General features: G+C 46.7%; 1 protein-coding gene across 1 annotated transcript; it reads right to left on the reverse strand.

Annotated features, from left to right (window-relative positions):
- Window positions 1–9973: 9973 nt before the first annotated feature.
- mxra5a (matrix-remodelling associated 5a) lies at window positions 9974–41571 on the reverse strand. Its single transcript, XM_085999654.1, has 6 exons — window positions 41277–41571; window positions 40267–40396; window positions 38146–38536; window positions 30563–35479; window positions 23825–24728; window positions 9974–18195 (listed from the first exon to the last, which is right to left on the reverse strand). Exons 1-6 carry the CDS (start codon window positions 41474–41476, stop codon window positions 16290–16292), a joined length of 8448 nt encoding a protein of 2815 aa, XP_085855780.1. The 5' UTR covers window positions 41477–41571; the 3' UTR covers window positions 9974–16289.
- Window positions 41572–72089: the final 30518 nt, after the last annotated feature.

Genomic DNA, 72089 nt, shown 5'->3' on the forward strand with positions numbered 1-72089 from the left:
TTCTATCCTATCACTGACCTTCCCTTTTGTTCTTTCATCCCCTCCCCCATTTCCCAGCCCCTAAACTTGCTTTCCATTTCCTGCTTTTTTTCCAGTTCTGACGAAGGATCAGCGACGTGAAACGTTGACTCTGTTTCTCTCTCCACGAATGCTGCCCTGGCCTGCTGAGTTTTTCCAGCATTTCCTGTTGTTATTTTGCTCTCCATGATGCTCATTGTCTTGCCTCACACATGCTTGCCTAGCAACCTTGGCGGCAGCCTCGGCTGAGTGGGTAACACTCTTGCCTCTGAGTCCAAAGGGTCTTGGGTTCAAGTCCCACTCCAGAGACTTGAGTGTGTGGTGTCGGCTGACACTCCCTTATTCCCTGACCGAGAATTCACAGGTTAATATTAGTAAGAAGTTCCTGATGCACTTTTAAGTGCAGTGGGGTTTTGTTTTAAGGACGAGACTTCGTCCTAACGCCGATCCTTCCTCAGGACGGGAAGCTGACAGACAAGCAAGCGGTGCACGCGTGACAGCAGCCAGCTGGCTCTGCCTTTAATATTCCTCCCTGTGGAGACACCTCTGCCCTCTGGCACAATCACTATGTGCGGTAGCCCTAACACATGGAGAAAATGAAAGAACATAGATGGAGAGCGACTGTAAAACAGGCAATATTCGCAATAAAAATATTTCACTATATTTGCGGATCACGCATTTTTTTTAATTACAATCATTATATCCAACTGAAGGATGCAGCTGGTATAGGGAGCCGCTTGTTTCTGTTCTCCCTTGATATCATAGAACCATGCGGCACAGATGAAGGCCATTCCAAAAGACTCGACAGTTCTTCGCCTTTCCCCAATCACAGCATCAAGTTGTTTCTTTTTTTTAAATTCATTCATGGTATGTCGGCATTGGCTGTCATTTATTGTCCCGTCCCTAATTGCCCTTGAGAAGGTGGTAGTGAGCCGCCTTCTTGAACCACTGCAGTCCGTGTGGATTATAGTTTTTGGTAGCAGTTTTGATACAACTAAGTGGCTTGCTAGGCCATTTCAGAGTCAACCACTGTGAGTCTGGAGTCACATATCGGCCAGACCGGGTAAGGACAGCAGATTTTCTTCCCTAAAGGGACATTAGTGAACCAGTGGGGTTTTACGACAATCTGGTAGTTAGATGGTCACTATAAGAACATAAGAAATAGGAGCAGGAGTAGGCCATACGGCCCCTCGGGCCTGCTCCGCCATTCAATAAGATCCTGGCTGATCTGAATCTAGACTCACGTCCACTTCCCTGCCCTCTCCCTGTAACCCCTAATTCCCTTATCTGCTAGGAAAATGTCTATCTCCATTTTAAATTTATTTAATGTTGCAGCTTCCACAGCTCTCTGGGGTAGCAAATTCCATAGATTTACTACCCTCTGAGTGAAGAAGTTTCTCCTCATCTCAGTTTTGAAAGGGCAGCCCCTTATTCTAAGATTATGCCCCCTAGTTCTAATCTCACCCATCAGTGGAAACATCCTCACCGCATCCACCCGATCAAGCCCCCTCACAATCTTATATGTTTCGATAAGATCGCCTCTCATTCTTCTGAACTCCAATGAGTAGAGTCCCAACCTACTCAACCTTTCCTCATACGTCAACCCCCTCATCTCTGGAATCAACCAAGTGAACCTTCTCTGAACCGCCTCGAGAGCAAGTATATCTTTTCTTAAATATGGAAACCAAAACTGCACGCAGTATTCCAGGTGTAGCCTCACCAATACCCTGTATAACTGCAGCAAGACTTCCCTGTTTTTATACTCCAACCCCCTTGCAATAAAAGCCAAGATTCCATTGGCCTTCCTGATCACCTGCTGCACCTGCATACTAACTTTTTGTGTTTCATGCACCAGGACCCCCAGATCCCTTTGTACTGTAGCACTTTGCAGTTTCTCTCCATTTAGTTAATAACTTGCTCTTTGATTTTTTCTGCCAAAGTGCATAACCTCACACTTTCCAATATTATATTCCATCTGCCAAATCTCTGCCCACTCACTTAGCCTGTCTATGTCCTTTTGCAGGTTTTTTATGTCCTCCTCACTCACTGCTTTCCCTCCCATCTTTGTATCGTCGGCAAACTTGGATATGTTGCACTCGGTCCCTTCCTCCAAATCGTTAATATAGATTGTAAAGAGTTGGGGTCCCAAGCTGATACTAACCTTTTATTCCAGATTTATTTAATTAACTAAACTTAAATTCCCCAGCTGTCATGAACTCATACTATTAATCCACATCTCTGGATTACTAATCAAGCAACATAACCACTATGCTACCATATCCTATAAAACTCTTGGGGCTAGAAATTCGTTATAGCCAAGGAATGGGCAGTGTTTAGCCTAAAAATGGTGAATTAGTGCCAGGTGAAAATCATCTAGGCTGCACGCAAAATTCATCCTCACTCCTCATTAAAATGATTGGAGTCATAAATCTGGTTTAAAAACCCAAGCTCATTGGCGTTACACTGAAAAGATGGACCAATTTTGGGTGGAGTCTAAACGCAAGTAATGATTGCCACAGGCTTTTTTCACTACTTAAAGGGGAGGGCCATTGATGCTGCATCACCTCATTCTCAACATTGTTGGGTGTGCAGCTGCCTCAACAACCATAAGAAGAAGGACAAAGAGAAGGAGCACTTATTTACAAATCCTGATGGCAGATCTCCGCCCCAGGGAGAGAGCCCGCAGGTTTTCCCATGAAGCTTTGGAAGCATTGGTTTTAGCGGTGGAGAGAAGGCGGCCGGTGCTGTACCCACCAACTGGTAGTAGGCCCTCACCACAAGTCTGCTGTACTAGGTGGCACACCACATCACGGGCAGCACTGTGGTCCCCAGGACCCACACCCAGTGCAGGAATAACTTAAACAAGCTCACATGGGTGGGCAGGGTGAGTTAAGGCTTCAACAAATGCTACATACCACCATTTGTATCACAAGCTTCACACACTGCTCAACGCACCAGACCCTCAGCGCTCACCCACCAACAATCTCTACCTATCAACACTCAGGCCCACATCTCACACCTTGCACACAGTGACAACTATTCAACTATGGCAGGTAGAAGGGCCATTAATTATTAGAATGCATGTGATATGTGCGATATGTTTATGCATAAATTTTTAGTAGAGAGTTTGGAATATTTTGTGGTCTTTCTCATTTCACCTTTGCGCCCAGGAGGACGCTGTGATATGGCATGACACAGGAATGGTATGATGGGGATATGGTGAGCAACAGGGATCTGGGGTTTCATTCATTCAAATCAGAGTCTGATGAACTGGTCATGGACCGCCCGTCTGGAAGCTTGATTGTCTGGCTGCCTCCTCCCTCCCTCCTGTTCCTCGCCTTCTTCCTCCTCGTCTTCTTCCTCCTCCCTCTGTGCACATGTTCCCATCTTCCTCTTTGCTTCCGTTCCCTCCGCCGTAGATCCTGGAGGGCGAGGTGGACTGCCAGTACAGCCCCCATGACTTCTGGCAAGTGTTGTAGGTTGAATCTTTCAAGAATAAATTTTGCACCTTTTTACTTGCCTCAACACTCCTGATATCAAAGAACCTTCAAATCACTAAATAAAACTGTTACAGCATCAGGAACTAAAACACAGGCACTGAAACTTCACTGGCCTGTCAGATGTGAGTGATTGAGGCTGATACCATTAAATAACGTCTCTGGAACCGGCTTCCTGGAGCTACACGTCAGCTCTCCCTGTCGTTGTTAACTCCAGGCGGTGAGTTAAGTGGCGAGAAGCAATTTGGCAGATCGGGCATTCAGTGAGTGTTGCACACTCACTGACGTCATGATCTCCCTGATGTTGAAGTCCCCGGTGATAACACTATGGGGCGGGGCGGGCGTGTCCTCATTTGGCGTGCCATGCTGGATTTGACAGAAGTTGTTTTTACAGCGCTCAACGCCGCATTATAAGAACATAAGAAATAGGAGCAGGAGTAGGCCAATCGACCCTTCGAGCCTGCTCCGCCATTCAATATGATCATGGCTGATCTGATCCTAACCGCCAATCTACTATCACAGAACCATCTCCTGAATCTAACAGAATTAGACACACGAAATAGGAGCAGGATCAGGCTACACGGCCCCTGGGCCCGCTCCACCACCCACAGGGCCATGACCGATCCGAACCTAGACTCATGTCCAAATTCCTGCCCGCTCCCCGTAACCCTTAATTCCCTTTACTTCTAGGAAACTGTCTATTTCTGTTTTAAATTTATGTAATGATGTAGCTTCTACAGCTTTTTGGGGCAGCATATTCCATGGACCTACCAGTGAAGTAGTTCCTCCTCATCTCAGTTTTGAAAGAGCAGCCCCTTATTCCAAGACTATGCCCCCTAGTTCTAGTTTCACCCATCATCTGGAACATCCTCCCCGCATCCACTCGATCCAACCCCTTCACAATCTTATATGTTGCAATAAGATTGCCTCTCATTCTTCTGAACTCCAATGAGTCGAGTCCCAATCTACTCAACCTCTCCTCATAAACCCCATAATCAACTTTATTGTCATTGTTAGTGCACAAGTGCAGTACAACGAAATGTAGGCTTGCGGCTCCCGAGAGTGTACATTTAGATTAAGACATTTAAACATTCAACATACATTTGGCTTGTAATACATTAACATTAACATAACCATAATAACGTGCATTGGCAGTTGTGCAGGCTTTAGAGTTTATTTGTGAAGTTCAGTAGGATGACAGCCCTGGGAAAGAAGCTGTTCCTAAATCTGGTCGTTCGGGTGTGAATGCATCTGTAGCGTCTCCCAGATGGCAGGGGGGTGAACAGACTGTGGCTGGGGTGGGTAGGGTCTTTGATGATGGTCCGTGACCTCCGTAAACAGCGTTTCTGGTATATGTGCTCTATGGTCGGTAGCCGGGTGCCGGTAATGCGTTGGGCAGTTTTGATTACCCGCTGCAGGGCTTTCCGGTCATAGTAGCTACAGCTGCCATACCATATTGTGATACAGTTCATCAGGATGATCTCTATTGTGCAGCGGTAAAAGTTAGAGAGGATCAGGGGTGACAGGTTACATCCCTTCAGCCTCCTTAGGAAATATAGGCGCTGCTGGGCCTTCTTCACCAGAGAGGAGGTATTGAGGTACCAGGAGAGGTCTTCCGTGATGTGGACTCCGAGGAACTTAAAGCTGTCCACCCTTTCCACCACAGCCCCATGGATGTGGATGCGGGTATGACTTCCACCTTTAGACTTCCTGAACTCCACAATGATTTCTTTGGTTTTCTTGATGTTAAGGGCCAGGTTGTTATCGGCGCACCACTTCATGAGATGCTGGACCTCCTCCCTGTAGGCTGACTCATCGTTGTTGGTGATCTGGCCTACTACCGTGGTATCATCCGCAAACTTGATGTCCATCCCCTCATCCCCGGGATTAACCGAGTGAACCTTCTTTGTACTGACTCGAGAGCAAGTATGTCTTTTCTTAAGTATGGACACCAAAACTGTATGCAGTATTCTAGGTGCGGTCTCACCAATACCTTGTACAACTGAAGCAATACCTCCCTATTTTTATATTCTATCCCCCTAGCAATGAAAGCCAACATTCCATTGGCCTTCTTAATCACTTGCTGCACCTGCATACTAACCTTTTGAGTTTCGTGCACCAGGACCCCCAGATCCCTTTGTACTTCAGTACTTTCCAGTTTCTTGCCATTAAGATGATAACTTGCTCTACGATTTTTCCTGCCAAAGTGCATAACCTCACACTTTCCAGTATTGTATTCCATCTGCCAAATCTCTGCCCACTTCCTTAGCCTGTCTATGTCCCCTTGCAGGTTTTTTATGTCCTCCTCACTCACTACTTTCCCTCCCATCTTAGTATCATCTGCAAACTTTGATATGTTACACTCGGTCCCCTCCTCCAAATCGTTAATATAGATTGTAAAGAGTTGGGGACCCAGCACTGACCCCTGCGGAACACCACTAGTTACTGATTGCCAGTCTGAGAATGAACCATTTATCCCAACTCTCTGCCTTCTGTTAGATAGCCAATCCTCTATCCATGCCAGAATATTACCCCCAATCCCATGATTTTTTATCTTAAGCAATAATCTTTTGTGTGGCACCTTGTCAAATGCCTTTTGGAAGTCTAAATACACTACGTCCACTGGTTCCCCTTTATCCACCCTATATGTTACTTCCTCAAAACCTCCAGCAAATTTGTCAAACATGACTTCCCCTTCATAAAACCATGCTGACTTTGTCCTATTAAATTATGATTATCCAAATGTCCTGTTACTGTCTCCTTAATAATGGACTCCAATATTTTACCTACCACAGATGTTAGGCTAACCGGTCTATAGTTTCCAGCCTTCTGTCTACTGCCCTTTTTAAATAAGGGCGTTACATTAGCAGTTTTCCAGTCTGCCGGGACCTTTGCTGAGTCCAGGGAGTTTTGGAAAATTATTACCAATGCATCCACAATCCCTACCGCCACTTCCCTCAAGACCCGAGGATGTAAGCCATCAGGTCCAGGTGATTTATCCGCCTTGAGTCCCATTATTTTACCGAGTACCACTTCCTTAGTGATTTTGATCGTGTTTAGCTCCTCCCCCCCATAGCCCCCTGTTTGTCCAGTGTTGGGATATTCTTAGTGTCTTCTACTGTAAAGACTGATACAAAATATTCATTCAGTGTTTTTGCCATCTCCATATTTCCCACCATTAATTTCCTGGTCTCATCCTCTAAGGGACCAACATTTACTTTAGCCACCCTTTTGCTTTTTATATAACTATAAAAACTCTTACTATCTGTTTTGATATTTTTTGCTAATTTACTTTCATAATCTATCTTCCCTTTCTTAATCAATCTTTTTGTTATTTTTTGCTGTCTTTTAAAGTTTTCCCAATCCTCTATCCTCCCACTAGATTTGGCTACCTTATATGCCCTTGTTTTTAGTCGAATACTATCCTTAATTTCTTTACTTAGCCACGGATGGCTGTCTTTTCTTTTACACCCTTTTCTTCTCAGTGGAATATATATTTTTTGGAAGTTGTAAAATAACTCCTTAAATGTACACCACTGATCATGTATCGTCTTACCCTTTAATCTATTTTCCCAATCCACTCTACTCAATTCCGCTCTCATACCTTCATAGTCTCCTTTATTCAAGTTTAGCACGCTTGTTTGAGATCCAACCTTCTCACCCTCTAATTGAATATGGAATTCAACCATGTTATGGTCACTCATTCCAAGGGGATCCTTTACTAGGACATTTTTAATTAATCCTGTCTCGTTACACAGGACCAGGTCTATGGTTGCTTGCCCCCTGGTCGGTTCAGTTACATACTGCTCAAGAAACCCATCCCTAATACACTCAATGAACTCATCCTCAAGGCAGCCCTGCCCAATTTGATTTGTCCAATTAATATGATAGTTAAAATCTCCCATAATTATAGATGCTCCCTTATTACAAGCCTCAACTATTTCCTGATTGATACTCCGTCCAACAGAGTTGCAACTGTTCGGAGGCCTATAGACTACGCCCACTAGTGCCATCTACTGGCGCTAACAGGTGGTGCTAAGGGGATGAACCTTTCCCCAATCACTTTTACCTGCACTACCCTATCCAAAAGTCTAGTTAGTGTATTGATTATTGATAGTAGTCCTAAATTTGCCTTTTGCTGGTTTGAATCTGTGTCCCTTTGTTCTACGCTCATGGTTTAATTTGAATTGTTGTTTTGGATTTGCCTCTTCAATATTGTTTATTATCTCATATATCTTAGCGAGGTTGCCTCTCCATTATCGCCTCTCAAGGGAGAATAGCCCAAGTTTCTCCACTGTCGTTCCTCATAACTCAATGCTCCGGTGCTAGGAATGAATCATGTGGTTTTTCCAGTGCTTGAATGTTTCTCTTCAGTCTCGGTGACCAGAACCGGTGCTCAATGGACGGTTTGACTTGAGCACTCTACAGTTCCAGCATGATCTATTCTCACTAATACTCCACTGTTATGGACAATTTGGCCCATCGTACCTGTGCCGGCTCTCCGAAAGAGCTATCCAATTAATCCCACTCCCCCCTCTCTTTCCGCCGTGGCCCTGCAAATCTTTCCTTTACAAGCATATATCCTATTCCCAATATTTATTCGTAATTGCTCAGAACAAAGCAGGAGCCCAGCAAAAAGTAGACAGGTGGTAACAGATGATGAGTAAACACCGGGGAGTGGGGTTGTACCCATTGGTTGAGATAGCCAAAGCAATCCTTTAAGATTTCAGTGTTAGGTTCAATAACTATCTTGGCTGTAGAGTGGACTTTGCTGTACCCACACTCCCCTTCTGTCTGCGGTTGGCTCTGAGGATCGACTTGGGGGCGGAAATTGGTGATGGCCTGTTTTTGAGTCCATGATCAATGGTGCGCACGGATTGAGGTTATACTGTTATGCCAGACATTAGTCTCTGTCTCGCCGTCTGCGTTACTTCCAGTCACTGTGGCTCAGTTGGTAGCACACTCGCGTCTGAGTTGAGAAGGTTGTGGGTTCGAGTCCCACTCCAGGGACTTGAGCCCATAAAGCTAGGCTGACACTTCCAGTGCAGTGCTGAGGGAGTGCTGCACTGTCGGAGGTGCCATCTTTCGGATGAGATGTTAAACCGAGGCCCTGTCTGCTCTCTCAGGTGGATATAAAAGATCCCAGGGCACTATTTCGAAGAAGAGCAGGGGAGTTATCCCTGGTGTCCTGGCCAATATTTATCCCTCAACCAACATAACAAAAACAGATTATCTGGTCATTATCACATTGCTGTTTGTGGGAGCTTGCTGTGCTCAAATTGGCTGCTGCGTTTTCTACATTACAACTGTGACTCCACTTCAAAAAGTATTTCATTGGCTGTAAAGCGCTTTGAGACGTCCGGTGGTCATGAAAGGTGCTATATAAATGCAAATCTTTCTTTCTTTTCATACAGGGTGCTCGGTAAGAGACCGTGAATTGCTTTATTGCGGGAGGGTGTGTGCCAAATGCTAAAGCATTGCACTTGCCACAAGTTTCAACTTTCCCTTGCAGATGTAACTCGCAAGTGCCACAGGAGTTGTTTGTTTGTGGGGGGGTGGTTGGGGGGGGGGGGGGGATGCTGCAACATTCCATTCTTATGTTGCCACCAGCGCGTGTTAGCAGTTTGGGGCAAGGGCCATCAGCAGGTCGGGAGAGCCAGGTGGGAGTCGGTAGATCGGGAGTTGGGTGGGAGGCTGCAGCAGGGGGTAAGTTGGGTGCACGTGGAGAGCTGGGAGTCGATAGATTGGGAGTCGGGTGGGAGCCTGCAGAAGGTAGAGGGCTGGGCACAAGTGGTGAGCTGGGAGTCGATAGATCAGGAGTTGCAAGTGAGGCTGTAGCAGGTAGAGGGCTGGGCACAAGTGGTGAGCTGGGAGTCGATAGATCGGGAGTCGGGTGGGAGCCTGCAGAAGGTAGAGGGCTGGGCACAAGTGGCGAGCTGGGAGTCGATAGATCGGGAGCTGCACAGGAGGTTGCAACCAACTGGAAAAGTCTGTACCCCTGAGGCAGATCTTTCTACTTCTAGATTTTCCTGCCTTTTTAAAACCCAACTATCCCGCGCTAAGTCCCTCTCGTCTATTTCCTCGATTTTTCCTGATCTTCACTGTCCTCTCTCAACGCATTAAGTTCAACAAATAAATTTGCAAATCCCTACATGGCCTTCTACACCCTATCTCTCCAACCAGCTCCTGCTCTTCTGATACTGGCCAACAATGAATGTCCACTTCCCTCAGCACCACCATCAGTGGCAGGGCCTTCAGCCAACTTGCCCCACGCTCCGGAATACTCTTCCTTGGCCCCTCTTTGCCTTGATGTCTCTCCCCAGTTCCAATAAAATGCATCTCTTCAGCCTGACCTTTTGTGAAAGGAGCTGGAGAAATTATTGTTGTAAGTACTTATTAAAATGCAGATGTGCGTCAGTTAAATCCTTTAGAAAAATGTACATAACATCACTCGAGCGTTTTGTGGTAAAATATTCTTTATTACAAGATGTACAGTATATTGAATTAACATTATAAACATAACTATACATCAGAGGACTCTGCTTCATATGTGCTATTAGCTCCAATGCTAGCTAAGGGCTAACAATGCCTCCTTAAATTTGAGTGCAACATTTATATTTTAAGTTCCTTTGCATCATGATTTACCATTTAAATATTTGAATGAGTGGAAATGTGACTTCCATCAGCTGAGCCACATCCATGGATCCATTTTAACCGGCTGGGGTAGGATGGGTATCTCCTTTTAACCACGAGGGGACTGTTTCCTTCAGACTACTTAAAAAAAAATTGCAGGTTAGGGCTCCGCTAGTGGCTCACTGGATAAATCCACTACTTCGTGCAGAAATGATCCCGACAAGATAGAATGGATCCCAGGTTCACTCCCCCGTAGCTGTTTGGCAGCTAGCAGGTTGTTGGCTACAATTGCCCTCTCCGCATTGGGGATGCAAGTGGAAAAGTTGTCCAGGCTTCCCACTTCTGACCGTCATCCAGGGATTCCTGCTGGAAAGCGTGTGTGTGTGTTCTGTGTGTGCAATGTGTGGTGTGCAATGTGTGTGTGTGGTTTGTGGTGTGCGTGTGGTTTGTGGTGTGTTTGTGGTGTGCAATGTGTGGTCTGTGTGTGCAATGTGTCTGTGTGTGCAATGTGTGGTGTGCAATATGTGTGTGCGTGGTTTGTGGTGTGTGTGTGGTTTGTGGTGTGTTTGTGGTGTGCAATGTGTGGTCTGTGTGTGTTTGTGGTGTGTGTTTGTGGTGTGCAATGTGTGGTGTCTGTGCAGTGTGTGTTTGTGGTGTGCAATGTGTGGTGTCTGTGCGGTGTGTGTTTGTGGTGTGCAATGTGTGGTGTCTGTGTGGTGTGTGTTTGTGGTGTGAAATGTGTGGTCTGTGTGGTGTGTGTTTGTGGTGTCTGTTTGTGGTGTGCAATGTGTGGTGTGTGTGTGGTGTCTGTTTGTGGTGTGCAATGTGTGGCCGCGATTTCGCCTGCCGTGGTGAGTCCGGTGCGGCCGGAGCAGACAATGGCCTAAAACTCCGCACCCGTCTTCATCCCGCCTCCTCCAAATGATTTTGCCCTGATTGGGCTTGTTAAGCCTGCCCAGTGAGGTTCCCAGCCAATTAAAAGGAAGTAGATCTGATGGTGTCATTTGATGACGTGTCGTCAGCCGGTTTCCTTAAAGGGACCACAGCCACATTGATTTTGATAGTTGTTCTGTTAGTGTTCTACAGCATTGAGGTGTTGCAAGCACTGCACAAAGGTGGATAGCTGCACCCAGGCTCTCCCATGACTCCCTCCATATGCTTATAGAGGGAGCCACAGCACACAGGGAGGTTCTCTTCCCTTCCCATGGGCGGAAGAGACCTCCGCAGGAGACCAAGACAGCCTGGTTGCACATTGCACAGGAGGACACAAGCAGGGATGTCGTCAGGAGGACCAGGCTGCAGTGGCACAAACCTTTCAATGATCTCAGTAGATCATGAAACGTTACTGCAAAGCCACACTCTACCTCATCCTGCTGTGCCATTCATCACATCCCCATCACTCTGCCTTCCCTACCCTACTCTTGCACATCCTTACTCACACCAACTTACCTTGCACCTCCACCCATCCCTCTCTATCTACATTATCACATCCCCATCTCTCTAGCCACCCCTCACACTCACCCTCATCCTAGTGCAATCATACCAACTAACAACACACAAGGGTAGCCACTTGGGTGTTTTATCCAATGTTCATGTAAAGTTTCTGTTAATGTAGTGTCAAACATTGAAACCTTTATTTTCAACACTTTGCCTCCTTGGACAGATTTGTGTGCACCTCTGGAAGTGGCTTAGTGAGTTGCAGTGAATGGTGAGACATAACAGTACCCCCCGCAATAGTGAATGTGAAAGGAATGGCTTGGGCATTGTAGGGATGCTTTATGGTGTTGGTGTGGGGTGGTGCCAACCTGGCACATCACAGAATCACAGAATCCCCACAGTGCAGATAGAGGCCATTTCGGCCCATCGAGCCTGCACCGACACATATCCCACCCTATCCCCGTAACCCCACGTATTTAATCCCCTAACACTAAGGGTCAATTTATCATAGCCAAATCAACCTAACCTGCACATCTTTGGACTGTGGGAGGAAACCAGAGCACCCGGAGGAAACCCACGCAGACACAGGGAGAATGTGCAAATTCCACACAGACAGTCGCCCGAGGGTTCTGAGGACCAAGGTGAGATTTTTTTCAAGGGCTCCAATGCTGATGGAATAGATGGCAGGTGAGGTTGAGATGACAGAAGTAAGCTGTCAGTGTTGAGATAGGTTGTTCCAAGGAGGTGACAGTGGATAGAGAGATTACTCCAAACACTTCAAAAGTGCATAAAACTCAAGTGGGTTCCAAATCATTAATGCTCCAGTTTCTGACATTGGAAAGTGACCAGCTGTGAAATGGTAGCTTTTAGACCACTTTTGCAACTGTGACCTATTCAAAGAAATAGAGAGTTGTTCAGAACCTGACACACTTAACCTGGCGTGATCCCCGAGTGACATGAACCTCGTGGAAAACTTGGGTAAATGGTTTATACCTGGTAAAATGCTGATTAAATTTCGTTAAACACCCTCTTAACTACCGCAATTGCATGACCCGCCGCTTAGTGCCGTGTCTGCAAAGCACAGGCAGAGCCGACACTAGGGAAACTCACAAGGAGGCGGATTTCAAGCGGGATACCGCCCCGCTGTCAATCTTTTTGATTTTGACAGCGGATCCGCCTCCGAACCCGCCCTCTGAATGCCGGCAAAATTCAGGACTATGTGTGCTGTATATGTGTGGTCTGTGTATATATGATGTGTGTGTCCGTGTGTGTGTGTGCAATGTCTGTGTGTGTGTCTGTCTGTCTGTCAGTCTGTATGTATGATATGTCCATGTGTCCATGTGCATGTCTGACATGTGTGTGTGCAGGTTTGGGCTCGGCTGTGATATAAGAGGATAGCTTGCTACCTCTCATGAACTTGGGGGAGGCTTGGCAGCTTTGTGATCGTCCAACCAAATTGATGACAAAACCAAATAATTTGTGCTGGTGACAGTTTAAAAAAAATGTTTACTGACATGTTTGAAATGCCAATCAACTCCAAACATATACCGTCCTTCCCGGTCCAAACCACAAAGCACTGGAGTAAATTAAAACCTGGCAGTCCTGGCACTAATGACCACTAAACAGCAGAGGTCACAGAGATAACCACCCTCAACAGAAACCCCGGTTGATTTCTTTCCAATTCTTTTTTTTTTAAATTCATTCTCGGGATGTGGGCGTCGCTGGCGAGGCTGGCATTTATCGTCCAACCCGAGTTGCACTGAGAATGTGGCGCTGGGCCTTCTTTGACACAACTGAGTGGCTTGCTAGGCCACTTCAGAGGGCAGTCGCTTTGGTGTGGGGACTAGAGTCACACGTAGACCAGACCGGGCAAGGACGGCAGCTTTCCTTCCCTACGGGACATTAGTGAACCAGTTGGGTTCTTACAGCTCCATGGTCACATTTACTGATCCCAGCTTTCTATTTCCAAATGGTTTTTCTTCCCAAATTGAATTCAAATTCTCAAACTCATTTTGATTGGAACTCACGTTCTCTGGATTACTAGTCCAGCAACATAACCACTACGTTACTGTACCCTAGTGCCTAGTTCAGGAGTGATGTGGCCAATTGTGGCATTCCTTCTGCCACTCTGGTCAGCACAGACCTGGACCATCCTGGTTAATATAGCATAGTACCATAGTAGCGTAGGAGCCAATGTAGGTGACCGAGCACAGGATGGAAGCAGATGTCCCTGCCATTAATAACAACCTAGGATTTACATAAAACTTACAAACTACTGATGTTACAAAGACAATCATTCTTTCTTATTTACATAATTGGTATAATGGCGATGGTCATTTTTTTCCCCAATTTTTATTAGTAAAATTAAAAACTGAAGTTATGCTACCCTTTTATAAATCACTGGTTAGGCCTCAGCTGGAGTATTGTGTCTAATTCTGGGCACCGCACTTTAGGAAAGAGGTCAAGGCCTTGGAAAGAGTGCAGAGGTGATTTACTAGAATGGTACCAGGGATGAGGGACTTCAGTTGTGTGGAGAGACTGGAGAAACCGGGATTGTTCTCCTTAGAGTAGAGAAGGTTAAAGGGAGATTTAATAGAGATGTTCAAAATTATGAGCAAATAAGGAGGAACTGTTTCCACTGGCAGGAGGGTTGGTAACCAGAGGACACAGACATAAGGTAATTGGCAAAAGAACCAGAGGGGAGATGAGGGAAAATGTGTTAACGCAGTGGGTTGTTATGATCTGGAATGCGCTGCCTGAAAGTGCGGTGGAAGCAGATTCAATAGTAACTTTCAAAAGAGAGTTGGATATTTACTTGAAAAGGATGCATTTGCAGGGCTATGAGGATAGAACAGATGAGTGGGACTAATTGGATAGCTCTTTCAAAGAGCCGGCACAGGCACGATGGGCTGAATGGCCTCCTTCTCTGCTGTATGATTTTACGAAGCTCCTTGATAGAGGGAGCTTTGTTTTAAAAAAAAACTGCTGCTTGTAATACAAAGTACTTTACTTTGTAAAAATGATTTTGGTTAGTAAAATAGTTAAGACTAACAACTATAAAATGCATCACACGATATTATCTGACTTGTAATGTTGATTGACTTCAAGTCACGTTAATATAGAAAAGGCTTCAAGTTTAATTTTCTATAGTTACAGCTTGTTGTAGTTGCGTGAGCATCATTGTTCAATGTAGGGGGCATGATTAGGAAGTTTGCAGGTGATACAAAAATTGGCCGTGTGGTTGATAGTGAGGAAGAAAGCTGTAGACTGCAGGAAGATATCAATGGACTGGTCAGGTGGGCAGAACAGCGCAAATGGAATTCAATCCGGAGAAGTGTGAGGTAATGCATTTGGGGCGGGCTAACAAGGAAAGGGAATACACATTAAATGGTAGGACACTGAGGAGTGTAGAGGAACAGAGAGACCTTGGCGTGCATGTCCACAGATCCCTGAAGGTAGCATGACAGGTAGATAAGGTGGTTAAGAAGGCATACCGGATACTTTCCTTTATTAGCCGAGGCATAGAATATAAGAGCAGGGGGTTTAGGCTAGAACTGTATAAAACACTAGTTAGGCTGCAACCAGAATACTGCAAACAGTTCTGGTCACCATATTACGGGAAAACTGTGATTGCACTAGAGAGGGTACAGAGGAGATTTACGAGGATGTTGGCAGGATAGGGGAATTTTAGCTATGAGGGAAGATTGGATAGACTGGGGTTGTTTTCTTTGGAACAGAGGAGGCTGAGGGGAGACTTGATTGAGGTGTATAGAATTATAAGGGGCCTGGATAGTGTGGACAGTAAGGACCTATTTCCCTTAGCAAGAGAGGTCAATAACCAGGGGGCATAGATTTAAAGTAATTGGTAGAAGGATGAGAGGGGAGTTGAGGAGAACTTTTTTCACCCAGAGGGTGGTGGGGGTCTGGAACTCACTGCCTGAAAGGGTGGTAGAGGCAGAAACCCTCATCACATTTAAAAAGTACTTGGATATGCACTTGAAGTGCCGAAACCTACAGGGCTGCGGACCAAGAGCTGGAAAGTGGGATTAGGCCGGATGGCTCTTTTTCAACCGGCACAGACACGATGGGCTGAGTGACATAAATTTCTAGGCTTCTCTGATTGTTCATTGACAGTACTGTTACTCTACCAATAACGATGAATGATTCAAGATGGAGCTCATTAGAGCAGGCTTAACTTGAACAAGATTCATTGCCAAGCAAATTTTTCATTGAACATAGAGTCAAGATCTCTCTTTTACTATAGGCAATGATGTTAGAGAGAGGAAGAGACATGTGGTATTTACAGGACCCCAGGTATTGGCTATTACTGGGTATAAGCCTCCGATCTAGATTCAGTTTGAAGCCTGAGGCGATGGAAGACATTCAAATGCTTGAAATTATCTTCGATTATTTCAATTTAATGCGGATTTTAAAGTCGAGTGTCCGACTTTTTAGCGCACGAGTCCACAAAAGCGCACGCTGTCAGGATCAACTTTGGACGGAAACCGTGCGAGAGAACGTTGAAGCAATATTTTGTGCATCTGTTGACATTTTCCACAAAGTTCAGCGAGACCAGTTTGCGCATCCTCAACTGGCTGTGTCCACTGCACGTGGAAGGCAGTTTCTTGGGCACATACTGGGGGGGCCGGGGGGGGGGGGTGGGGGGAAGAAAAACTTGGACAGCAATTCAAAAGAAACGCTCCTTTAAAAAACGTGGACGTAGGTTATCTTTGAGTCGCTGCCGAGCAGGTTCTTTGCAGTGCATTTGTAGAAGCCGGTGTCTCTGTTCGACGGGTTCTGTAAGAGGAGGGACCCTTGAGGGTGGAGGTACTTGTTGCCAATCAGGCGAGCCTGACTCGCTGCCGTGAGCCGCGTCTTGTCCGGAAGCTCCCAGCTTATTTCCGCTTTCGGAATCCCCATGGCCATGCAGTTCAGCTGAACCGAGGTGCCGTGCCTCGCGTACGTCACGGGTGTCGGTCCGTTCGTGATGCGCGGCGGGTAGGCTATGACGATCACTGCCACGCTCATAAACGTGAGGCCCAGCTCGCTCACCGCTTTGCACGAGTAAGTACCTCTGTCGTACACAGAGGCCTCGTGAACGACGAGCGAGCCATTCTGTAAGAGTGAAAAGCGGCCTACATTCTGAGGTCTGTTCAGCATCACGCCATTGGGTAAAACCCACGATAACTGAGGCAGTGGATTGCCTCCTACCATGCAGTCAAGCCGCATGCTTTCCCCAGGTAAAATTCTGACCAAGCTTGTGTGTCGGTTATGTATTTCTGGCTTGTGACCAATCTCCAAGGTGACTAGTCTCTCAATGGAGCCCACTGTGTTCCGGGCTATGCAGCGATAAGCTCCGGCCTCTGTGGCAGAAGGGTTGTTGATGTGCAAGGTGCCATCGCTTCCGTGGTACATCTTTGTCAGCTGCTGTCCGCTCAGGAGCTTGTTTCCGTCTGGAAGGATCCAGGTTGTTTCTGGAGTGGGGTTCCCTCTGGAGGAACAGTTAAGGTTAACGCTGTTACCAATCACGATAGAGACCCCCGCACTAAGTGGGTTAGTAAATGAAGGCTTCTCCAGGTTGTCCAGCACTTCGAGGTGCACGGTGAGCCTAGCCTCTCCTCCTTCATTATGAGCAATGCACACTAACTGGACTGCATCCGATTTCTTCAAGCTCCTTATGTCGAGTGTTCCATTGCGATGCACTTGAATTCTAGTTCCATAATATGGCGCAGTCACAATAATGTTTTCTGCCAGCACCCACATGACCCGTGGAATGGGTATCCCTTCCGCCTTGCAATCTATTTGCTTACGGGTGTCCCTCATTGCCTTTTCCTTGACCACCATATTTGTGCTCTTCTGCCCATTAATGCTTGGCGGTTCAATGTTTACCTCCACAGTGACGACTCTTTTACTCTCCCCTGCCGTATTTCTCGCAATGCATGTGTAGTTTCCGCTGTCTGATCTCTGTACCTTCTGTATAAGAAGAGTGCCATCAGTCGTGACTTGGTACTTTGAGGAAGGTGGGATGAATCTGTTGTTTGGAGAGTACCAGGTGATCCAGGGGGTCGGTTCTCCTTTGGCTTCGCATTTTATTGTGCAGGACTCACCGTACGCCACCTTAACAAGAGAGGGTGCGCCAGCTTTGAAAGTTGGGGGCTCTGCTACCACTTTCACGTTGACTTTCATTTCATCCTTCCCGATCTGGTTTACTGCATAGCAAGTATAGTCACCTTCGTCTTTCAGTCCGACCTCATTGAAGTACAAGGTGCCATTATCGAAAACAATATACCTTCGCGTTCTTGTCCCACTGTCATCGGACTGCATGACACTGTTGACCATGGTGCCATCTGGCAGGCCCCATGAGATCTCCGGATCTGGTAACCCCGAGGCAATGCAGTCAACTTTGAGGTCTTTTCCGTACATGACCTTGTGATTGGCATCTTGCTTGTATTCAATCTTTGCTGGCTTCATCATCACGTTGACCTTGAGCACCATGAAGTCATCTCCCATCTTGTTTCTGGCTACGCATAGGTAATCTCCTGCATCTCTGTCTGTAACTGATTGGACCACGAGAGTGCCATTGTTGTACACTTTGATTCTTCTACTATAACTGAAAAATAAAACACAATCAGAGGTTAGTGACAAACAGTTGAAGGCTTGGATAATTAAACCTTTGGTTTAAAAAAAAAAAAATTATTCCTTTTTTTTATGGGATGAGGGCATCGCTGGCAAGGCCAGCATTTATTGCCCATCCCTAATTGCCCTTGAGAAAGTGGTGGTGAGCCGCCTTCTTGAACCACTGCAGTCCATGTGGTGAAGGTACTCTCACAGTGCTGTTAGGGAGGGAGTTCCAGGATTTTGACCCAGCGACAATGAAGGAACGGCGATATATTTCCAAAGTCAGGATGGTGTGTGACTTGGAGGGGAACTTGGAGGTGGTGGTGTTCCCACGCGCCTGCTGCCCTTGTCCATTCTAGGTGGAAGAGGTCGCGGGTTTGGGAGGTGCTGCCGAAGAAGCCTTGGTGAGTTGCTGCAGTGCATCCTGTAGATGTTACACACTGCAGCCACGGTACGCCGGTGGTGGAGGGAGTGAATGTTTAAGGTGGTGGATGGGGTGCCAATCAAGTGGGCTGCTTTGTCCTGGATGGTGTCGAGCTTCTTGAGTGTTGTTGGAGCTGCACTCATCCAGGCAAGTGGAGATTATCCCATCACACTCCTGACTTGTGCCTTGTAGATGGTGGACACACTTCCATGGGGGAAATGGTACTTTTCAGTGCAAACATTTGTTCCACCCCTTGTGGTTTGTACAGTTTTAAAATGTATTTACTATGAAGGCTTCCCTGATGGCTAGATGGGCAACTGCATCTAATGATATTTTTATAAGAGCAGAAAAAGTCCCAGGCTTGATCCTTAGTTTGTTGTCCTGAGTCTGTACTGAGTTAGATGATCTTAGCTGGGCCATTTTGTGAGGGGTGAGGTTGGAGTTGGGGTGGGTGCTACAGGTAACATAAATGAGCGCCCAGTCTCGACAGGAGGATTTGCTACTTGGACATGGTACCATAACATTGTTAGCACCTGTAGAACTGTACTCCAAAATGAGTCACTACCTTCAAGAGAGGAGGGAGAAAAATATTAGGACAACCTGGGGAGAAATGAATAAAAGCATACTGACTAATTATAGGCTGAGTCTTGCTGTCAATTGTTTCTGCACCACCAACCCAATATTGGGCCAAATAAAACTCAATTTGAAGACGGAGTCAAATAACCAGTATGACCTGTTTTTTAAAGCTCTTGTGATCTTGTGCACTTACAGAGCACCTTCAGTGTTGGGAAGTGTCCCAATCTGCTTTACAAAACAGCAAACGAGCACCAAGCAAATGTTGAGAGGAGAGATTTAGGGAAGGTGAACAAAGGTGTGATCAAAGAGTTAGGTTTTGAGAAGAATTTGAAAATGTGGAGAGATGGAACAAGGTGTTTGGGAAGTCATTCTAGAGTATAGGAGCATGATGGGTAAAAAATGCAATTAGATGGTCATTCTACTCTTGGCTGTTGTTTGGAAATGAAATCTGTTCTGATTCTTCCAGTATTTGAAGGGGCTGGTCCTCAGCTTCTAGCCCCACTTCAGTCCCATGATCTTTGGCCACCCAGTGCAGGAGGGTGGGGTGGGTGGCGGGGAATGGGTGTGGGCAAGTCAGAGGACCTCCTCGTGGGTCTGTTCCTGGGTTTGGCCAAGGTGGATATCTACAGGTCCAGGTCAGACGCAGCCCATGGAACTGGCCACTCTGGCTTCCATGGTCTTGTCCGTGACCGGGTGGACCTGGAGAAGGAGCACACAGTGTCCGCCGGTATGCTTGAGGCCTTCTGAGACCAGTGGGCAATGCAGGATATAGAGTGTCTATGGGAACTGGTAACAATATTATTATTTAAGTTATAAGTTCCCTTTGTTTTTATGGTTATGTTCTTTATTAGTTGTGCCCCTTTTGTTTGGTTTATGGCGGATGACACTGGGAGAACCCATCGGTGTCTCCTTATTGGTTATTTTAGAAAAGGCATAAAGCAGGTTGTAGTGACATTATGTGACAGAAATTCAAGGTTTAGACACTGCTTAAAACAGATAAGGAGGGCCACAGCCACACAGTGTTGGACCAAGACATTATTGCCATGGAATAATTCCCACAGGTCTCAGGTCTACCACTGCAGTGAGACAACAAACAGAAACCAGATGCTTCCCATCAATTCTCATAGGGAGGGAGTGAAGAATCACCTGGGACATTCTCATGCATCTCCGCGTACCTGCTTATAAAGTAGCACAGGCAGAATCTCCTAGGAGGTGGCTGTCGCCTGTCATGGGGGTAGGAATCTGTATGTGAACCGCAAACAGTATTTTTGCAGTGTCGGCATGGACATCAGTTGGATTTCCGCTCGTTCATCGCTACTTAGTTCACTTATGGTGGTCCAGACACGGGAAACAGCACTTAGAGGAATGATTACAAAGCTGGTGTCTGTTCTGAAATCATAGGGTTGCTAGGTTGCAGGCAATGGCTGGCGGCTATGAGGAGAGGGATTGAACAATTGGCTGGCGTGAATGAATTCTAAGCTGCTAGCTACACCTCTGCTTGTTACCCTTTCAGTCAAGGATGGATTTTAATCTGGGGGGAGACCAGGCGAGAACATGTAAGACTTTAGACTAAAGACATCTCTGTTTATGGATTCCAAATCCCCTCAATAATCTGTTAAAATAAATATCTCATGTTGTGAGGAGGAAATCCCCAACTGAACTCATTTGATCATTACATAGGATTACATCGGATATACGGCACAGAAACAGGCCATTCGGCCCAACCAGTCCATGGCAGCGTTTATGCTCCACTCGAGCTTCGTCCCGTCTTTCCTCATCTAACTCTGTCAGCATAACCCTCTATTCCCTTCTCCCTCATATGCTTATCTAACCGCCCTTTAAACAACAACAACTTGTATTTATATAGCGCCTTTAACGTAGTAAAATGTCCCAAGGCGCTTCACAGGAGTATTATAAGACAAAAAGTTTGACACCGAGCCACATAAGGAGAAATTAGGGCAGATGGCCAAAAGCTTGGTCAAAGAGGTAGGTTTTAAGGAGCGTCTTAAAGGAGGAATGATTGGTAGAGAGACAGAGAGGCTTAGGGAGGGAATTCCAGAGCTTAGGACCTAGGCAACAGAAGGCACGGCCACCAATGGTTGAGCGATTATAATCAGGGATGCTCAGGAGGGCAAAATTAGAGGAGCGCCGATATCTCGGCGGGTTGTGGGGCTGGAGGAGGTTACAGAGATAGGGAGGGGCGAGGTCATGAAGGGATTTGAAAACAAGGATGAGAATTTTGAAATCAAGGCGCAGCTTAACCGGGAGCCAAAGTAGGTCAGCGAGCACAGGGGTGATGGGCGAACGGGACTTGGTGCGAGTTAGGACACAGGTGACCTCAGTTTACGTAAGGTAGAATGTGGGAGGCCAGCCAGGAGTGTGTTGGAATAGTCAAGTCTAGGGGTAACAAAGGCATGGATGAGGGCTTCAGCAGCGGATGAGCTGAGGCAAGGGCGGAGACGGGCGATGTTACAGAGGTGGAAATAAGCGGTCTTTGTTATGCTGTGGATATGTGGTCGGAAGCTCATTTCAGGGTCAACTATGACACCAAGGTTGCGAACAGTGTGGTTCAGCCTCAGACAGATGTTAGGGAGAGGGATGGAGTCAGTGGCTAGGGTATGGAGTTTGTGGCAGGGACCGAAAACATTGGCTTCGGTCTTCTCAATATTTAATTGGAGAAAATTTCTGCTCATCCATAAATGTATCTATACTATTCGCTTCAACCACTCCCTGTGGTAGCGAGTTCCACATTCTCACCACTCTCTGGGTAAAGAAGTTTCTTCTGAATTCCCTATTTGTTTTCTTGGTGACTGTCTTATATTGATGGCCTCTAGTTTTGCTCTTCCCCACAAGTGGAAACACTCTCTCTGTGTTCACTCTATCAAAGCCTTTCATAATCTTAAAGACCTCTATTAGGTCGCCCCTCAGCCTTCTCTTTTCAAGAGAAAAGAGACCCAGCCTGCTCATCCTTTCCTGATAGGTGTACACTCGCATTTCTGGTGTCATCCTTGTAAATCTTCTCTGAACCCTCTCCAGTGCCTCTCCAGAGCGGGAGGAGCAGGCCACCACACGTGGAGCCGGCAACAGTGAGGAGGAGACCGCGGCGAAGAGGAGGACGGAGCGGCTGAGGGACATCGTGCTCCCACTGCCACAGGAAGCCATTGTATTGACTCTGAACGCGGCGCTGTATGTATAGCTGACGCGTCCCTACGGGGAACAAGCATTCCATTGTACTTGTTACATATGGCAAATAAATCTAATCTGAATCTGATCTGAATCTGAATATCCTTTTTATAATATGGCGACCAGAACTGCACGCAGTACTCTAAGTGTGGTCTAACCAAGGTTCGATACAGGTTTAGCATAAAACTTCCCCACTTTTCAATTCTATCCCTCCAGAAATAAACCCTAGTGCCTGGTTTGCTTTGTCGTTATTGCAAATGCTTGTCAATTCCTCGTGCTCATCACTATTACAAAACAAAGCGATTTATTGTCCAGCTGCAGCTTCCATCAAACTTACAAAAGAAGGAATGACTTGCATTTCTATAGCGCCCGTCACAATCTCAGGATGTCCCAAAGTGCTGTACAACCAATTAAGTACTTTTGAACTGTTGTAATGTAGGAGATGCTACAGCCAATAATGACCAGATAATCTGCTTTTTTTTAGTTATGTCGATTGAGGGATAAATATTGACCAGGACACCGGGGCAAACACCTCTGCTCTTCTTCAAATTGTGCCATGGGATCTTTTACGGCCACCTGAGAGTTGCAGATGATGCCTCAGTTTAACGTCTCATCTGAAAGGGGGGTTGACAGGGTAGATGCTGAGAGGTTGTTTCCCCTGATTGGAGAGTCTAGAACTAGGGAGCACAGTCTCAGGATAAGGAGTCGGCCATTTAAGACTGAGATGAGGAGGAATTTCTTCACTCAGAGGGTTGCGAATCTTTGGAATTCTCCACCCCAAAGGGGCTGTGGATATTCAAGGCTGAGATGGAGGGATTTTTGGACTCGAGGGGTAATCAAAGGATATGGGGATCAGGTGGGAATGAGTTTGAAGATCAGCCATGATCTTATTGAATGGCAGAGCAGGCTCGAAGGACCTATTCCTGCTCCTAATTCTTATGAAAGACGCTACCTCCAACAGTGCAGCACTCCCTCAGCAGCGCACTGGCGTGTTAGCCTGCATTTTTACGCTCAAGTCTCTGGAGCGGGACTTGAACCCACAACCTTCTGACTCCAAGCACGAGGGTGCTACCAACTGAGCCACGGCTGACACACGTGCCCCAGCAACACACTAGGTGGTGCCTTTATCAACCAAACCATTGAGAGTGCTTCTGCAGTGACAACGACAAAAAAGTTTTCAATACCCTTCTCTATAAATATTAATGTACCTGACATGAATCGGTCATTCATGAAAGAAAGACTGAAGTGATGCTGAGCGGCCTGCGGGCGGTGCTGTCCAGGGAGAGTATAAATACTCGGGCACGGGCCCAGCTTGCGCAGGGGCATTCTTAATAGGAACTAGTGAAGGCCACAACTAGACCTCCATGTTGTAAAACAGTTGATTAAAGCTTTGTTTAACGCTTAGGCCAAATGCCTAGTAGTTTTCTTACGTCAGTACCTGTAGCGCGAGTCCACAAGCAACCTTGAAGGCAGTCTCCAGAGTATTTTCGGCCCTGGAACTCCTGCAGCAACGCAGTCCAGATGTAGAACGCTTCCATAGCTAATGTCTACTCTTCGTGGAGATGATACGGTAATCTTGGCAGTAGCTGAATGCTTTTGAATGTTTATGCTCACCGTCCTCCTGGCAATGCCGACTATATTAGTCGCCACGCATTCATAGTTTCCGACGTCTCGGCCCAACAGGTTACGTATGTAGAGGGTCCCATTCGGAAAAACAAACAGGTTGCCATTAATAAACTGGGAGGGCCGGATCTGTGTCCCATCGAAAAGAATCCAGCGAATGTTTGCTGGGGGCGCAGCCTTGGCAGTGCAGTGAACACGAACGCCCTGCCCCGGGACGACGGAGATATTCTCGCTCCTCTCCTGCTGAATCATGGGAGGCAGCGCCGCGATGTGCAGCCTCACGGTCACCGTGTCCGCTCCCACGGCATTCCTAGCGATGCACTTGTAAACCCCCCGGTCGGAGAAGGCGGTCTCCCCGATGGCCAGGGTCCCATTGGGCAGCAGCGACAAGCTGCTCCCTGCCACACCCCCTGGAGTCTGCAGCAGTTTCCTTCCCGGCAGCAGCCACGAGACGTGCGGGGTGGGCGTTCCCTCGGCCCTGCACTCCGCCGCGAATGGTTCTCCCAGGTACACGGTGACATCCTTGTAGCGGGCTCCGGATATTCGCGGCTGCTGGGCCAGCACGATCAAGGTGACCACCGCCTTGTCCGTGCCGTGCGGGTTCCACGCGGCGCACAGGTACTGCCCGCGGTCCTGGACTTGAACGTTGCGAATGCCCAAGGTCCCATTGCTGAAGACTTCAAATCGGAGCATTTTGCTACTTGCCGTCATCACAGCTCCTGTAAGAAGCACAAGAGATTTAACATTGAACTCTTGCATTTCAGCCTGGGTATTAGCAAGAATGCTGCAATCAGTCTCAGTGTTCTGAGGACTTGAGGACAGAGGTGATGGTTACCATCACTGGCCCAATGGTATATAGAATGGCAACGAGTTGGAATAAACGGGTCTTTTTTTCGCGTGGCAGGCAGTGACTAGTGGGGTACCGCAGGGATCGGTGCTAGGACCCCAGTTATTCAAAATATATATTAATGATCTAGATGAGGGAACTAGATATAATATCTCCAAGTTTGAAGATGACACAAAGCTGGGTGGGCGTGTGTGCTGTGAGGAGGATGCAGAGAAACTCCAGTATGATTTGGACAAGTTGGGTGATTGGGCAGATGCAGTATAATGTGGATAAATGTGAGGTTATCCACTTTGGTGACAGAAACAGGAAGGCAGATTATTATCTGAATGGCAATAGATTGGGAAAGGGGATGTGCAACGAGACCTGGGTGTCCTTGTGCACCAGTCGCTGAAGGTAAGCATGCAGGTGCAGCAGGCGGTTAAGAAGGCAAATGGTATGTTGGCCTTCATAGCGAGAGGATTTGAGTACAGGAGCAAGGATGTCTTGCTGCAGTTGTACAGGGCCTTGGTGAGACCACACCTTGAGTATTGTGAGCAGCTTTGGTCGCCTTATCTGAGGAAGGATGTTCTTGCCATGGAGGGAGTGCAGCAAAGATTCACCAGACTGATACCTGGGATGGCAGGAATGACGTATGAGGAGAGATTGGGTCGATTAGGCTTATATTCGCTAGAGTTTAGAAGAATGAGAGGGGATCTCATTGAAACTTATAAAATTCTAACAGGACTAGACAGACTAGATGCAGGAAGGATGTTCCCGATGGCGGGGGAGTCCAGAACGAGGGGTCACAGTCTAAAGATAAGGGGTAAGCCATTTAGGACAGAGATGAGGAGGAATTTCTTCACCCAGAGAGTGATGAACCTGTGGAATTCTCTAACACACAAGGCTGTTGAGGCCAATTCATTAAATATATTCAAGAAGGTGTTAGATATATTTCTTAAGGCTAAAGGGATCAAGGGATATGGGGAGAAAGCAGGGACAGGGTACTGAATTTGGATGATCAGCCATGATCTCATTAAATGGTGGAGCAGGCTCGAGGGGCCGAATGGCCTACTCCTGGTCCTACCTTCTATGTTTCTATGGCCTAGAAATTCACTTTGGGCCCGCCAGCTGGCGTGCGCCCAAAAGTTAGCGCTGAGCGCGGAGCCAGTTGCGCGCGTCAGATATTCAGTTTTTGCGCCCCAAGTTGGAACCGGGCGCTATTCCAGGGTGTGCCCGCCCCCGCTTGGGGTGCTGAAACTGAATTTCAGCGCTCTAGGCGCCGCTGCGCCACCCGCTGCGGAGTGGCAGGCTGCGGTACTGCAGGCCTCCTCCTTCTCTTAAGGGGGAGGTGCCTGCAACGGGGAGATCGCCGCTGGATAGTGCCGGCAAATGAGCCCGGCACCACGGAGAAGTGCCGGGTTCGCGGAAAGCAGCCGGCAATGCCGCGGGGGGGCGGTGGAGGAGGCCGGGGAAGGAGGTGCGGGCAGGCGGCCGCCGAAAAAGCGGCCGGCCGCACCTCCACCTTAAAGCGCCCCACTAAGGCTACAGTACGGCCCCGTTTTCTGATCGCTGTTTGCGGCCGCTGCGGAAGAGGCGGCCGCAACTAAATATGGGGGTCGGGCCGGTATCGGGGCGGAACCGGGGCACTGCGCACACCGATGACGTCATCGGTGCCGGCGCAGCGCTAACGGCTACCGCCGCCATTACCGCTGCGCTGAATATCAGCGCAAACTCCTCTATTGGCGCAGAAGCCCTCTTTGGGCGGTAACTGGCCGCAAAGCTGGCAGCGCCTTACTGAATTTCTAGGCCAATGTTTCGATATGTTAGCTGCAGGTGTTCTTGCACTGATAGCACAGCTCTGCTTGTGTATCCGGTTCCAGATGTTCATTGACAGGTGGGTGTCCCTGCAAGTATGAGTAGGTGGGCACTGGTAGGTGAGCAGTCCTGTCCAATGGGTGTACCAAAAAAATGGCAGTGCCAGAATATAATGGCACAATGGGGGAAAAATTCGGTTGCTTGGCGCCTCCCATTAGCAGTCTAAGAGGGCACTAACAGGGCGCAAAGCAACTGGCGCCGGGTGCGGCGCCGCCAACACCTCCCGTGAAATTCAGCAGGAGGTTAGCGGCGGCGGTAACCGATAGCGCCCTGTGGCGCTGCTTCGCTGACGTCATCACGGTGCGCAGCACCCCGCTCGTGCCCCGGCCATGATCTTCGGTAGCGCCCTCTGACTTACCGCTGGACGCTATGTCCGACGGTGTCAGGGGGCCCTATCTGCGGCCGGGGCAGCGCTAATTAAAGGCGAGGTACCGGGCGGCCATTTTTGTTGCTGGCCGCCTGCCAGCACCTGCTCCCCGTTGCTGTCCCTGGCCTCCTCTGCAGCCACCCACTCCCCCGCGGAATGCCGGCCGCGCTCTGTGAGCCCGGCACTCAAGAGAAGTGCCGGGCTCTTTTGCCAGCACTCCGATCCCTGGTGGCCCAGCTGGACTCCGGGTCACGCTGTGCAAGGCCCCTCCCCTTTAAGAAGGGAAGGAAGGCCTGCAGTACTGCGGCGCAACGTCCCGCAGCGCCCACGCGAATTTTTTCGGGGCACTAAAAGTAGCACCCTCGGCGAAGTTAGCGCCCCAAAGGGGGCACGACTCAATTTTTCCCCCTTTGCCTCCCAACCAAGTAATTGGAAAATGGAAAGGAAAGATAAATATTCACCAATAACCTCAGAATGCTGATACAAACCTTATTACTGTATTGGCTTGTTTAAATACATTTCCTTAAACAGCACACCCTACCTGTCCTGGAATCCCATTTTATATGGGCAGGTGAGCACAATACTGGCATTAACACTTGGGGGGAAAAATTGGGTAGCGCCCCGAAAAATTTAGCGTCCCCCCGCTGTAAATTCAGTAGTAGCACCCCAAGCAGGAGGTGGGGGGCTACTGGGAAGTGCTCCACCTCCTGTCTGGGGTGCTATTACTGAATTTCAAAGCGCTACGTGCAACAGCGCCACGTAGCACCGCGTCATTGCAGGCCTCCCCTTCCCCCGATTAAAGGAGAGGGGGCATAGCGCTGCGCACACCACGGCCCTGTCAAACCACCAGGGAGCGGGCTACTGGGAAAACAGCGCCGGGCTGAGCGATCGTGGCTGGCACCCCGCATACAAAACAAAAGGGGGCAGGTGCTGGCAGTCGGCCAAAATAAAAATGGCTGCCCAACACCTGCCCTTTAACCTGCGTCGCCGCCGCTGCCAAACCGCCCCCTGATCCTGTCCCACATATCGTGCGGCGATAGGTCAGGGGGCGCAACCCAAGTTTGCGGCCGGGGCACTGCGCACGGCAATGATGTTACCGCCGGCGAGACAGTGCCGTGGGGCGCTACCGGCTACCGCTTCCGCCAACCTCCCGCTGAATTTCGCGGGAGTGGTGCCGTGCCCGGGCGCTAGGGGATTTGTGTGGTTGTCTAATTAGCAACATTGTGGTCTAACTTTAATATCATTAACTGCAAACCGATGGGCGCCTCTGGTCCCAGTACAAAACATTCCTGGAAAATTGGATGGCCCCTAAATGGGTGGAAGCCTTACATAATAGATCTTGTTAATTGAATGTCATTTAAAGGAAAATCCATCTTACAGTCTTCAGGAGACAAGGAGGATTAAATTAGAGGAATTGTTTGGCAAATTCAATTCCTGAAATGGCTTGTTCCAAGAACTCTGCGCCAGCATGTTTGGCCTCCAAAGCAAACTCCTGTTGAATCAAGCACTGTTTTTAACATGCCATTAATTTTTTTTTAAATCTTAAATTCCAATGAAGTAATATCCCCACAGCCAGCTCTGCTGAAATAGCTTACAAAGTGCATTATCCTCGTGACATGGTCCCTTCAATTTCGCCTGAAGGGGAGGAACATCTGACATTTTAAAATTCTTTTTGTGGTTAGATTAAATTTGTGCCCTCTTGCTACCATTTTGTATAAATGAGCACGTAATCTTCAGTATGTCAGCCCCCGTTGAGTACTTAAACATGACGGGGTAGAGTTTCCGCTTCGTGCGCAGTCGGCAATCCGGGCGCAAATTGCACCCAAAATTGCACCCGTTTTGAAAAGTTTCTTATCTCGAGTTTCCACTCAAACTCATTTGTATATTGCCCAACACAAAATCTGCCATGAGCCAGCGCAATCAGGCCGCGTTTTAAAACGTAATTTAAAAAAAAAATTTGCTTTCAAAACTATTCCTTGAGTGGTAACTTGGTGCAGTTTGATTAGTTCAGCTGAAAATGGGTTTATCGCAAAAAAAATAAGCATTTTTAATCGGAGTGTCTAGCCCACCACCTGTGAGTAATCCGCTTAACCTGAAAATGACTCTTGTGAAATATACAGAACCTTTTTCCCAGTTATATCAAGGCACAGTGGTTAGTTTCTTAGTAAATTAAAAGAACATTATATTCAAAAACCTTTTAAAAGGTTCCTATTGGCGTACTTGCGCCCAAAAGAACCAGCTTAATTTTTGGAGCTTCCTTGAAGGCTCGCAAATGAGGGCAATTTGCGGAAACTCGCCACGGTGATTAATTCATCCTGCGGGGGAGGGGGGCGGGGTCTAGTTTTGTGGGCGGGGCCCGCTCCCATCGCAATGTTTTTAAAACTCGGGCGAAAGATCGCGGGAAACTCGATTCGCGCTGAATGCAATTTGCGCTTAAAATCCCCGCGATCTTTTGCGCCGGTTAGGCCAATTTCGGGCGAATTGTGCCGTTAAAGACAGCGCAACCAAGCGGGAAGCTGCAGGCCAATGAGTTGTGCGATGTTAAGAAAGAACGGTCACTAATGCAGCACCTAATGACATCCCAGCACGCTTCACAGTTAACGGATTACTTCTGAAGTGTTATGTAGGCAAACACAGTAGGGGGTGAGAGAAAGGGCAGTCAGAATAACTCCAAATAGTGCCTTGGGATCTTTTAAATCTGCTGCAGCAGGCGCACAGGTTTTTTCGTTTAACATCTCACCCAGAAGACAGCACATCTGATAGCACAGCACTCCCTCAATACCGCGCTGATGCATCAACCTCGAGTATGTCCATAGTGGGGCTTGAATCCTCAGAGGTAAGAGTACTACCATTGAGCTCGGGTTACCAAACCTTCAGGATTGCCCCGGGAATTAAAGACTATTCTCTAGGACTCTGCTGCGAGCGTCCCTAGAGAAAAATCATTGGGGTAATAATAAAAAAATTTAAGTTTATTAAAAAAAAATTCTTTGAACATTTTAGTTTATTAGTTAATAAAAATATTGGACTTGGCGGGGCGGGGGGGAAGGCTGTTTGGCTGAGAGCCAAGAACCATCCAATCAGGTCATGAAGAGTCATTTCGCTTTCCAATTGGCCGTGGGAAGGTGGTGCACCGCGAGTATGGACATGTCGGGCGACCAATGGGAGGAGTGTGGGGGCGGGACAGTCGGAGTCGGGCGGTCAGGTGACGACACCCCCGGGAATATGGCCAACCAGAATTGGCAACCTTGCACTGAGCCAATGTGGCGCCTGTACTGAAGGGATGTAATACTGTACTGAGTGGACGCCTTGGCGAACTCATTAGCGACTATGGAATGGATTTGCAAGTTGACTTCTGGTATGAACCTGGTGTTGCTGAGCGAGTGTCCATTATAGAAACCGCCATGATTTTGTTTTCCATTGATAAAAGACTGCATTTTTTAGTTTACTTACTGGAAGGTTATAAAGTAGGCGTAAACGTCTCCTACCTGTTGACACTTTTGTCCAAGAAACATAAGGCTTGGGCTCCCCAATTGTGTTGCAAGGAAGGTAAGCATCCATCTCTGCTTTCACCGACACTGTCAGAGGGCTCCTGGTAACTATTTTTGGCTTTCCCTTTGTCTCCCTGAAATTGGGAGATGGTTGAGCAGCATTGGGTGAGCTCCCTGCAAGCTTTGGTAGGATTGGGGTATAATATAACCGATTGTTCAATAAGGTGTTTCTAAACGGTTGGGCAGTGGTAGTTGTTGTGGGCGCAGTTGTTGAGGCCCTCGTGGGTACTACCACTGTGGGCACGGTGGTTAAGGGGACAGCTGCTGTGGTTTTCACTTTAGTAAACAGAAATGGGATCTGTACATGCTGATGCCATTGATTGCCTTGACTTGTGTTGGGTATTTGCACAACGGAATGCCTTAATGGCGGTATGTCGTTTTTTTTAGCCATTTTCGAATTGACGCTTAAATCAGCATCTATCCTGTCGACCAGTTTGTTGAATATCACTGGGCTTGTTCGGAATAGGGGTGCCGATGTTGCTGTGGGTGGCTTGATAAAATGTTCATCTGGTTTTGCTACGTTTTGCACAGTTCTTGGTGCAAATGCTCTTGATCCGGGCTTGTTCGTAACTACAGACGGCGCTTCAGTTGTAAAATAATGGGACCAAACCCTTGTTGCAGGTGTCGGCGGTTTTTGCGTTGCTCCTACTGGAACATATTTGGGAGATTTGAGCCCAGGACCTTGGTTTGGAATGGACGCCATGCTGAGGTTTGCATCTGGCTTCCAGGTACTCTTTGAAATCCAAGTTACGTTATTGGACTGTTCCGTGTATGGTTCTTTAACGTGTTGCCTGCCTTGTGTGGTTGCTGTATGCTGTCTTGAAAGGACTCGATCTGGTTTCTTATTGCTTTCAGGTGTTCTGTAGGTTTCCACTCGGTCTTGTTTCATTACTCCCACTCCAGCAGTTTTCTGAGTGGGCAAGACACCTTGTGGAGAAATAATACTCCCCGTTTTAATGGCTGGAGGCGGGATTACTTTGTCCACCGTGACCGTGGTTTGAGAAGGTAAAATGGGAACATGCCCGAAGGCTGCAGCGGTTGGTTGGGTTCCTAACACAATCTTTTCTGTTGCTTTTCTGTACGGAGGAATGTTCTGACCAGGAAATAGTGATGGAGCTCTAGTTGTGACAGGAGAGGAAGGTGTTTTTGGTGTAATATCACTTCTATTTTGTTGAAATGTGGAAATTCCACGGGACGGACCGATCATTGGTGGTTCAGTTTCCGTTTCTAAAACTGTCGTGGTTGGTATTTTTGGCACAGTCTTGGATTTTGGAGTTTCCCTGGATCTCTGTGTATTAGAAGCAGTGGTGGTGCTCAATGTTTCAGGGTAATTCATTACAGATTTTGATGTCGAAGTAACTGTTGTAGTAATAGGAAGTACTGTAATTGGGACAAGTGGATTTAAGATAACATCTGATGTTTTTCTGCTGTCCTGTGCTCCCTTTGATTTCACAGACCCCACTGGAACAGCTAAAGCGGTGGTTGTTGTGGTTGAGATGGATGTTCTATTTAACTCCAGAGAACCTGAGTGAATAACGAGATCTGGAGGCCTACTAAAGGGATTCGCTATCAAAGGTGATGCGGTTGCAGCAGCAAGTGTCGCACCATTGTGCAATTCATAATCCCTCTGAGCAAAGGATGTTTTTGTTTGATGGGCTAGCGAGCCAGGGTTGGTTGGCTCTACCTGGGGGAGATTTGAGAAAGCAGCTCTCGTAGTTTCGCGTGTTGTCTGCGTCGTTGAGGTTGGTGGTTCTGGTTGATGCGGCTTTGAAGACTGCGGCCCTTGAGTGACAGGTTTGCCTGGAGGTCTTGTTGTATGTGGAGACTTCACAACGGTCAAGACATCTGCCAATTTTAGTTTTGGTTCCTTTGTAGTCAGTTGAAGCAAATCTGTTTTGCTGGAAGCTGCTGTCACTGACTTTGAATCTGGCTCCTTTTCTGTTGTAGTGTTGACTTTGATTTGGCCATTTGAAGAATTTTTAATTTCTGTTGGAACAGCCTCCGTAGTTGGCTGAGTGGTTGCTGCCATATGTACGCGAGTAGGTTTGGCTTCTTTGGCCCTGGCTATCGGATATAAATGCTGCCTTTGCCTATATCGGTTAGGCCGATACCGCCTTCTGCCATGTAGTCTTTTCCTTGGATATTTTCGGGAAGCAATAATAGACGTAGTTCTGCTTTGGCCGGCTCTCGCTTTAGCGTTCGTGTCAGTGGTCGCTTTTGTCATGGTCCTGGGCACCATGGTTTTCGATGTAGTTGCTCTGGCTGTAGTGGTGGGAAGAATGGTAGCAGCAGTTGTGCTAATAGGTGCTTTGGTTGTGGTGTTGGGGACGGCGGTAGTTGCTTTAGCTGTAGTAGCGGGGGCCAGTGTAGTGGTAGTTGTGGCTTTGGTTGTGGAGGTCGGGGCTCTGGTGGTCATTGTAGTTGCTTCAGTTGTGGTTGAAATGGTAACTGTTTTGCTCGCTGCAGTGGGACCTCCTCTGATATGTGTGCTGTCTTTATCACTGTTAGAATTTATGTCTGCACCATCAGTTATGGAACCCTTTCCAGGAAGCTTCCTCGCTGGATGTGTAACAGCTTTAGTAATCCAAGGTTCTGCCATCTCCTCGTGTGCATTAGTTTTTGGAGCATTTGTTTTCCCTAGAATGACAGACACATCATAATCTTCTGGTTCTCCCTGTGTCGGCGCTATCTTAATTATTTCCTTTGTTGGCTCACGATGGCCCTGTTCCAGTGTTGGAGCTGAGGTTGTTGTAAATTCCCAAATCTCTGGCTCATTCCTCGGTTCTGAAAAGAACTTGGCTGCAGTGCTGGACCCAGCAGTGCTGTGAAGAACAGGGTCGGTGCGAGAGGCACCAGGCGTTTCGTGTTTAGCAGAATCAATATCGCCTCTTGCTGTTTGCTGCAAAAGTCTCCCTTGCTGTTTAAGATCGAGAGTTGCCTTAAGTGTGGCGGTCTCCAGCACAGTGTGGTCTTTCACTATTACATTCTGCGGTGTGCTTACATGTATTAATTCATCCTGCGAAAGATTTAGATCGCCAATCGCCGATGATTCCTCCGCATCAGACTCCTCTTGTGCGGCTGAATCGAGTTTGTTTGAATGCTTTGGCGCCGAGTGACGTACTTGGTTTCCACTTCTAGCCGGAGATGTGGTGGTTGATTTATTGATTTGGAACGAGGGGCGGACCGTTACTTTAGGAACAGTTTTCCCTCTCACTTTTGCCAAGATGTCCGCCCACCTTTGTGGGTCAATCTTTTTATTAGACATATTGACTCTTCTGCGCGAGTCCCATCTTCTCCTGCCTTCTGCCGCTGTCTTCCCCCTGCCCCTATGTAGCCCTTTCCTTAGTTTGATGGATTCTACTTTGGAATGGTCCTGTGTGCCGTCGGCATGAAGGTTTCTTCGTCCAGCAGGTGTCCGGCCAGTGTATTGGTTGTAGGTGACCTGTTTCTGGCTTTCATATGCTGTCTCTCTTCCCGACCCCTCCTGTTCTTCCTCCGCTTTTATTAAGACTTTAGGAGGGGGCACTCTAAGAGCCTTCCCCTTTTTGACTGGCTGGCTGTGCAACTTTTTAATGACTGCCACGTTAACAGTCAGTGAATCTAAGCCGTACTTGTTAATGGCTATACACCTGTAGTGCCCACTGTTGCCAACATGGCTAGTTTTGATGACTAACGTGCCATTCTCCGTAACAAATCCACTCGTAGTGTTGGATGGGACACTGAGCACATTCTTGTTTGGAAGGATCCAACTCAGCTGGGCATCTGGTACTGAGATGGCAGTGCAGGGCAGAGAGATGGTATCTCCAGAATGCACAGTGATGCCATTTTCTTTGACTTGAGATGCATGGACTCTTGCAGGTTGCACAGTAACTCTATGGGCCATTGTATCTGTATCATCCTTAATTGTCCCAATGCACTGATATAAGCCTGAATCATAGTGATCTACGGCCTTCACGATTAACTTCCCAGTGTTCGAGACGGAAATACGGTTATCGCCGCTGCTGTACGGGGCTTTCAGTTGGGTGCCATCAGGAAGCACCCACTGTATCGATGGACTCCCTGAAGCAACGACCTGACAGTTTAGCTGCAGCATAGTCCCAGTGACTGCAACGTGAACCCTCTTTGTCCCGTCGTTTTCTTTTATTAAAACCCAGCTGCTCTTGTCCCTTGGGGCATCGCCAATTGGAAAATGTTGCGACAGATACATCGAGAACAGGAGGACGACGTGGCTTGCAGTAGTGTGCCTTCGATCGAGCTGGATGGTGACGTACTGTTGCATTAACCACGAGGGCTCAGCCATAACGTTAGCTCTTAAACCGGTGTAGTAGTAAGCATCATTGTCAATGGCTTGCTTATATCGATAGCTCAACGTAGGCTCTTTGGACAACATTAAGTCCCTTTGTAGTTTTACAGGCGTTTCACTGTAGTAGGCAATAAGTTTCCATAGTCTTTCCATGTTTTCTTGATCCATAGGGCATAAAAGGTTTACTGAAAGGGTCATGTTGACTGCAATTTCTTGTTGATTTAGACGATGCCATTGAATCTTCGTATCGTCCCTCAGTCTGTTGGCTTGGCAGATCAAGTTGTTGTTGTTTCCTTGCTGGTCAGTTAAGTTCAAAGCCATGCTCCCGAATGGCGTTTGATAGTGTTGATGAGATGGATCTTCACCTTCATCGTCTTCCCATTCAGTATTGTTACTCTTCTTCAATGGGGATTCGATTGTTGGCTTTGTACACGTCAGGTCGTTGGAATCCAATTTAAAAAGCTCTTTTTTGGTGAACTGTTTGGGCTTGGAACACACGGAGCACAGCCGCCCTCCTGGGTACGTTCTGTCCTTTTTACATTTCACCACACCTGCACATGGGAAGAAAAAACAAAAAACATCAAAGTAGTTGACGGGAACTGTTTCTGCTTGTGCCGATTTCTTTTCCTTTTGCTCCACGTCTCTTATGAGCAGGCTGAGACCTGCTAGGGTACAGTCCCATAGGCGCTTGATGCCATGTTGTACCTCTCCCAAGAGGCAATTCCGCACTTCCTAGACAGTGGGTCTGATGATCCAACCCTTGTGCAGTGGTTGGAACATAGAATCAAGAGTCGGCCATTCAGCCCCTTGAGGCTGTTCTGCCATTCAATTAGATCATTGCTGATCTGTATCTCAACTCCATCCACCCGCCTTGGTTCCGTAACCCTTAATAACCTTGCCTAACAAAAACCTATCAGCCTCAGTTTTGAAATTTTCAATTGAACTAGACACCACAATTTATTGGGGGGGGGGAAGAGTGTTCCAAATTTCCACTACCCTTTGTGTGACGAAGTGCTTCTCGACATCACCCCTGAATGGCCGAGCTCTAATTTTTAGATGATGCCCCCTTGCACTAATCAGGCGCTCCAATCACATTGTGGGGCTGCCCCTTACTTTCAATATTTTTCAGGGGCCTAATCGGCCTCAAGCACACCTGTGTACATGTCCTCAGCACCTTTTTGCACTGCTTACCCACACTGGGGCATGCTAGGAGGCTTGGGCATGTTACAGACTTTGTGCCCAATAAGTCAGAATTGGCGATTGGGCTGTTGTCATCAATGAATGTCAGCAGGCTGTGCAACATTGAGCGCACCACAGCCGATCCCAATCCCATTCTCGCCTGATGTCCAAACACAAGGCACTTTCCAGCAGGAATCAGTGGATAGGGATCAAGAGCCCTTCCTGATTTTTCCCATTCCCAATCCCCACTGTTTCTGGTTTGCTTGACTCAGCTTTTCATTTTGAGCTAATTCAAATCATCGTACTGAAAAGTGAAGCTGCAAACACTACTTTAATTCCTCTGTTTGTAGAATAGCTATAAAGGCAATGAAAAATATTGTAGTTCGGCTGCTTACGCAAACTGTGTATTGATTCATTTTGGTTTTGTAAAAAAAAAACTGTAAAGGCAAAAGAGGCAGATGATAACATAGGAGCAGGAGGAGACCATTCAACCCCTTGGGCCTGCTCCGTCATTCAATTAGATCATGGCTGATCTTTACCTCAACTCCATTTGCCTGCCTTTGCTCTATATCCCCGATATCCTCACCCAACAAAAATCTATCAATCTCAGTCTTGAAAGCTCCAATTCCCCCAGCATCCACAGCCTTTTGGCGGGGAGAGAATTCTAGATTTCTACTACCCTTTGTGTGAAAAAGTGCGACATGATTTCCTTCCTAAATAGTCTGGTTCTAATTTTAAGGTTATGTCCCCTCGTTCTTGATTCCTTCACTGGGGGAAATAGATAAGGAGAATTAGGCGGTGGATTGGGCTTTAGGCGTGTGATTTGGATTCTATTCTAGCCCAGAATAATGGGATAAAATCTTGATCTGTCTGTGGGCTGTAAGGATCCTGTCTAAAGTGACCATCGCAAGTCTCTGCCCAGTTTCAATGGGACTGACATCGAATTGACAATCTCAATCAAAGAGGTCATGGAATACTGGTATAGGAAATGGAAAAACAATCACAATGGTGCAGTAGGGGGAGCTCTGCTGAATTTACAGCTGATGTGCATTTTTGGGGAGAATTACATAGAATTTACACCACAAAAACAGGCTATTCAGCCCAAACTGGTCTATGCCGATCTTTATGCTCCACATGAGCCTTCTCCCACTCCATTTACTTCATCTCACCCTATCAACATATCCTTCTAGATGCAGGATGGATGTTCCCGATGGCGGGGGAGTCCAGAACCAGGGGTCACAGTCTAAGGATAAGGGGTAAGCCCCGTCCTGAGATGAGGAGGAATTTCTTCACCCAGAGAGTGGTGAACCTGTGGAATTCTCTACCACAGAAGGCAGTTGAGGCGAATTCATTAAATATATTCAAGAAGGAGTTGGATATATTTCTTGAGGCTAAAGGGATCAAGGGATAGGGAGAGAAGGCAGGGACAGGGTACTGAATTTGGATGATCAGCCATGATCTCATTAAATGGCGGAGTGGGCTCGAGGGACCGAATGGCCCACTCCTGCTCCTATCTTCTATGTTTCTATGTTTCAATTCCTTTCTCCCTCATTAACTTATCTAGCTTCCCCTTAAAGGCAGCTATGCTATTCACCTCCGCCACTCCATGTGGTAGCAAGTTCCACATTCTTGCCGCTCTCTCAGTAAAGAAGTTTCTCCTGAATTCCTTATTGGATTTATTAGGTATTTATACAAAATATAATCTTATATTTCTGACCCCGAGTTTTGGACTCTCGCACAAGTGGCAACATCTTCTCTATGTCTACCCTATCAAACCCCTTCATAATTTTAAAGACCTCTATCAGTTTACTTCTTAGTCTTCTCTTTTCTAGGGAAAAGTGCCCCAGCCTGTTCAGAGTGGAAGGGGAGACTCACTGTGCATCTAAATGTGCTTTACCTCACCTGGGAGTTCACTGACACGGGAAATGCAAAATGCTCCATTTCCCAACACCGACATTCCTCCCCTTGATGAGCGCAAAAATATGGATAAACTAACTCGACATACACATTCCTACTTTTGTGCAAAGTCACTGATTACCTCCAGCCTCTTTTTCCCAGACCAGCAGCCATTTTAACCTGCAGTCACATGACCACGGATTCCCGTGTAGGTAGATGCTTTCCAGTTGTGACATCGAGTGGAGTATTTCCCTGGGCAGCGTTCTGATGGAATTATCCGAGAGGTAGAGGTGCTTTATTGACGAAATTTTAAAATGGCGTAGAAATGAAAAGGTTACGAAGGTGTTTGGATGGATTTGCTGCAACAGATTTCCTTCGAGATGCACCAGTTTCAGGGAAGTCAGTCCATAGAATGCGCCTGGCTGAATGAACTCAATCTTGTTGTGGTCTACGTGCAACCGTAATAAATTCACCAGTCCCTGAAATGTCTGCCCTGTTATGGCACTCACTTTATTGTAGCTCATTTTAAGTACCTGCAAGAGACGAATAATTAAGTTCAACAATAAAGGGGCAATTCGGAAAACAAAACTAAATCAGTTCAGTATGCAGAATGATTTGTACCAATTATATTAACAAGAAGCATATGCATAACATTCACAGATCATTGAGGTGGTCTTGTGTTGCCCACACAAGAGAAAATAATAATCTTCAGCCCACCCACCCCAAACAAACAAACAAACAAAAAATATATAAAGCACAATAAGGACCAGACCAACAACAAAAAAACACACTCTGGAATTTGCAAGTCTTTTGTCAATCCCAAATTTCACCAGGGATAGGAGGGGAAGGGTGGAGGAGTAGGGGGGGGGGGTGGGTAGGCTTGAATTCTCTACTAACAAAAAAATGGGATGCAGAGAGAAGAGGAGGAGGAGGAGGAGAGGATGAACCATATTGAATCATCTTGGGTGGTTCGAGGGGATAAAGGAGATGGAGGAAGGAAGGAAAAGTTAGAGAAGAAAAAGCTATGGCATTAACAGGTAGGGATCTGGCACAGGTCAACAGCGAGAAGCTAACTAGGCAGAAGAATGCGGGGAAAAGTAGGCAATATTCCATTGTATTGACATCTTATAATTTGCTTGCAATCGCTTTTTTCTCCTTCAGCCAGGAGGAATGGGACACCTGGGATGCAGAGTTCTCCATAGCTGTAGTCAATAACAGTTAATACCTAATCAACAACAAGTACCTTATCATGATGTGGGCAATATATTGGCCCAGAATTTGTGGTGGGTAATAACAGTGAACGAACAGTGTAAATCCTGAAGTTGCGGTCAATCGTTTACTGTTCCGACACTGGCTGCGCTGTGGCACTCCACCACCCACCCCTCCAATTTCCAATATATTTAGCACAGGTAGATTCACAATGGCTACGCTAAGTTAAATTACCTGTGTAGAAAGAGGGAGAGAAAGGATATACTTGCCATAGAGGGAGTGCAGCGAAGGTTCACCAGACTGATTCCTGGGATGGCAGAACTGTCATATGAGGAGAGATTGGGTCGACTAGGCCTGTATTCACTAGAGTTTAGAAGAATGAGAGGGGATCTCATTGAAACATATAAAATTCTGACAGGGCTAGACAGACTGGATGCAGGGAGGATGTTTCCCCTGGCTGGGGGGGTCTAGAACGAGGGGTCAGTCTCAGGATATGGGGTAGGACATTTAGGACTGAGATGAGGAGAAATTTCTTCACTCAGAGGGTGGTGAACCTGTGGAATTCTCTATCACAGAAGGCTGTGGAGGCCAAGTCACTGAATATATTTAAGAAGGAGATGGATAGATTTCTAGACACAAAAGACATCAAGGGGTATGGGGAGAGAGCAGGAATATGGTATTGAGATAGAGGATCAGCCATGATCATATTGAATGGCGGAGCAGGCTCGAAGGGCCGAATGGCCGACTCCTGCTCCTATTTTTCTATGTTTTTATGTTTCTATGAGAGACATTAGGCAAAGAGAGATAAGAGGTGGGACAAAAAGGAGGTAGAGACAGCAACTCTCATGATTAAGCAAGAGAATCTCCATGCAGCCGTGTCCTTCACCCTGATTTCTGAGAGAGAAGAAGGTGTGACTCAATGGCTTTTCTTTGCTCAAACATCCTTCTAAACCTTGTGTATTTTTAAGTTTGTGGTATTTAACCTCGTAGAAAGAAAAAGCACAAATACAATTTTAAATAATTTATAAAGTTACGTCCAGGAACCAAATACTACCTGCAATGATTGCAAATCTTTGAAAGCTCCATCCGGGAGCCTTTGGATATCATTTCCATGCAGCATTAGAAGCTCCAGCTTTTGAAGTCCACCAAATGAATTTTCGCTCACAGATTGTATATTGTTAAATCTGTAAGAATATGAAAGAAGCAGATCACTCTCCCGCACATTGAGGGGGAAAAAATAACACAGCACACACTTGAGAACAAACCTTTCTGAACTTTCTATACCAGGCACTGCACTTAACAGCTGAGCTATTGGGGGAATTTACTTTTTCTGGCTGTCTACTAATCCTTATTTCTTACGGTAGATTTGAATGCTGACTAATCAACAAGGATAAAGAAAAGAAAGAAAGACTTGCATTTATATAGCGCTTTATGACTTCAGGACATCCCAATGCGCTTTGCAACCAACAAAGTACTTTTGAAGTGTAGTCGCTGTTGTAATGTAGGAAACACGGCAGCCAATTTGCACACAGCAAGCTCCCACAAATAGCAATGTGATAATGACCAGATAAATCTGTTAGTTGAGGGATAAATATTGGCCATGACACTGGGCAAGTTCCCCCCGTTCTTCGTCAAATAATGCCATTGGATCTTTTATGTCCACCTGAGAGGGCAGACGGTGCCTTGGTTTAACATCTCAACCAAAAGACAGTACCGCTGAGAGTGCAGCACTCCTTCAGTACGGCACTGAGAGTGTCAACCTAGAATTTGTGCTCAAGTCTCTGGAGTGGGGCTTGAACACACAACCTCCTTGACTCAGAGTGCTACCCACTGAGCCACTGGCTGACACCGCACATGTCGATCACACAACTGACATACTGAGTTTATACGAGGATCATTCTATTCACCCCTGGAGTTCATCATTTTCCAGCAAAATTGCTATCAGCTTGTATGCTCAATGCAAATGAAAACACTTATGCCCTTTGTAGATATTCTATGTAATTATACTTCGCAGATTTAAGAGATCACACAGATTTTAGCAGCTGTAGCCAAAAGAGTACCAACCCTAAATTGATTCTTTCCACCTCCTTCGGTATTCTGGCCGGCACTGCTGGCAGTGATCGAAAGGTGCAGTGAACTTCAGTGGAGAAATAACAGGCACAGGGATGAGGGCATGTGAGTGTCAGGTGTGGGAAGCCCAGAGACAGAATCAGCACCATGGAGAGGGTCCCCGCATGGACCATATTGCTCGACTCCTCCAGCATCTTCGCCGTTCTTCTGTAAGAGTTGCTGGAGCTTGTACACAGTGTGCAGCAGAACGTAGGACAAGGCTGTTGGGCCTTTTCAGCACACGAGCGGTGCAAATTCTGCCTTTTGTTCTCTCAGGAAATGTCAAAACGTTGCCATTTTTCCAACGTTGAGTGATCCACCCGAAAGGGCGGCTGCTGAAGCTGTAGTCGATGACCTGGGAGAAGCGCAAAGTTCTTGGCTCGTTCTGTCAAAAAAAAGAAAGAAACCATTCAGCTATTGGTCAATAGGTATCCAAAACATGAAGCGTGGTAGAAGAAAAGGACATTTGTCTCGTCAAGTCCATTCCTTCCACAGACCGTGTACAATCCACTCTATTAGGGACTCAACCCAACCCATTTATTCCTCTGAAGGAAGGTTCTGCACAGCTACACCCTACCCCAAAAGGTAAATCCAGCAAACATCCAGAATGTCTATCTAACCTTACATCCTAGACACATCCTTGATGTTCGGTGTGATGTTTCCATGGTCCCATTAATGCAGGAACCATCAATGTTAGTGTTTCCTTGGGGATAAAACAAAGTGTGTCAAAAACGCCTGATCCCCTGTGGTATTGGAGTAATGGTTAAAAAATATATATACAGGAAACTTTGTGCTATCCGGAGGTGAGCTATCAGGCAATCTGGAGCCACCGGCAAAAATCAGCAGCCGTTTTTTATTCTTTTTGTTTGTTTTTTTTGCTTTGTTTGAACAGTCAAGCTGTGCAAGGTCTGTAGCTATAGCAACAGCTTCAGCTACAGAGCTTTCAGGCCACACCCGAGTGTTTAGAAGCTGTTGCTAAGCAACAGTGTTTGTTGTCAAATACGGAGATAAGAATCTCCGTATTTGACAACATTAACTCTGGAGAGTACGGCAGTTTTGAGGCAATGGCAGCAGCTCGGTCCCATGGGTGCCGGATAGCACAAAGTTTCCTGTATATATAAATATTTGCTCATTTTGGTAAAGCGTGTGGTTATATCACCCGCCATTGCCATGTTTAAAACTGTACCACTGAGTTTAAGCACTTAAAATATATATATATAACCACGTAGGCACCACAATATTTAACATTTGTACAGTGCTACTCTACTGCTTAAAATAATTTATTTTCTTTAATAACCGTGTCCTTCTGGTCTCAGCTAATTCCATACGTCACGCAGTGTAATGCAAACCAGCTTTGCTCCATAGCAAATCTACCTAGCAACAAGTTGTTGTTGTATCTATCTATATCTATCTCCATCAACTCTCTCTATCTATATCTGTCTGTCTATCTATTAAAAAAATTAAGCCAGTCATTTCTTGCTTGTGTTTCTCAACCTGTGGAGGAGCCAGAATAGCCTCTAATTGATGTCAGTACTGTGTCTGCCTATTTACAGCCTTTTTGGGATGCAATTTGACTTTAGCAGCACAATCTTGCATTGTATGTTACTCGGTATAATGCCCATAGATTTGTAAAAACCAACATGTTACCTAACTTATCATGAACAACACCAAAGGAGATTTGCCTCCTCAGGTACAGGTATGCAATATCAGAGGAGCATAGTTGATGCCCTTGACATCAGTGATATCATATTCAGGCTGACCTAAAAGGAAAATGCTTGGGGTTTGCTGCATTCCAATAGGAGCAAGAGTAGGCCATTCAGCCCCTCGAGCCTGCTCCATCATTCAATTAGATCATGGCTGATCTGTACCTCAACTCCATTGATTTGCCTCAGCTCCATACCCCTTGATACCTTTACCTAACAACAATCTAATCACTCTCAGTCTTCAAAGCTCCTATTAAGAACATAATAAATAGAAGCAGGAGTTGGCCATTTGGCCCTTCGAGCCTGCTCGCCATTCAATCAGATCATGGCTGATCGTCGACTTCAGCTCCACCTTCCCGCACTATCCCCATATCCCTTGATTCCTTTAATCTATCGATCTCTGTCTTGAATATACTCAATTATTGAGCATCCACAGGCGACTGGGATAGAGAATTTCAAAGTTTCACAACCCTTTGAGTGAAGAAATTTCTCCCTCATCTCAGTCCTAAATGGCCGACCCCTTATTGTCCCAACCTGGGGATTTCTACACTCCCTGTGCCACTTTATAAATTGCTCTTAGCTTCCCCAATGCCCTATGTGCTGCTTTTACTGGTTACAGATCATGTGCTGCTTTTACTGGTTACAGATGCATCTTCTCACCGGTTCTACGAAACATCTTAGAGCAGGCATTAATAGCATCTTTCTGTTAAACGTCAATCCTCAGAAATTCAGGGAGAAACCCCCCAATTGTTCCTTAACAAACAAAAACACCCTGATCACAGGATCCATCCACTAACATACTTTACACCTGTTTACTCCCACCATGGGCAAAAGGTAGCACCAACTCCATGAACACTAACAAATAACCTGACAGCATTTTAATGTTTAGTTAGCACTTGCTAACACACAGAGGAAATGAGCCCGAATATTAACTCCCATCTACTAATGGAGAAACCACTTAAGACTGTGAAGGAATAGTCATGATTCAGAGAAATACACAATACTATGAACAGATTTCTAATATTATTAATAAGAGACATACTGGGTTTAAAAGACAAGTCTCAGCAGACAGGCTGTAAACAGAATACAGGCTTCTGAGAAACGATCAGTTGATAACAAAGTTGTAAACAGGCTTTGAAATGGGAAAGGGATATTGACCAAGGAACTAAGACCCTATTGAAAAGCAAAGACTTGCTTCCGAAGAGTCTAGAGTTTGGAACAAACACAATGAGAATGCTCAGTTTAAGTGTTAAGAGCTAACACGTTGGAACAGAAACACAAACATTAAAAGAGGCATGTGCCTTTGAAACATGACATCAAGTAAAGAAACCTGCTGGTCAAATAGTTTTGTTAAACTTCGATGACAGGAAACACGATTAAATATGCAACCAATTGAGATAGCTAGAAATGCATGAAACATTCAGTTGAAGTGTCTTTAATTTATAGACATAGTAAATATGATACCAACAAGGACACTTTGAAGATATGACTTCAATACAGACACCAAGCAATTACATTGTTTTTGTGTTAAACGTGGACTGCCACGGAGACTCAGGGGTCAATTTTCTGGCCGCCGTCGGGCGGCTTTTCATGCGGCCGGGGGCCGAAAATCGTCGAAAATGCGGGTCGGGACCCCCCCGCCTGATTCCCCGCCCCGTCCGACTTTTGGACCGTCGTTTCCCCGTGACCCGCTTCAGTCCCGGCCACCGCTGGCGGGACTGGTCGTCGGAGCACTAATAAGGAATTATCAGCTTGTTGAGGTAGATTTTCCGGGGCCGTTGCAACTTTGGGGCTTTCCCCACATCAAACCCGCCTGCGGGGAACCCCGCTGCTGAGACCTGGCGTGAAGCTTGCCGGCTTGCTTGCTGTCAGCTGCAGGTCAATCGGAGAAGCTGCGATTTAAAGGGACAGCACTTGTATGTTGAAGGACCTTGTTGTTGCAGGTTTGGGGCGACTTCTTCAAGGCTTGGGCACAGCTGTGGAAGGTTGGAGCCTCACACACTTCTCCAATGCGATCTCCTGGGAAGCCCCTCTTGCCACCCTCACTCAGCGCTTCCTCAGCGGAGGCATCTACGAGAAGCATGGGATGCCTTTTTTTCCTTCCTTTCTTGCCATTAGAGGATCTCCAGCAGCAGAGGCGGCAGCAGCAGAACCAGGAACAGCAGGATGAGCACCAGGAGCACCAGGCTGCTGCTCACTCACCTGAAGCTGCACAGGCCAGAAGGGGCCAGCACTTGGAAGTGGTTTGAGAGCACCTTGCTGCGCTTTAGGGAGCCATGGGGACCCGTATCTGCACTGGCAGTCCTACTCAGAAGGACTTCCATGAAGGTCTGGTTTCTCTGTTCAACAGATGGCCAATGCTTCTCAAGAGATGTCATTCTCTTATGAGCACTCACCATGTTTTCCATACCCTGGCGAGTTATCTCCTCCATGGAGGTTGCCAACCTTTCCATGGTAATGCGTTCATGCACCAATGAGTCCACAAAGGCTCTGCTCATGGTCACTATGGACTCCTCCATTCGCTCCATACTCGCAGTGACCCTGGAGACAAAACCTGCCAGAGACTCCTGCATCTATGCATGGAGATCCATCACCTCTTCTCTTGCGGATGGACCCAGAGGCAGAGGGTCGACATGCAGCGCAGCTGAGCTGAGCTGGCAGAGTCCTGCGCCCTCCGACGAGGACTCTCCACTGCTGTCCCTGTCTCCAGAATCTGCTGAGGCTCACTTGTAAGCTGTGAAACACCAGGTGACAACACTACTCTATGTCACGAAGGTCCCCCTGAGGTGTGAGTGTCTGTGTTGGTGCTGGGTGCGCTTACTTCTGCTGACGCTGCCCCCTCAGAGGTTGGAGCTTCCTCTGAGGAGTCTGGCTGCACAGCCTCTTCCTCCTCCACAGTGAGGACAGGGGCTCTGGATGGAACTGTGGTGGAGTTAAGGAAGGAATTAGAGATGTAATGCCAAGGTTCTTCTGGTGACTCCCAGCGAGTTGGCATCTGCTGACACCTGCATCCATGCAGCATTGGTCTCAGTGGGAGGCCTCTTCCTCCCTGACCTAGGGAAGAGGACCTCCCTGTGGGCCCTAACCCCATCCAATATTGCCTGCAGTGAAGCCTCGTCGAATTTGAAGGCAGCTCGGCCTCTGCCGCTGGCAGCAGCTGGTGCAGGCTCCTCTGCCATTGTGCAAGAGTGGCTGAGAAGCCTGCAGAGGTGGAGAAGCTTGCTGGACACTTTGAAAGCACCACGAATGATGACATCATACTGTGGGGATTTCTGACTCGAATTGGACAATTAGCAAGGCTTCCTACATGCTGGGAATTAATTGGCCACTTGAGGGAAAATTGCATGGAGCTGGCTGACACTTTTTTACGTGTGTCAGAAACCCCACATTCGGGGAAACCCGACCATTTCCCACACAAGCTGAAAATCGGGGCCTCAGTGTCTGTTAAAACCAGTAAAGCCAATATTAAGAATTAAATGGAAAACATTTTGTAAGAATGGCATCAAACAGAAACCATTGTTATTGTTTTTATGATGGTTTTTGGAACACCTAAAGGTAGAGAAATAATTATGCATGCAATAGCAGAATTGATAGTAAAATAGAAAGCATTCAAAAGAGATATCAATAAAGACATTTAGCTGACATCAGCAGAGAACATCAAAGAAGAAACCACTGCCAAAAGGGTATAAAAATAAGACCTTTTTTAACAGAAGTCAGAACACGCTGAATGGGCAGGGCATTTCTCAACTTTCCAGAGGCATCTCTGTAAGTCTTTAACTATGAGTCTCAGGAAGTCAGATTGATTTTGGTGGATGTTCTGGATTTAGAAATAGGTAAGAAATAAGAAATGTAACAAAGTAAAGATTTGAGAATAAGGATCTCTGAGAATTAAGAAATGTAAGCTAATTGTATTTTGAATTGTTAGTGTTGCAACTGATTCAACAGATGTTAACTGAATGTCAGCTATTAAATAAAACTATATATTTTTAGAATTGTCTCAAAGAGTAATTCTGTATAGACTCGCAAACCCACAAATTCTGTACACTCTTTTATAAGGAGTTGCAGAATTCTGGGGGGTATTCCGGACCCTTATAATATCCAGAAGGTTACAGTCTAGTTCAACTTATTAAAAGTGCTATCCGGAGGACGGTAACATCTTTAGTCGTTCCTTTCCTTTAGGGAGAGATAGCCTGAACCTTTAGACCCATTTAAGCGTCTTATGGAATTCGGCTATCTCTAACTATATTGAGGGTGAACGTCTGGGGAATACGCCTGATCTGGAATAGCCCAAAAGGGCTAGGACTGTAATTATCCATTCAGATGGCATCCAATGAGTGTGTTAACGAGGTGATACAGAACCTATACTTATATTAACAATCTACAACATGGGTATAGATATTAAGTATAGAAGGAATGTTTACTGACGGTGGTTCTAAGACCCAGATTTAATTCTCTAGAGATGACAAAGACCCTGACCAGGCTTTGTACAGCTTAAATCCGAACTTCCTCAAAATACCATTGAGGTCTAGAAGCTTCTTATAACGTTCATTTTAAATCCTAACCAAGGTTAGGTCCTGACGAAATATTAAACCCTAACCGAGGTTAGGTCTTGAAGAAATGGCAAATCCTGTCGGAATTGGCCAAGTTTTTTTATTAGAAAATTTAAATGATTGCTTTATTAGGGGAAATAATCCTATCCCTGTACCTCCACAAAAGCAAGTGATACATTTTGAAATAGAAGGCTTTGATGCCAAAGGAGCTGTTAGAACTCATGGCACAATTAATGTTGATCCCCAGAACCAGGGGATACAGAATATCCTGTGGGATAATAAAATGAATACTCCAAATCCAATAAATTCCTTAATGATAAGGTGCACACCAGCACAATTGGGAGGCCTAATGAACGGTGCCCAACAAGGTGGTGACAACCATGACCGAATAGCAGGACCCAGAGCAGCCTATGCTCCTGGGGGTCATGGATTCCGGTTAAGGTGGCAAACTCATGATAAATTAAATGACAATAATCTTAGAGAGAACTATAGACAGCTTAGAAGCCATTATAAATCAATGCCGACAGGCACTAGCTCACTCTTATCTAAATGCTGGAGGTGTAATGATTAATGGTCCAGTAAACCAACCCCAGCAACCACAAATTGCGCCCCTAGGTCAAGTAAACCTGAGCTCTATCTACACAATGTGTGGTAAACCAGGAAACACCAGTCGGGAAAAAACCTGCTGGATTCTAACTAACCTTGATAAGTTGGAAACCTGTTGCCAAAATTGGAATGCTCAACACCTGAGGCAACTACTGCAAATGATATTAAGTTCAGACTTAATTCCCCCATTAAACCAGTGCAACAACTGGTTTCAAATATACGCTTATGTTCTCACGGCAACTCAGGGCGGGCATGTAATGGGTTCAATCAAGGAAATACACACAAATACAGCCACAACTAAAGGGCTGGTAGCTGCCTACAGATTAGGCAAAGTACTTGCACTGGATAATTGGGACATTGCTCATGGTTGCCTGGCCAATCAATATCAAAATACAGCCCTCAAACCTGCTTGTGAGGGTGCTCTAAATGATTATCGAGATAACCAACAAAGATGGGATAATGTCAATTGCATTATCCAATTAAATCATGACCTCTTAGGTCTACCCCAGACTAAACTTATAATGAGATCAGAAACTGGGGATAACAAAAACGGACAAGGTACCTTTGGTACTCAGAAACGAGGACTGTATAAACATAAACATAGAGATAGGAACAGGAGTAGGCCATTCGGCCCTTCGAGCCTGCTCCGCCATTCAATGAGATCATGGCTGATCTTCGTCTGAGATCATAGCTGATCTTACCAGTTCAGTACCCCGTCCCCGCCTTTTCCCCGTAACCCTTAATCCCCTTAGCCTTCAGAAATATATCCAATTCTCTCTTGAAAATATTTATTGAATTAGCCTTCACAGCCCTCTGTGGCAGGGAATTCCACAGGCTCACCACTCTTTGAGTGAAGAAATTTTTCCTCATCTCTGTTTTAAATGATTTGCCCGCTATTTTTAGACTGTGGCCCCTGGTTCTGTGCTCCCCGGCCATTGGAAACATTCTCTCTGAATTCAGCCTGTCCAGGCCTGCCATAATTTTATATGTTTCGATGAGATCCCCTCTCAATCTTCTAAACTCCAGTGAGTACAAGCCCAAACTATTTAATCTCTCTTCGTAGGTCATTCCCGCCATTCCAGGTATCAGCCTGGTGAATCGCCGTTGCACTCTTTCCATGGCAAGAACATCCTTCCGCAGATGGGGCGACCAAAACTGTACACAATACTCCAGATGCGGTCTCACCAGCACCTTGTACAGCTGTAGTAAGGTATCCCTATTCCTATACTCGAACCCCCTTGATATGAAGGCCAACATACCATTTGCCTTCTTAATCGCCTGTTGCACCTGCATGCTCTCCTTCAGTGACTGGTGCACAAGAACACCCAGGTCCCTCTGCACTTCCCCATCTCCCAATCTATTGCCATTTAGATAATAATCTACCCTCCTGTTTTTACCCCCAAAGTGGATAACCTCGCATTTATCCACATTATAGTGCATCTGCCACGTATCCGCCCATTCCCCCAACCTGTCCAAATCGCACTGTAGCCTCCTGACATCCTCATCAGAGCCCACCCCTCCTCCTAGTTTAGTGTCGTCAGCGAATTTGGAAATATTGCATCCAATTCCCTGATCCAGATCATTTATATATATTGTGAACAGCTGGGGTCCCAGGACAGATCCTTGCGGCACCCCGCTGGTCACTGCCTGCCACTCCGAAAACGAGCCGTTTATTCCAACTCTCTGTTTTCTATCCGCCAGCCAGTTCTCTATCCACGTTAATACTTTGCCCCCAATCCCATGAGCCTTAATTTTGCATGATAATCTTTTGTGTGGAACCTTATCGAAGGCTTTCTGGAAGTCAAGGTACACCACATCCACTGGCTCTCCCCCATCTATTTTACCAGTTACTTCCTCAAAAAATTCCAGCAGATTAGTCAAACACGATTTACCCTTTGTAAATCCATGTTGACTCTGTCCGATCCTTTCCCCATTTGTCAAGTGCTCCGCTATTTTATCCTTAATAATGGACTCTAGCATTTTGCCCACAACCGATGTAAGGCTTACTGGTCTATAATTCCCTGCTTTCTCTCTACCCCCCTTTTTAAATATTGGGGTAACATTAGCTACCCTCCAATCCACGGGTACTGTTCCCGAGTCAATGGAGTTCCGGAAGATGATCCTTAGAGCATCTGCTATCTCCAGGGCCACCTCCTTAAGTACCCTAGGATGTAGTTTATCAGGCCCCGGGGATTTGTCGGCCTTCAGTCCCCTCAACTTACCCAACACCATATCCCTAGAGATACTAATTTCTGTCAGCTCCTCCCTCTCATTAGTCCCTATGTTTGCCGATATTCCTGGGAGGTTATTTGTGTCCTCCTTTGTGAATACAGAACCAAAGTATGAGTTTAATTGGTCTGCCATTTCCTTATTCTCCATTATATATTCTCCCGAATCGGACTGCAAGGGACCGACTTGGGATTTTACCAGTCTTTTCCTCCTGATATACCGATAAAAGCTTTTGCAGTCTGTCTTTATGTTTGCTGCAAGTTTACTTTCGTATTCTATTTTCCCCTTCCTGATTAATCCCTTTGTCCTCTTTTGCTGTATCCTGTACTGCCCCCAATCTTCCGGTCTGGTGCTTTTTTTTGCCAGTTGATATGCCCTTTTTTTTGATTTTATGCTGTCCCTAATTTCCCTCGTTATCCACGGTTGAGTCACCTTTTTAGGTTTATTTTTATGCCAAACCGGTATAAACATGTTCTGGAATTCTTCCATTCTATCTTTGAATGCTTGCCATTGTCTATCCACTGTCAATCCCCCCAGAAACACCACCCAATCAATCTTACCCAATTCCCGTCTCATACCCTCGTAATTCCCTTTATTTAAGTTCTGGACCTTAGTCTCTGATTCAATTTCCTCACTCTCCATCTCGACTGAGAGCTCGATCATATTATGATCGCTCTGACCCAAGGGGCCTCGTACAAGAAGATTGCTGATAAGTCCCTTCTCATTGCACAATACCCAGTCTAAAATGGCCTGATCTCGAGTCGGCTCCTCGACATATTGGTCCAGATAACCGTCCCGAAAACATTCCAGGAATTCCTCCTCCTCAGAATTTTTACTAATTTGGTTAGTCCAATCAATATGTAAATTAAAGTCACCCATGATGACAGCTGTGCTCTTATCGCACGCTTCTCTAATTTCCCTTTTTATGCCTTCCCTCACCTCCATATTACTATTTGGAGGCCTATATATCACACCCACTAACGTTTTCCTCCCCTTGCTATTTCTCATTTCTACCCATACTGATTCCGTTTCATCCGAGTTAATATCCTTCCTTTCCATTGCATTAATCCCCTCCTTTACCAGCAATGCTACCCCACCTCCCCTACGTTTTTGCCGATCCTTCCTAAATATTGTATATCCCTGGATGTTAAGTTCCCAGCCTTGCCCACCCTGCAGCCACGTTTCTGTAATCCCAATCAAATCATACTTGTTTACCTCTATTTCCACAACTAATTCATCCACCTTGTTCCTAATGCTTCTAGCATTAAGATACAAAGCCTTCAGGCTTGCTTTTTTCACACTCTCATTGTGAATTAGTTTGGCCCTTTGTGTTTCTCTCCTTTGCTTATTGCTTCTCACCTTTCTACCATCTATTTCTGACTTCATATGACTTCCCTCTTTTCCACTACCTAGGTTCCCATCCCCCTGCCAAATTAGTTTAAATCCTCCCGAACCGCCCTAGAAAATATTACCCCGAGGATATCGGCTCCCTCACAGTTCAGGTGTAGACTGTCCCCTTGGTACAGGTCACTCCTCCCCAAGAACTGGTTCCAATGCCTCAAGAATTTAAATCCCTCTCCCTTGCACCACTGCTCAAGCCACGTATTTAGCTTATCTATCTTACTCTCTCTAAACTTATTAGCTCGTGGCACTGGTAGCAATCCAGAGATTACTACCTTTGAGGTCCTACTTTTCAATTTAGCTCCTAACTCCCTAAATTCAGCTTGTAGGACCTCCTCCCTCTTTTTACCTACATCGTTGGTACCTACATGTACCACGACAACTGGCTGATCCCCCTCCCCCTTCAGAATGCTCTGCACCCGTCTCAAGTCTACCCTGCCCAGACACAAACTCATGGCTCGGGACCCCCCAAGAGGGTATTCCAAAAGGTTTACACCCCCAACACGAGATAGATTTCTCCCCAGAAAGATGGAATAGACAAGGGGCTAGACGTCGAAAGGAAAGCGAAGGACAGTGGACTCCCTATGGGGACAGTTTTACACTGACCAAAGTTATCAAAGAGCCATGGGAGGTACCGAGAAAACCAAAATTGGGATCACAAAGATTCCCAACAGAACCAACATCCATCTCAACAGGAGGATCGTCAAGAAAGTAAACAGTCTGATAAACCCCATCAGGGATCTGGAAAACATGAAATCCCCAAGTGGGAGGAACAAAAATCAGTTAAAATAATTAAAGATAAAACAGTAAATGAACCTCAGCATCTTGAGGATGATGAATCCCAGCATTGAAGGCCTGGCACCCAGCCAGGCCCTTTTGAATTCCCCTATGCCTTGGCAACCTTGCCCACAAATGAACACAGCTTGATTAAACTTGTCCAGAAGGGGGAGGCAAAAACCTCCTCGAGAAACTCATTAATAAATATTGGCCTAGAAATTCAGTAGCGCCCCGTTTGGGGCGCCAGCCTCGCCAGGGCACTAAAAGTAGCGCCCCGGAAATAGTCGCGGCTGCCCGCCAGAAATTCACTTTGCGCGCCCCAGAGGGAGGCACGGCGCTACTCGAGGCGCCCCGCATCCCACTTGGGGCGCTGCAGCTGAAGATCGCGGCGCAACGTGCCGTAGCGCCACACGCTGCGGCACGGCATGCTGCGGTACTGCAGGCCTTCCTCCCCTTCTTAAAGGGGAGGGGCCTTCTGCAGCACGATCTGGGGCCCAGCTGGGCCCCCGAGGATCGTGAGTGCCGGCAAAAGAGCTCGGCACCGAGGAGAAGTGCCGGGCTCTTGGAACGCAGTCGACACTCCGCGGGGGGGTGGGGCTCAGGAGGCCGGGGACGGCAGCGCGGAGAGGTGCTGGCAGGCGGCCAGCAATAAAAATGGCCGCCCCGCACCTCTCCTTTAATTAGCGCCTCTACCGCCGCAGGTAGGCCCCCTGAACCGGTCGCAAATAGCGTCCGGCGTTAAAGCAGGGGGCGCAACTAAATATCGTGATTGGGGCAGTAGCGGGGCGCTGCGCACACCGATGACATCATCGGTAGCGGTGCAGCGCTAACGGCTAGCGCCGCCATTAGTGTTCTGCTAAATTTAGCGGGAGGCGTGGCCAGTGGCTTCTGACCCACTTAGCTCCCTCATCAAGTTATTTACTGTGATGGATTGTCAATGACGATTAAAAAAGAGACACCCCAACAATCCTCAGCTAGGATGGGGATAATAGTAGGGACTTTGAAATTCCTATTCTTTATATCCCAAAAAATTACTGTTTAAACCCATTGGCCATAAGACAGCGCAATATGCTGAAGCCGCAGCATTATGTTATGTGTTAAAGAAAGCAGATTTTATTAAACCCACACTGTGGGACGAAATTCTCCATTCGAGAATGGAGATAAAGAAGAAGTGTCAGTTGATTCATATAAATGGGCATAACATTGGAACAGTACTCAAAAGGAAACAGCCTTACAGACGAACAAGCGAAACATTCGGTCCGTATGATACCCCCTCGAGAGGGGCCTGCCAATGTTAATGTAATCACGAGGGCAGAATGGGCAGCTAATCAGGATGAGGAACTGATTCAGCTATTAGACCCAATAACAGAGAATCCACCAGAATGTCCACCAAGGTACTTTTACTCAGAAACCCCTACGGGTATTGTACTAGTTAAGTTGCCCAAAGGAAACCGAGAAGTACACTCGAGCCACAAACGAGAACAGCTTGTAAAAGAAGCTCACAAGGGCATAAGTCAATCACATTGTAGTGCCAGAATAACATTCTGCAAATTGACCCTTATATTGGTGACCAGGCATGCTTAAAGCCTGTAAAACAGGTGACAAATTGTGAGCCATGCTTTTCGACTAATAAGTCATCACTAAATTAAGCCATCACCATTGGCTCCTGTGAAAGCTGATGAGCAAATGGGAAAATTCTTTATTGACTTTATTTGATCACTTCCCCCATTTTTGGGATATAGACATTTTCTCGTTTGTGTGGATGGATGTACTTCCTTCTGCTGGCTGGTCCCAAGAAACTGTTTCGGAAAACACACTCGCCAGGGCTATTTCTGATACAATTACTGTAGCTGGTGCACCCATAATCTTACACTCCGATTAAGGTGGAGCCTTTGTATCTAAGGTCTTCAAAGACTATTGCAAACAAAGGGGGATTGGGTTAGAGCACAGCACGCCACGTCATCCGCAATCAGCAGGGCTGGTGGAATGTAAAAAATCAGGAAGTAATAAAGTTATTGGTCAAACAGTTGAGAATCAGGGAAATAATTGGACCGCCAGCATTCCGGAAGTACAGCTATCACTCAATAATGTGCCCACATCTGCATCAGGGACAGAGTCTCCGAAGAAACTTCATATTATCTGATGTATGGGGTTGAGATGCATACACTGCTTACCCATAGTTCTTTTATTGACTCTACACACTCTTGAGTCCTTGACCCGACAGTGACAGTTAGAATTTTAAAAAAGTAACAAAGGAGATTCATTGAATTGACCAGAGGATAAGGGAAGCAAATAGGCAGAAAAAATTGACAAAGTATGGCAACCCATAGTAGGGGAATGGGTACAGGAAAAGAAATTCGAGCAGAAACCTGGTTTAGGACTGAAGTGAAAAAAACCTGTTCAAATACAGTCTGTTATTAACGAAAGAACAGTTCAAATACATATTAACCAGCCGAATGGCAAGCATATTTTTAAAACTGTCTCCATAGACAATATCAAAAGATGTCCTGAAGGATACTGAAAAAGAGGAACAATACAAGGTGTAGTCGTACACTTGTCTTTAAAGACCCAGCTTGGAGCACGACACAGGAAGTGGATGCGATCGAAATACTGATGATGGGAAGTCAGAAGGTGTCATCGACACTTCTACACGTTGCTTGGCAACGCATCAGGAAATGGATTTGCGAAAAGCAACAACCGAAACAAGGAAAGATCAACGAGTTACTTCAGCAAAGGAGTAAGACACAACGGATAATGAAGGAATCAACTGAGTGCATGGCAAGGCCTCACCCGGATGTCCTATCGCATCAGGCAATGGAACCCTGTGTGAGAACCTCTCTGGATATGTCGAGGGCATCCTGAAACCCATCGTACAGGGAACCCCCAGCTTCTGTCGCAACACTACAGACTTCTTACAGAAACTCAGCACCCACGGACCAGTTGAACCAGGAACACTCCTCGCCACGATGGACGTCTCGGCACTCTACACCAGTATCCCCCACGATGGCGGCATCGCTGCGACAGCCTCAGTACTCAACACCAACAACAGCCAATCTCCAGACGCCATCCTACAACTCATCCGCTTCATCCTTGACCACAATGTCTTCACCTTCGACAACCAGTTCTTTACCCAAACACACGGAACAGCCATGGGGACCAAATTTGCACCCCAATACGCAAACATCTTCATGCACAAGTTCGAGCAAGACTTCTTCGCTGCACAGGATCTCCAACCAACGCTATACACCAGATACATCGACGACATTTTCTTCCTATGGACCCACGGCGAAGAATCACTGAAAAGACTACACGATAACATCAACGAGTTCCATCCCACCATCAAACTCACCATGGACTACTCCTCAGAATCGGTTTCATTCTTGGACACACGAATCTCCATCAAAGACGGACACCTCAGCACTTCACTCTACCGCAAGCCCACGGACAACCTCACGATGCTTCACTTCTCCAGCTTCCACCCTAACCACGTTAAAGAAGCCATCCCCTATGGACAAGCCCTGCGAATACACAGGATCTGCTCAGACGAGGAGGAACGCGATGGACACCTACAGACACTGAAAGACGCCCTTGTAAGAACGGGATATGACGCTCGACTCGTCGATCGACAGTTCTGACGGGCCACAGCGAAAAATCGCACCGACCTCCTCAGAAGACAAACACGGGACACAACCAACAGAGTACCCTTCGTCGTCCAGTACTTCCCCGGAGTGGAGAAACTACGCCATGTTCTTCGCAGCCTTCAACATGTCATCGATGACGACGAACACCTCGCTAAGGCCATCCCCACGCCTCCATTACTTGCTTTCAAACAGCCGCCTAACCTCAAACAGACCATCGTTCGCAGCAAATTACCCAGCTTTCAGGAGAACAGCGACCACGACACCACACAACCCTGCCACAGCAACCTCTGCAAGACATGCCAGATCATCAACACAGATACCATCATCACACGTGAGGACATCACCCACCAGGTACATGGTACATACTCATGTGACTCGGCCAACGTTGTCTACCTCATACATTGCAGGAAAGGATGCCCCGGGGCATGGTACATCGGCGAGACCATGCAGACACTGCGACAACGGATGAACGGACACCGCGCAACAATCACCAGGCAGGAGTGTTCCCTCCCAGTCGGGGAACACTTCAGCAGTCAAGGACATTCAGCCTCTGATCTTCGGGTAAGCATTCTCCAAGGCGGCCTTCGAGACACACGACAACGCAAAATCGTCGAGCAGAAACTGATAGCCAAGTTCCGCACCCATGAGGACGGCCTCAACCGAGATCTTGGGTTCATGTCACGCTACATGTAACCCCACCTGATGCAGGGTCATCCAGACTCGAGTCGACATTGGCTTGTTCTCTCTACACAGATGCGGCCGGACCTGCTGTGATTTCCAGCAAAAAAAAAATGTTTCTTGTCTGTTTTTTTGTTTTTCATACAGACCCCAGCATCTGCAATATTTGACCCCTTGTGACCCCACCTCATTGTTCTTTGATGTAATGTTTTCCTGACTGACCTGTTTGGACACCATTCACACCTTTGATTGCTGTGATTATCTCTCTGCCGAGGTGTGATAAATGGCAGTTGGCAAGATTACCTGTAAACATCTGACATTATTCTCTGACTATATAAGCTGTGTCTTTATGCATTTCTCCACTTCACCTGACAAAGGAGCAGCACTCTGAAAGCTTGTGATTTCAAATAAAGCTGTTCAAATGAAATCAAATCAAATCAACTTTTATTGTCATTGTTAGTGTACAAGTGCAGTACAACAAAATGTAGGCTTGCGGCTCCCGAGAGTGTACATTTGGATTAAGACATTTAAACATTCAACATACATTTGGCTTGTAGTATATTAACATAAATATGACCATAATAAAGTGCATTGGCAGATGTGCAGGCTTTAGAGTTTATTTGTGGAGTTCAGTAGGATGACAGCCCTGGGAAAGAAGCTGTTCCTAAATCTGGTCGTACGGGTGCGAATGCATCTGTAGCGTCTCCCAGATGGTAGGAGGGCGAACAGACTGTGGCTGGGGTGGGTAGGGTCTTTGATGATGGACCGTGACCTCCGTAGACAGCGTTTCTGGTATATGTGCTCTATGGTCGGTAGCCGGGTGCCGGTAATGCGTTGGGCAGTTTTGACTACCCGCTGCAGGGCTTTCCGGTCATAGTAGCTACAGCTGCCATACCATACTGTGATACAGTTTGTCAGGATGCTCTCTATAGTGCAGCGGTAAAAGTTAGAGAGGATCAGGGGTGACAGATTACATCCCTTCAGCCTCCTTAAGAAATATAAGCGCTGCTGGGCCTTCTTCACCAGCGAGGAGGTGTTGAGGGACCAGGAGAGGTCTTCCGTGATGTGGACTCCGAGGAACTTAAAGCTGTCCACCCTTTCCACCACAGCCCCATTGATGTGGATGGGGGTGTGACTTCCACCTTTGGACTTCCTGAAGTCCACAATGATTTCTTTGGTTTTCTTGGTGTTAAGGGCCAGGTTGTTATCGGCGCACCACTTCACGAGATGCTGGACCTCCTCCCTGTAGGCTGACTCATCATTGTTGGTGATCTGGCCTACTACCGCGGTGTCATCCGCAAACTTGATGATGGTGTTGGAACCATTAACAGCCACACAGTCGTGGGTGAAGAGGGAGTAGAGGAGGGGGCTCAGCACACATCCTTGTGGGGCCCCCGTGTTCAGGGTCGGGGGGGGTAGGTGGGGTTACCTAATTTGACAGACTGGGGTCTGTTTGTTAGGAAGTCCAGGGTCCAGTTGCAGAGGGAAGTGTTCAGGCCAAGAGTTTGGAGTTTGGTGGCCAGCTTGTTGGGGATGATAGTGTTGAATGCTGAGCTGTAGTCTATAAACAGCATTCTGATGTAGGTCTCCTTACCATCTAGGTGATTCAGTGCCGAGTGTAGAGCAGTTGTGATTGCATCCTCTGTTGATCTGTTTGCATGATAGGCAAACTGGTGTTGGTCAAGGGAGGCAGGAACACTGGCTTTGATGTGGGCTAAGACCAGTCTCTCGAAACACTTCATTATGATGGGTGTGAGTGCGACAGGTCGATAGTCGTTCAGGCACGTCACAGCCGTTTGTTTTGGCACAGGAATAATGGTAGTGGTCTTGAAGCATGTAGGGACTACTGCCTGGGCCAATGACAGATTGAAGATGGCGGTGAAGACATCAGCCAGCTGATCAGCATATTCCTTGAGTACCCGTCCAGGGATGCTATCCGGTCCAGCAGCCTTTCGTGTGTTCACTCCGCGTAGAACACCCCTTACGTCGGAGGTCGACAGAGTGAGCACCTGGTCTTCCGGGGGTGGCAAGGCTTTGGTAGCCGGCTCCATGTTGTCCCTGTCGAAGCGAGCGTAGAAGTTGTTAAGCTCCTCCGGAAGGGAGGCATCTGTTGGACTATAACCTGGTGTTGTGTGACTTCTTACATTTGTCCACCCCAGTCCAACTCCGGCATCTCCCCACCATGTTTACCACAACACGCATTGATAAACATGCCGGATCGAAGGAACAGCGTGTAAAGCTTCAACTAGTTTCAACTGATGTTTTCTTGATTCGTATGAATAACTCACCTCTACGGAACGTACATCTACCGATTGGACATTCTAAGGACATTGCTGTTTCGCTAATAGCATGACTATGTACTTATCATCCTTTTTAAAATAACACAAAAGATTGTCCTAGGATGACTTCAAAGGAATTTTCATGTAGCACATGATCGTGCATTTTGTAAAATTAATATGCTATTGTAACCTCATGAGTAATATTGACCAAACTCTGTCCTGAAGTTATTAGCTCATCTTTTGGTCAAGGCGGGGGTGTGAACAAATAGCCATGATTCAGAGAAATACACGATACCATGAACAGATTTCTAATATCTATATATATAAAGCAGTTGGTTTGTCTGTCTGTCTGTCTCTCTGTCTGTCTGTCTGTGTGTCCGCTATACACTCAAAAGTTATAGAGCGTACCTACACATATGTTATATCAAAAGAAAGGTTATGATCAGGGGAGTGTCATAGGTGTATTTACTTTTTGGTCAGACAAAAATTGTTCGGACAGTATACAAAAAAGTTCAAAAATCCGCTCATTAGCGGTTGACCAATCCTACCACTCATTAGCATTGAGTGACACGATGGTTGACCAATCCTACAGTTCAGTGACCTGATGGTTGACCAATCAGTGCATCACGGGCGGGACCTAATCCTGCAGCCTCCCGAAATGATCGCCGCCATTTTTCCCCCTGCTTTTCTTCAACAGCGAGCGGGGCAGCTGCGTCGGCCCGCCAGAGCACGAGGTGAGTTGGGGTCACTCGGGCCAGGCCTCACAACCGCTCGGCCCGAGACACAGAGCGGGGGAGCGGCAGCGGGCGGCTGTCAACCGCACGGCCCGAGACACAGAGCGCGGGAGCGGCTGGCCGTCAACCACGCGGCTCGAGACACAGAGCGGGGGAGCGGCAGTGGCCGGCCGTCAACCGCGCAGCCCTCTAAGCTGCCCTGGCAATGCCGGGCCCCCCCAGCTAGTTATTAATAAAAGACATACTGGGTTTAAAAGACACAAGTCTCAGCAGAGAAGGCTGTAAACAGAATACAGGCTTCTGAGATAAAGATCAGTTGATAACAAAGTTGTAAACAGGCTTTGAAATGGGAAAGGGATATTGACCAAGAAACTAAGACCCTATTGAAAAGCAAAGACTTGCTTCCATAGAGTCTAGAGTTTGGCACGAACACAATGAGAAGACCCAGTTTAAGTGTTAAAAGCTAACACGTTGGAACAGAAACACAAACATTAAAAGAGGCATGTGCCTTTGAAACATGACATCAAGTAAAGAAACCTGCTGGTCAAATAGTTTTTATGTTAAACTTGGATGACAGGAAACATGATTAAATATGCAACCAATTGAGATAGCTAGAAATGCATGAAACATTCAGTTGAAGTGTCTTTAATTTATAGCCATAGTAAATATGATACCAACAAGGACACTTTGAAGATATGACTTCAATAGAGACACCAAGCAATTACATTGTTCTTGTGTTAAACGTGGACCACCATGGAGGCTCAGCGTCTGTTAAAGCCAATATTAAGAATTAAATGGAAAACATTTTGTAAGAATGACATCAAACAGAAACCATTGTTGTCATTATTTTTATGATGGTTTTTGGAACACCTAAAGGTAGAGAAATAATTATGCATGCAATAGTAGAATTGATAGTAAAATAGAAAGCATTCAAAAGAGGTATCAATAAAGACAATTAGCTGACATCAGCAGAGAACATCAAAGAAGAAACCACTGCCAAAAGGGTATAAAAATAAGACCTTTTTTAACAGAAGTCAGAACATGCTGAACGGGCAGGGCATTTCTCAACTTTCCAGAGGCATCTCTGTAAGTCTTTAACTATGAGTTTCGGGAAGTCAGATTGATTTTGGTGGATGTTCTGGGTTTAGAAATAAGTAAGAAATAAGAAATGTAACGAAGTAAAGATTTGAGAATAAGGATCTCTGAGAAATTCTGTATAGACTCGCAAACCCACAAATTCTGTACACTCTTTTGTAAGGAGTTGCAGAAGTCTAGGGGGTATTCCGGACCCTTATAATATCCAGAAGGTTACAGTCTAGTTCAACTTATTAAAAGTACTATCCGGAGGATGGTAACATCTTTAGTCGTTCCTTTCCTTTAGGGAGAGATATCTTGAACCTTTAGACCCATTTAAGGGTCTTATGGAATTCGGCTATCTCTAACTTAAGTTGAGGGTGAACGTCTGGGGCATACGCCTGATCTGGAATAGCCCAAAAGGGCTAGGACTGTAATTATCCCTTCAAGACACCCTTTGTTCTAACACATGACAACACTTTTTGATACAGCGCATTTTTTAATAGCGTTCAAACTAGTAGCAAAACCTTAGTATAGCACTCTCTGGTAGACCACATTGCCTCTAGTCTCTCACTAGTAGAGAAACCATTAAAAAACACCTTTGTAACACATCCCTTTTGTAGCATGATTACTGTCTGACTCCGAGTGACACCGTTACAGACAGGATGGCCCATACTTACATTCTTTAACCCATGAGAATGATGGTTCTCAAGCTGGACTCTGTTTACACGGCCGGTCACGTGACCTTGGTTCCCTTGCTGAACAACACAGGAGCGAGATCATCAGAACCTGCAGAGTTGTATAAAGAAAGACATGCATTTATATAGTGCCTTTCATAAGAAGATAAGAAATAAGAGCAGGAGTAGGCCATACGGCCCCTCAAGCCTTCTCCGCCATTCACTAAGATCATGGCTGATCATCGACCTCAATTCCACTTTCCTGCCTGATCTCTATATCCCTTGATTCCCCTAGAGACCAAAAATCTATCTATCTCAGCCTTGAATATACTCAAAGTCTCAGCATTCATAGCCCTCTGGGGCAGAGAATTCCAAAGATTCACAACCCTCTGAGTGAAGAAATTCCTCCTCATCTCAGTCTTAAATGGCCTACCCCTTATCCTGAGACTATGCCCCCTAGTTCGAGACTCTCCAGCCAGTGGAAACAACCTCTCAGCATCTACCTGGTTAATCCCCCTCAGAATCTCCAGAGCATATAGGCCCAGTCTACTCAATCTCTACTCATAGGACAACCCTCTCATCCCAGGGATCAATCTAGTGAACCTTTGTTGCACCGCCTCTAAGGCATGCATGTCCTTTCTCAGATAAGGAAACCAAAACTGTGCACAGTACTCCAGGTGTGGTCTCACCAAAGCCCTGTACAATTGTAGTATGACTTCCTTACTCTTATACTCCAACCCCCTTGCAATCACTTGTATGTAAAGTCATCGCAATGAAAGTAACACATGCTTCTTTTGACTTGCCCTTCGCAAAGAACAGAACGTTTGGCAAACATCTTCTAGTTGAAAACAGCTCCCCATTATATTTATAGCATTGTAACCATGAGTCTGCCTCAGACACAAACTGGAAGTGGTGCCAGTCTCTGGTTAGCGCTGTGCTGGCACCATGACGCCCTGCAAGTATAATATGATTGGGCAAAGTCAACACGGATTTATGAAAGGGAAATCGTGTTTGGTAAATCTAATAGAGTTTTTTGAGGTTGTAACTAGCAGGATAGATAAGGGGGAACCAGTGGATGTGGTGTATTTGGATTTTCAGAACGCATTCAATAAGGTGCCACACAAGAGGTTATTACACAAAATTAGGGCTCATGGGATTGTGGGGTAATATATTAGCATAGATTGAGGATTGGTTAACGAGCAGAACACAGAGAGTAGGAATAAACGGGTCATTTTCGGGTTGGCCGGCTTAAACTAGTGGGGTGCCATTAGGATCAGTGCTTGGGCCTCAGCTATTTTCAATCTATATCAATGACTTAGATGAGTGGACCGAGTGTAATGTATCCATGTTTGCTGACGATACAAAGTTAGGTGGGAAAGTAAGCTGTGAGGAGGATGCAAAGACGCTGCAAAGGGATATAGACAGGTTAAGTGAGTGGGCAAGAACATGGCAGATGGAATCTAACATGGAGAAGTGTGAAGTTATCCACTTTGGTAGGAAAAATAGAAAAGCAGAATATTTTTTAAATGGAGACTGGGAAATGTTGTTATTCAGAGGGAACTGGGTGTCCTTGTACACGAATCATAGAAAGTTAACATGCAGGTACAGTAAGCAATTAGCAAAGCAAATGTTAGGTTAAACTTTATTGCAAAGGGATTGGAGTGTAACAGTAAAGGGGGGAGAAATTCAGTATCGCCCCGTTTGGGGCGCAATTATCGGCCGGGCGCAAAGTTTAGCGCCTGGTGCTAATTATCACCTCCGACTGCAAACTTGGCTTCTATTGCCCCTGGGGGTGATTGGAGCGCTAAATCGGGCGCTACACACCTCTCTTAAGGCGCTAACGCTGAGGAGCGAGGCGCTACCTCAGGGTGCTGGCGAAGCTCATGTGATGTCAGTTAGCAATGGACACAGACACAATGGCGCCCACCAGTTCTTAAAGGGGAGGGTCGATCTTGCTCTCCATCCACACCCTGCTCATTGCAGCCTTGAATCTTGGCCTGGACAGACCTGTACATCAATTCTCCTGGAAAGAACAATGGAGAGACCCAGGGAAAGAGCTCAGAGTGCAGCCCCCATAGTCTCTTCTAAATCGATACAAGGAAGGTCAAATCAAAATGAACCTGCAAAGTACCCAAAACTCCTTCACACAGTGTTGACTCTCTCCAGAAGTCTCTCTCTCTCTCAGAATGCGTGGTGCAAAAATGTCACCAACAAAAAGAAGCAGGAAGCGGTCACCTTTAAGGAGCGCTCCCCCAGTCCCTTCCCGACTGCAAAACGCTCCCCTCAACCTGTCGTTGCTAGCGGCAGGCGGTTATGCAGGGGGCGCCACTCAATATCCAGTCCGGGGCGCTACCAGGGCGTTGCATGCTCGACTGACGTCACAGTCTGCGGGCGCAGGAGATCGTGGCGGTAGTGTTTAGCACCGCCGCAAAATGTCTGGTCAATTATGCGAGCGGCACAAACATCGCCACGCCCGTGCGCTAGTTGCTTTGAGCCCCATTAACGCCTTCTTAGGGCACTAACAGGAGGCACAAAGCAACCAAATTTTCCCCCAAGAAGTCTTACTACAATTATATAGGGCTGTGGTGAGACCACACCTGGAGTACAGAGTATAGTTTTGCTCTCCTTACCTAAGGAAGGATATACTTGCCTTAGAAGGAGTGCAACAAAGGTTCATGAGACTGGTTCCTGGGATAGGGGGATTGTCCTATGAGGAGAGATTGAGTAGACTAACCCTATATTCCCTGGAGTTTAGAAGAATGAGAGGTGATCTCTTTGACACATACAAAATTCTTACAGGGCTTGACAGGGTAGATGCAGGGAGGATGATTCCCCTGGCTGGGGAGTCTAGAACTAGAGGTCACAGTCTCAGAATAAGGGGTCGGCCATTTAGGAATGAAATGTGAGAAATTTCTTCACTCAGAGGGTGGTGAATCTTTGGAATTCTCTGCCCCAGAGGGCTGTGGAGGCTCAGTCATTGAGTATATTCAAGACAGAGATTGATAGATTTTTGGATATTATGGGAATTAAAGGATATGGGGATAATGCAGGAAGGTGGAGATGAGGTAGAAGATCAGCCATGATCTTATTGAATGGCGGAGCAGACGCGAAAGGCCGAACAGCCTACTCCTGCTCCTATTTCTTATTTTCTTATGTTTTCAAGTTGCTTCCTGTATTCAGATACTACATCAGCTGTTCTCAATACTTTCAGCACTACAAGTAACATCAGTAAACCTGACATAAAAGAACAAAAAAAGGAAAGACATATATATTTATAAAGCACCTTTCTTGATCTCAGGACGCCCAAAGCGCTTTACAGCCAATGAAGTACTTTTGAAGTGTAGTCACTGTTGTAATGTAGGAAACGCAGCAGCCAATTTGTGCACAGCAAGCTCCCACAAACAGCAATGTGATAATGACCAGATAATCTTTTTCAGTGATGTTGATTGAGGGGTAAATATTGGCGCAGGACACCGGGGAGAACACCTCTGCATTTCTTCGAAATAGTTCCATAGGATCTTTTATGTCCACCTGAGAGGACAGATGGGGTCTGGGTTTAACATCTGATCCAAAAGACGATACCTCCGACAGTGCAGCGCTCCTTCAGTACTGCACTTGAGTGTCACAGAATCACAGAATCACAGAAACCCCACAGTGCAGATAGAGGCCATTTCGGCCCATCGAGCCTGCACCAACACATATCCCACCCGATCCCCGTAACCCCACGTATTTAATCCCCCTAACACTAAGGGTCAATTTATCATAGCCAATCAACCTAACCCGCACATCTTTGGACTGTGGGAGGAAACCGGAGCACCCGGAGGAAACCCACGCAAACACAGGGAGAATGTGCAAACTCCACACAGACAGTCGCCCGAGGCCGGATTTGAACCCAGGTCCCTGGTGCTGTGAGGCAACAGTGCTAACCACTATGCCACCGTGGATTTTTTGTGCTCAAGTCTCTGGAGTGGGACTCGAACCCACAACCTTCTGACTCTGAGGCGAGGGTAACTAACATGTTGGCCGTGATTTTATAATTGGTGTCGGGTTGGTGGCGGGAGAGCTGGTTTCCGGGTTCCAGTCACAATCCTGGCTGCAGCCGCTCTGTCAAAGGGATTTTTCCTTGGTTGGCCTTGTTAAGCTCGCCCTGCGGGCTTCCCAGCCAATTAACAGGAAGCGGGTCTGATGAAGTCATTTGATGACACGTCATCAGCTGGTTTCCTTAAAGGATCATGGCCACATTGAGTTTGACAGTTATTCTGTCAGTGTTTGACCGCATTGAGGTGCTGCAAGCACTGACTAGCACTGCACAAAGGTGGATGCTTGCACCCAGGCTCTCCAATGACTCCCTCCATATGCTTATGGAGTGAGTCACAGCATACAGTGAGGTTCTCTTCCCTTCCAAGGGCCGAAGAGACCTTCCCAGGACACCAACGCAGCCTGGTTGCACATTGTACAGGAGGACAAAAGCAGGGATGTCGACAGGGGTCCCTGGCTGCAGTGACGCCAACCTTTCAATGATCTCAGTGGATCACAAAATGTTACTGCAAAGCCACACTCAAACTCACCCTGCTGTGCCACTCAACACAGTCCCATCACTCTGCCTTCCCTACCCTTCTCCTGCACATCCTTACTCACACCAACTTACCTTGCACCTCCACCCAACCCTCTCTATCTACTTTATCACTTCCCCATCTCAATAGCCACCCCTCACACTCACCCTCGTCCTACTGTAAGCATACCAACTAACAAGTGAATGTTCAGACATAACTTCCCCCCGCCCCCCCCCCCAACCCCGCTATAGTGATGTGTGTGCATGGAATGGCTTGGACATTAAAGGGATGCTTCACGGTGCTGGTGTGGGATGGTGTCAATCTGGTGCATCATGTGGCAGCCAGGGCTTACAGCATCAAGTGAAGTAAATCTGGCCATGGTGATGCCATCGCTGGCCTCCCGGGCAGCAATGTTGTCAGGGGCTGATGCCCTGTGTCCTGTGCAGCATCAGGTGATGGCGGAGAAGGTTGGTGATGTTGTTGGTGATGTTGGTGTGCCTGGTGATGTTGATGTTGGGGCTGATCGTGGAAGGATTCAGAGGACCAAGGTCTGATTTTTTCAAGGGCACCGATGTTGCTGCAATAGATGGCAGCTGCAGGTGAGATGACAGAAGTGATCTGTCAATGGTGAGAGAGGTTGTTCCAATGAGGTGGCACTGGACAGACAGTTGCCTCTAAACACTTGCAAGCTAAAGAAATCTCTATATGTCTTACAAATGAAGTAACCAAAAGTTTCTGCCATCTGATACTGACCATCTGCAACATGGCATCCTTTACACCACTTCTGCAGCTGTCAGCTTATCAGATACATCAGAGCAGACTCAACCCACGCCAGGGTGAGCTGGCGTGTTCCCCGAGCAGCGGGTAACCCGTGGGGGAGCACGTAAAATTGGAAGGAAGCCTCAAAATACCATTAAATTGGTTCTTAACAAGCCATTTAACTAGCTCAATTGTATCACCCGCCGCTTGGTGTTGGGTCAGCTCTCCGCTGACAGACCCGACACCCGGGAGACTTGCGTGGAGGCGGATTGACAGCGGGTTTCCTACCCGCTGTCAATCTTTGCTAGTTTGACAGCGGACCCACCTCCAAACCCGCACGCCGAGCGTCGGCAAAATTCCGGCCGTTGATTCCATGGGAAATAGTTAGATGTCTTTAAAGAAATTGCAGTGCACATTTTAGGATGTGTATGGTTTCAATAGTATTAAAGCCCACCAGAAAACTTGAATCTGCATTAATCAGAAAGTGGTGATGGATCTGAGGTACCGCTCTACATGACGCCTACTGGTGCTGCACCTTGGCATAACCACATGCCACATCACGGAATGTCTAGACACAGATCACTCTCTCAATTTTTTACATGCGAGAGAGAGGCAGCAGGTGGAATGCAGGCATTTTCCCCCTTAGTGCAGGCAGGACACTGGGAATGTTATGTGCGAACTGGCCTTACACCTCGCAGCAACCACTTACACATGCAACTGGTAGATAACTAGGAGCAGATCAAACAGCCTCCTTCTTGGCTACAGAATGGCATAAGGTATAAGCGGGAGAGGTCCAAGAAAGGGAGCACATTTGGCAAAAAAAGAGATCCCAGTGAAATAGAGAATAACGGAAATCTGCTTCCGATTATTCAGCAGTAATTCAAGACTGGAAATTCAGCACTAAGATGGATCATTTATATGGAATAATGGATATCCTGGAGTGATCACAGTGTAATAATCTAATCAAGAAATTTAGATACGCAGGTCTGGATTAAAGGCTTATTTGGCCGTACATTCAGCATGCAATTGAGATCCTCTATTTTTCCAATGTACTAATCTTTAACTCAACTTTCTAGTCATAAGCCTCTGCCAAATCCTTACAGGAAATATTATTCATAGAAATATTTTTGCTACCGTATTGCTAAACTGGCTCTTGCACAAGCAAAAAAGAATGGAAACTTTCAGTCTGGTTCTTATAGGTGCTCAGAATAACCTCCTCAGACTTACTTTCAATCCAGGGCTGCTAATTCTTTCTAATTATATATTTATTTAATGTGATATATTTTTAGTGCTGCAAACGATTTAAACACAGTTGAGCTCTGTGTTTGCTATTTCTTTGTTTTTGATTAAATACAATGGTGAATAGGCCAGGGATGTTCATAGAATCATAGAAATTTACGGCACAGAAGGAGGCCATTCGGCCCATCGTGTCTGTGCCGGCCGAAAAAGAGCTCTCCAGCCTAATCCCACTTTCCAGCTCTTGGTCCGTAGCCCTGTAGGTTACGGCACTTCAAGTGCACATCCAAGCACTTTTTAAATGCGATGAGGGTTTCTGCCTCTACCACCCTTTCAGGCAGTGAGTTCCAGACCCCCACCACCCTCTGGGTGAAAAAAGTTCTCCTCAACTCCCCTCTAATCCTTCTACCAATTACTTTAAATCTACGCCCCTGGTTATTGACCTCTGTTAAAGGAAATATGTCCTTCCTATCCACTCTATCTTGGCCCTTTATAATTGTACACACCTCAGCCTCCTCTGTTCCAAAGAAAACAACCCCAGCCTATCCAATCTTTCCTCATAGCTAAAATTCCCCAGCCCAGGCAACATCCTCGTAAATCTCCTCTGCCCCCGCTCTAGTGCGATCACACCTTTCCTGTAATGTGGTGACCAGAACTGTACGCAGCTGTTGAGCACAGCCACCTAGTATTACTTTGCAGAGAGGATGGTCAACAGCTGGAATGTTGTATCCAGGAAGGGTGGTGGAGGCGAGGAGATTGGAACCAGCTAGATGTGTCATAGGAAGATGGTAGAGTTGGTATTCTGGAAAGACAGGACTATTCATCTGCATCTACGTTGTGACCGTTGATACTGGAACTGAACAAGATCAGAGGGAAAAAAATAGAATCAGCACGTTGTATTAGCTACTCTTTTTTCAAAGAATGGGCCTGTGCTTGTCTTGGAGAGGGTGCGGAGGAGATTCACTAGAATGGTACCAGGGGTGAGGAACTTCAGTTATGTGGAGAGACTGGAGAAGCTGGGTTTGTTCTCCTTAGCAGAGGAGGTTAAGGAGAGATTTAATAGCGGTATTCAGAATTATGAAGAGTTTTGATAGAATAAATAAGGAGAAACTGTTTCCACTGGCAGGAGTGTTGGATACCAGAGGACACAAATTTAAGATAATCGGCAAAAGAACCAGGGAGATCAAGATTTTTTTTTTAAACAAAGCGAGTTGTTGTGATCTGGAATGCACAAGTAGATTCTACAGTAACTTCCAAAAGTGAATTGGATAAATACTTGAAAAGGAAAAATTTGCAGAGCTATGGGGGAAGAGCACAGGAATGAGACTAATTGGGTGGCTCTATCAAAGAGCCGGGACTGGCTCGATGAGTCGAATGGCCTCCTTCTGTTCTGTATGATTCCGAAGCCTGGATATTTACTGGGGTGGGTTACATAGGTGGTGGGGGGGGGGGGGGGAGGCGTGGAGTTTTGGACGGAAGTCTCTGAGTTTTAACTCCACAGCGTACGACTCTTGGCCTGACAGGTTCCCCGCCTGGAAGTCAGCCTGATTGACAGGCTTGGCTTCCACTCGGATGGGGAGCACCCTGGAGTAGGCCACAGGACCAGGTAAGTCTGATCCCAGACCTGGGTGGGGGGTGAATATTGGGGTGCGATCGTAGATCCCAGGGGGGGTCTGATCCTGGGGGGGCTGGTCTGATGTCGGGGGGGCCTTGGGGCAGGTCCGGGGGGAAGCACGCCTGCTCCTCCTGGCCCACAAGCAATGTTGTAAAGGCATTTACCTTCTCTGCGAAGCTGTCCTCGCCTTGCTTCAGCTGCCGGGTTTCTGGAGGCCTGGGAAACCCGGCCGCCCACAGGTTAAATCAGAGGCTGCCAGCCTCATTAACATATTTAAAATGCCAACTCGCCTCTGGGAGCAGGTTGGCTGACCGCTCCATGTTCCACCTCGGTAAAATCCGGAAGTCGGCGGGTTGAAGCCGGCTTCTCGACGCACTCAGAATTTTTCCCGGTTTAATCCCCCACCCACACCCAATCTGTATGTAGATAAATTGATGGCTATTCAAAATGCGTTGAAGACACATTATTAGAATAAGGATGCGATTCCGATCTAAATCAATATTTGATCTTATTAATTGCCTAGGTCTTGGCTGTGGCTCAGTGGGTAGCACTCTTTTTTTTTATTATTCATTGATGGGATGTGGGCGTCGCTGGCTAGGCCTGCATTTAGTGCCCATCCCTAATTGCCCTTGAGAAGATGGTGGTGAGCCGCCTTCTTGAACCGCTGCAGTCCATATGGTGTAGGTACACCCACAATGCTGTTAGGGAGTGCCAGGATTTTGGCCCAGCGACAGTGAAGGATCGGCGATACAGGTCCAAGTCAGGATGGTGTGTGGCTTGGAGGGGAACTTGTAGGTGGTGATGTTCCCATGCGTCTGCTGCCCTTGTCCTTCTAAGTGGTAGAGGTCACGGGTTTGGAAGGTGCTGTTGAAGGAGCTTTGGCGAGTTGCTGCAGTGCACCTTGTAGATGGTACACACTGCAGCCACAGTGCGCCGATGGTGGAGGGAGTGAATGTTGAAGGTGGTGGATGGAGTGCCAATCAAGCGGGCTGCTTTATCCTGAATGGTGTCGAGCTTCTTGAGTGTTGTTGGAGCTGCACTCATCCAGGCAAGTGGAGAGTATTCCATCACACTCCTAACTTGTGCCTTGTAGATGGTGGAAAGGCTTTGGGGAGTCAGGAGGTGAGACACTCGCCACAGAATTCCCAGCCTCTGCTCTTGTAGCCACAGTATTTATATGGCTGGTCCAGTTCAGTTTCTGATCAATGGTAACCCCCAGGATGTTGATAGTGGGGGATTCAGCGATGGTAATGCCATTGAATGTCAAGGGGAGATGGTTAGAGTCTCGCTTGTTGGAGATGGTCATTGCCTGGCATTTGTGTGGTGCGAATGTTACTTGCCAGCCCAAGTCTGAATGTTGTCCAGGTCTTGCTGCATATGGACACGGACTGCGTCAGTATCTGACGAGTCTCGAATGGTGCTGAACAGTGTGCAATCAGCAGCGAACATCCCCACTTCTGACCTTATGATGGAGGGAAGGTCATTGATGAAACAGCTGAAGATGGTTGGGCCTAGGACACTGCCCTGAGGAACTCCTGCAGTGATATTATGTGATTGAGATGAATGACCTCCAACAACCACAGCCAACTTCCTTTGTACTAGGTATGATTCCAACCAATGGAGAGTTTTCCCCTTGATTCCCATTGACTTCAGTTTTGCTAGGGCTCCTTGATGCCACACTCGATCAAATGCTGCCTTGATGTCAAGGGCAGTCACTCTCACCTCACCTCTTGAGTTCAGCTCTTTTGTCCATGTTTGGACCAAGGCTGTAATGAGGTCAGGAGCTGAGTTGCCTTGGCGGAACCCAAACTGGGCGTCAGTTAGCAGGTTATTGCTGAGTAAGTGCCGCTTGATAGCACTGTCGACGACACCTTCCATCACTTTGCTGATGATTGAGAGTAGACTGTTGGGACGGTAATTGGCTGGGTCGGATTTGTCCTGCTTTTTGTAGACAGGACATACTTGGGCAATTTTCCACATTGCCGGGTAGATGCCAGTGTTGTAGCTGTACTGGAACAGCTTGGCTAGGGGCGCAGCTAGTTCTGGAGCACAAGTCTTCAGTACGATTGCCGGAATGTTGTCAGGGCCCATAGCCTTTGCAGTATCCAGTGTCTTCAGACGTTTCTTGACATCACGTGGAGTGAATTGAATGGGCTGAAGACTGGCATCTGTGATGCTGGGGACCTCAGGAGGAGGCCGAGATGGATCATCCACTCAGCACTTCTGGCTGAAGATAGTTGCAAATGCTTCAGCCTT

The sequence above is a fragment of the Somniosus microcephalus genome, chromosome 10, assembly GCF_052327205.1.
Source record: "Somniosus microcephalus isolate GS21.2 chromosome 10, FLI_Smic_1.0, whole genome shotgun sequence".
In the NCBI taxonomy this organism is placed as follows: domain Eukaryota; kingdom Metazoa; phylum Chordata; class Chondrichthyes; order Squaliformes; family Somniosidae; genus Somniosus; species Somniosus microcephalus.

Bases quoted from the DNA above. Each gene is read 5' to 3' on its own strand.
- mxra5a (XM_085999654.1), bottom strand. From the start codon at position 41,476: ATGCTGGAGGAGTCGAGCAATATGGTCCATGCGGGGACCCTCTCCATG. The intron at 35,480-38,145 runs GTAATCAGTGAC...TCCCATGTGCAG, and splicing joins CTGGGAAAAAGAGGCTGGAG to GTGTGGTGAAATGTAAAAAG. The intron at 18,196-23,824 runs GTACTGACGTAA...TTTATTTTTCAG, and splicing joins CTTGTGGACTCGCGCTACAG to TTATAGTAGAAGAATCAAAG.